At 58.0% G+C, this 65,772-nt stretch overlaps 7 protein-coding genes across 7 annotated transcripts; 5 read left to right on the forward strand and 2 right to left on the reverse strand.

Annotated features, from left to right (window-relative positions):
* The first annotated feature begins 3,703 nt into the window (after positions 1-3,703).
* SEMA4G (semaphorin 4G) lies at positions 3,704-10,678 on the forward strand. The gene is made up of 14 exons (XM_062496428.1): positions 3,704-3,827; positions 4,990-5,138; positions 5,690-5,752; positions 5,832-5,930; positions 7,103-7,196; positions 7,416-7,529; positions 7,732-7,898; positions 8,036-8,205; positions 8,357-8,501; positions 8,578-8,800; positions 8,887-9,002; positions 9,321-9,472; positions 9,679-9,740; positions 9,822-10,678. Exons 1-14 carry the CDS (start codon positions 3,704-3,706, stop codon positions 10,676-10,678), a joined length of 2,535 nt encoding a protein of 844 aa, XP_062352412.1.
* A 1,665-nt stretch (positions 10,679-12,343) lies between these two features.
* On the reverse strand, positions 12,344-13,336 carry MRPL43 (mitochondrial ribosomal protein L43). Its single transcript, XM_062496448.1, has 3 exons — positions 13,195-13,336; positions 12,749-12,861; positions 12,344-12,567 (listed from the first exon to the last, which is right to left on the reverse strand). Exons 1-3 carry the CDS (start codon positions 13,323-13,325, stop codon positions 12,353-12,355), a joined length of 459 nt encoding a protein of 152 aa, XP_062352432.1. The 5' UTR covers positions 13,326-13,336; the 3' UTR covers positions 12,344-12,352.
* A 208-nt stretch (positions 13,337-13,544) lies between these two features.
* Positions 13,545-17,627, forward strand: TWNK (twinkle mtDNA helicase). The gene is made up of 5 exons (XM_062496714.1): positions 13,545-14,805; positions 15,312-15,552; positions 16,196-16,303; positions 16,638-16,779; positions 17,373-17,627. The coding sequence occupies exons 1-5, from the start codon at positions 13,545-13,547 to the stop codon at positions 17,625-17,627; spliced, it is 2,007 nt and encodes a 668-aa protein (XP_062352698.1).
* Positions 17,628-22,266: 4,639 nt separating this feature from the next.
* On the forward strand, positions 22,267-25,112 carry LZTS2 (leucine zipper tumor suppressor 2). Its single transcript, XM_062496648.1, has 4 exons — positions 22,267-22,683; positions 23,036-23,551; positions 24,075-24,344; positions 24,435-25,112. The coding sequence occupies exons 1-4, from the start codon at positions 22,282-22,284 to the stop codon at positions 25,110-25,112; spliced, it is 1,866 nt and encodes a 621-aa protein (XP_062352632.1). The 5' UTR covers positions 22,267-22,281.
* An 834-nt stretch (positions 25,113-25,946) lies between these two features.
* Positions 25,947-32,874, reverse strand: PDZD7 (PDZ domain containing 7). Its single transcript, XM_062496443.1, has 16 exons — positions 32,682-32,874; positions 32,356-32,496; positions 31,793-31,967; positions 31,283-31,459; positions 30,925-31,072; positions 30,638-30,698; positions 29,756-30,181; positions 29,072-29,275; positions 28,844-28,885; positions 28,498-28,655; positions 28,218-28,309; positions 27,982-28,073; positions 27,799-27,870; positions 26,955-27,452; positions 26,569-26,669; positions 25,947-26,428 (listed from the first exon to the last, which is right to left on the reverse strand). Exons 1-16 carry the CDS (start codon positions 32,872-32,874, stop codon positions 26,279-26,281), a joined length of 2,730 nt encoding a protein of 909 aa, XP_062352427.1. The 3' UTR covers positions 25,947-26,278.
* Positions 32,875-33,933: 1,059 nt separating this feature from the next.
* SFXN3 (sideroflexin 3) lies at positions 33,934-39,875 on the forward strand. The gene is made up of 11 exons (XM_062496157.1): positions 33,934-34,246; positions 35,642-35,808; positions 36,028-36,198; positions 36,358-36,456; positions 36,717-36,792; positions 37,221-37,306; positions 37,642-37,769; positions 37,895-37,944; positions 38,099-38,148; positions 38,607-38,654; positions 38,921-39,875. The coding sequence occupies exons 1-11, from the start codon at positions 34,124-34,126 to the stop codon at positions 39,015-39,017; spliced, it is 1,095 nt and encodes a 364-aa protein (XP_062352141.1). The 5' UTR covers positions 33,934-34,123; the 3' UTR covers positions 39,018-39,875.
* Positions 39,876-47,458: 7,583 nt separating this feature from the next.
* Positions 47,459-51,431, forward strand: KAZALD1 (Kazal type serine peptidase inhibitor domain 1). The gene is made up of 4 exons (XM_062496558.1): positions 47,459-47,966; positions 49,168-49,328; positions 50,349-50,496; positions 50,665-51,431. The coding sequence occupies exons 1-4, from the start codon at positions 47,459-47,461 to the stop codon at positions 50,748-50,750; spliced, it is 903 nt and encodes a 300-aa protein (XP_062352542.1). The 3' UTR covers positions 50,751-51,431.
* The last annotated feature ends 14,341 nt before the right edge of the window (positions 51,432-65,772 follow it).

A 65,772-nucleotide genomic window follows, 5' to 3' on the forward strand; every position in this document is an offset into this window, starting at 1 on the left:
CATTGCATCTTTCTAACAGCTTGTGCTCCCAGGTTTTGCTGCCTTGTGACTTTGAGGACCATGGGGCAGTGGGAAGGGGCTCCTGTGCCCACAGAATGTCCTGTTGCAGTGGGTATTGAGGTGTGAGGCAGCTTTGGCTCATTTCTTTGGCCAGTTTCTTTGGCCAGATCCGGGTTGGTGAGAATGTGAAATTCACTCGTCAAAAGTTTTTTGTTCCTCCAGAGACGCTGGTCATGGGGATTTTAAGGAGGTGCCGACTGGGCCAGCCCGTTTGGGTGTGCTGTGCCGGCTGGCTGCCGGTGGGAGGCTGAGGCTGGCACAGTCATGCTCACACAGCTTCCGTCGTGACCCAGTAAACCCAGTCAGACCTGACCGGGGCTCGCTCGCTCCCCTGCATGCTCACCCACGCCCGCATGCCTCTGCTGCCCCACTGCTTTCCAGCACTCCCCGGGGACCAGCAGACACATCCCACTTTGTGAGAGACCGTACCTGCGTCTGGCCCGATGCTGGGAGCTGTGGCTGAAGCCCATAGGAGCACTGATAGCCAGTGGTAGGAGGGGTGGGCTTCTACCTCTGTGGATGTTACACATTGTGAGTAGAGCAGCTGGTTCCTGGCTTTGCCCCTCTCGGAGTGTCCGTCAGCTCTGTGACTGGGTCCTGCATCCACCATCCTGCTTCTTCAGCGTCGCTGGCTGCTGTGGGAGCTGAGGCTGGACTATCAGGTCCTATGTCAGCCCTCCTCGTGCTGGAAAGTAGGTGAGGTTCCCAGGGACTTGGAAACTCACTCCTGGGGATGGGGTGGGCTTTTCTAGGCCGTTTTTCTCTAGTTTCATTGGAGCTGCTGCTTTTCAGCCTCTTCCTATCCCCTTTTTGTTTCCCTCCCACAGAGAAAACTTCGCGGTGTTCCCATTCCCAGCTTTTTTCCACTTCTCATTGAAGTGCTGGACTCATGTAATCCACCTACCTCCAGCTCTAGAGGTGGGTCCCACAGATCAAGACCTCCTCTGCTTCCTGCCTGAGCCTTCAGCTTCACCCTGAGCTTAGAACTTGCGCCCTGACAAGGGGGAAGTGATGGGTTTGGAGGTATTTGGTGTGGCTGCAGACCAGGGTATTGACCTGACAGGAGCCAAGGATTGTTTCAGTTCCTTCTTGCTTTTTCTCCCCACCATAGGAATAAAAAAAAAATAAAAAAAAAAAATAGGGAAGTTTGGAACAGCCCTCATCGAGTAAAATATTAACTGGCTTTTACAGCGTAACTGATTAAGTGTTCTTTAGGACAAAGTTACATCTGATCTTGGGCAAAGGAGCCCTTGGAAATGGGTGTAGCTTCCCAGGAAAAAGCAGAAGAGCCCAGCCCTGACAGCATGGGAGGCTGCTCCCCTCTGCCCAGCCAGGAGCCCTGCACAACCTCATCTGAAGTTTGATTTATTTTTGTTTTCCCCCTGTACTGGCTCGGTGTGGATGATGGCTAAATGTTAGTGGGGGCTGGCTCGCAGCCCCGCCGGCCCTGTGATAAACACCATCCCTGCCGCCCTGCCCGCCCGCACTCCCGGTTCGGCTCGGCTCGGCTCGGGTCCCCGGCACGGCAGGAGCCAAGCCTCAGGCAAAGTTCAGGGCTTGTTTGTGCAGGGGAGATAAGGTGAGGACGCCCAGCAGCATGCAGGGCTGTTACTCATTTATGAGAGATCTTTGTTTGCCTTGTCGTAAGGAGGTTTCTCCTCCACTCTGCTTTTCCATCCCAGGCGCTGCAGCTCTTGTGGCTTGTGCACGATTCCAGACTCATGTCCCGACGTGGAAGCCTGGGGAAAAGTCTCCCTGTAACTTCCAGAGTGGGCCTGCTCCCACTGGCAGGATGGAGATCTGTCAGCATAGGGCTGGCCGGGGTGCTTTGGTGCTCCAGGTGTGATCCCACCACTTGCTTTGCCCAAAGCTTGGTGGGTTTGTCTCATGCTTGACATGGTACCACCAAAGCAAATTCTTTCTTCTTGATGTCCATCTGCACTCACCTGCCTTGCATCGCTGTGCTGCCATTCATGGCCAGACCCTCTGTCTGTATGGGGCTTGTCCTGGCAACAGGAGTGACGTGGAGTGAGCCTGCTCTGGGATCTGCTCCTCAAGGAACTCAGCCCTGCATGCAGCACCCTGCCTGCACCCAGGGTTGGATGCTCTTGAATGCTCTGTGCTGGTCTGGAGCCTGGGGAACAGTGGGGTAGCAGGGAGAAACATTTCCCATCTGCCTCGTTCCCGGAATGCTCTAGGGCAGCAGCCAGTGCAGGTGTGAGGTTTGTGTCTGAAACCTGTTGAAGGAACCAACACTGATGCAAGCTCCAGAAGTATGGCTGAATCCGCATCCAGCCCTTCACTTCTCCTTTTCAGTCCCAAAGCCCTTTTCACTTTTTACCTCCCCTCTTCCTGGGACTCTGCAAAGTATTTGCTTCAGGGAAATTGTCTGCAGTGAGCATGTTTGAGCAACTTCTCTACAGGGTCAGGTATTTTATATATATATATGTGAATGTATATATATATATATATATTTATAAACCTCTAAGCAAATACATAGGTGCTGGTTACTTAGGGGCAGCTCTCTGGCTCGGAGATACCCCGTCATCTTGTACCTCCTGAATTCCTGCAAGATAAGCTAGTGGCTTTGCTCAGTGCAGCTGGTAGAGGTGGAGGTTATTTGTGAGGGTTTGAATGCATGAAAGTGAGAGCCAAAGTAGATGTAGAGCTTCAAGGAAGCTTAGGATGAAAGAAACTGAAATCTCGTGGAAAAACACTGGGGGTGGGGGGGAAATTGTTTCTGCTTGAAAAGACTTGCTGAAGATTTCAAGCAGTTCCTGTATGGACTTTCCTTCACCTTACATCCCTGCATGCCTGAAGCATCCTTCCCAATACCTTAGTCCTCTGGAGTCTCAGAATTTCAGGGGGGGCAAAACTGGGGGCAAGTATCTTGCACAGCAGGACATGGTCAACTGGGCTTTTGAGGAGGACAGGATTTGGGCTCCCCAAGACTCTCACTGCTGCCATTCTTGCTGCAGCCACTCTGGGGAGTGGGTCTTGAGATACCCAAGTGTGCCAAGAGACTCAGAGGGGCTTGGCTCTGAGCCCGTTTTTCTGCTTTTGAGGGAAAAATGTGTCTGCTTTTTGGGCATGAAATGCGATGGGGGATCAGCTGGCTCTTCTGAACCGTAACTTTCAGTCAGGGGCATCTGCAGGAGCAGAAGGCTGGGAGTGAATGAGGGATGAACCCAGAGAAGACTTGGAGGAAAATGTACCTCCAAGCAGCTGACCCAAGTGCTCAGCAAGCAACTCTCTGCTGTGACAGAACGGTTGCTGACCTGGGGGGATTCTGCAGAAGGTCACTGTGTTCAAACTCCCCTCAATGCTCTGTGATGGCTGCAGGCTCCATGCCTTGTGCTCTGCCTTAGTTTCCTCTTTAGCAAATGAGGGTTTGTTTTTCCCTGAAGCCATCCCTGGTCTGAAGCTGTCCTGGGTAAAGCATCCATGTATGTATGCAGCTGGCTCCTGCCTGCTTGCTTGTGAGGTGCTGGGACAGCAGGAGTGTCTGACACAGTGCTCTGTGTTTCAGGAGGGTTTGGTGGCCAGCCCTGTCCCAGAGTGCTGGAGAGACCGTGCCAAGGATTGGCTGCACCGGCCCGGCGGCGGCAGCTGAGGCAGCTGCCCTTGCCAAGGGAGCAGGAAGATGAGTGGAGGTCCAGCACATCTCCTGACAACTCTCTTCATGGCAGCAGCAGCCCTGGGCTACCCATCACGGCACTCTGCCACCGACCTGGATGCCACCCCCAGGATGACAGTCACCTTTGATGGTAAGGGGGTGTGGGTCCTGGTGCTGGGAGTGAGGTTTGGGATTTTGCTGTCACTGGCCTTGGTGCATTGTGACTGCATCTAGTCTTTGCCACTCCCCTGGAGCAGGGGGCTTAGTATGGGGGGGTGGCTACACGGGGGCCTCTGATGCCCTGGGCTCCAGAAATCAGAGCTCACATGGCTGTCTGGTATTGGGTGCCCCAAAGAAGCAAGCCTGGCAAAATCATCTCCTCAAAAGCCAGAGGGGGACAAGGATGTACAGGGACCCAGCCCTGACCAACCCCTGGCCCTGCCCAGCAGCCACTGGAGGATGTCCTGAGCTGGGCATCACACCTGGGCTGGGATCTCATGGCCCAAATAGTCTGCAGGAAACTTTATTCCATTATTTTCTCTGATTGCCACTGGGCTCTTGACCTGCAGCCTCTGTGGTGTCAGAGAGCCCAGCAGTGTCCTTGTCCTTTGGGGATCCACATGGCATCACTGACCTCATTAGTGAGGCTCAGCTCAGCAATCGATGGTGGGAGAGTTTCATTAGCAGCTGAGGTGCCCTTTTCTCACTAGGCAATGCCTCTTTTTTGGGAAGGGCAGGGATTCATTCCTTTTCCAGCTGCCTACAGGGTCCTGTGCCTCATAGAATTTTCACTTCCTGCTGATCCCTCTGGCTAGGGCTGAGTCCTACCTTGCACTTCTCAGCACCCCAAATTGGATGGTTTCATTGGCTTGGTGGGCAGGAGCACTCAGTCATACTGCAAAATCACTCCCCTTGTATGATAGTTTTAGTTATGTTTTTTTTATCCTTCCCTTTGGGCTGGCTGGGCTCAGTTCAGAGCCAGGGACACTGCTGGCATGTTTCTGCTTTCTTCAGCAATTTCCCAAACAACATGGTAGGTCCGTGCCCAGCACAGTCATTGCAGCTCCCACCCCTGAACTGTGCTTTAATTAGTGTAGAGAAATTCCCTCTGTGAGCCTGAGCCAAATTAGTGCCTTTTGCCTTTTACCAAACCTCCTCCCTTCCTTTCCTCCTGCTGTCACCCAGCACTGTCTGCCTGATAACCTCAGTAAGAGCCATCCCACCCACGTCCAGCTCCATTTTCTTGTTTTTTTCCCAGTGGCTCGCGCTGTGCCTGCCCCGGGGTCCCCTTCAGCCCCCTGTTCCCTTTGCAGAGCTGTCAGGAGTCCGGCGCTTCAACGCGCACACCCTCAACTACAGCACCCTGCTGCTGGAGGACGACCGGGGCATCCTCTACGTGGGCGCCAGGGGAGCCATCTTCGCCCTCAACTCCAGTGACGTGGCCGACGGCTCCCACCACACGGTGAGCCCGGCCTCTGCCCCTGGTTGTTCTCTCCTGTCCCACGCTGTCCAGTCTCCATCCAAATCATGGCCTCTCTATCCCTGCTCAACCTCCTCCTCACCGTCTCAGGTCTTGCCTGGAGGTGATGTCTCCAAGTCTGTCTCAAGGTCCCCTGTGGACACCTGGTCCTTCTCTCCAGGCAGGCAGCATGGGGACAGCGATGGGAGACATCCCCAAGCTCAGAGCTGTCTGCTTTAGGGACACCCCAGCAGAATGAGGGGCTGGGAGGGAATCACACTTTTTTGCTCTCCCAGGGAAGGGTATCCCAAAATCCTCCAGGCTCCTGCAGCGCTCTGGGAGGTCTGCCCATTGGTTGGGGTGTGGGACCACTCTTACCCCAGGCTGGTGGGATGTGTGCAGGGTGCTGTCTTGTGCTCTGAGCAACTATCCCTCCCTAAATAAATAGGGATTTTATCGTCTCTGATGGCTCTGATGAAAGCTGGAACTTGCAGTGACAGGGGGACCATGCAGCAATGGGGGTCACGCAGTAGCAGTCTCTCTTCCCCTTGCAGATCCACTGGGAAGCCTCCCCAGAGAAGCAGATGGACTGCCTGCAAAAGGGCAAAAACAACAAGGTAGAGCCGCTGGGTGGGTGCCAGGGAGGGGCTGTCCCCCCTTTCCCCAGCTTTTAATGCCTGGGCTCCCCCTCTGCAGACCGAGTGCTTCAATCATGTGCGGTTCCTGCAGCGGCTGAACAGCACCCACCTCTATGCCTGTGGGACCTACGCCTTCCACCCGCTCTGTGCTGCCATCGTGAGTACGGCTCACCCACAGCTGCCACCTATCCCCTGCCACTGTGTCACCCTGGAGAGCTGCAGCCCCTGTCCTCTCCCACCACCTCAACCCACAGCCCCACTCCCTTTCTACCACTGTCCCTGCCCCTCCCTGGCTCATGGTGGGGGTGAGTGACTCCCAGGCTGAGGTGAGTAGATTTAAGGATGTGGCCACCATAATGCGGATGCCTTAAGTCCACACCCCAGCGCTGGGGTTGTACTCTGACCCCAAACAAGAGGGCTGGGGTTGGACCAATGCCATTGGGGACACATGTGGGCTCAGCAGGATGGGATGCACCAGCCCTGGACCTGGCTTCCAGTGCCTACTGTTGCAGAATTCCCCCCCAGAGGAGGGGCTGCAGAGTGGCAGGTGATATGCATGCCCAGGGAAGGGTGACAGGGGCAGGACTGACTCAGCAGCCCCTCCTCAGGAATTTCCTGTGCCAGTCTGAGAGTCCCCACATGGTTGTGACTCATGGCAGAGTGTCCAAGACCAGCCTTGTTTTACTGGCAGTGGGACTTTCACCCTCTTTCAGTGGTTCCTTGAGTCAACGGACACTCAATTGCCATTTGCCGACCTCCCCTCCTGAGCTGGGGGGAAAAGGGGCCCTGAGACCATGTCTGCAGTGTGGCCAGGGAGCCCTGGAGAGGCTGTGCCTGTTCCCATGGCTGTGCTGCTGGTCCGGTTTGGCCATCGCACACACTGGAAGCTGGGGGGAGGAGCTGCCAAGCTGGAAGGGCCCTGTCATTATTTGACATGCTTTGAACTACAAAACCCAAAGAAAGTAACTCCTGCTATGACATGGACAGCACCTGAGGGGACCCCAGGCTGACTGAGCAACATCTGCCGACTGGGCACTCTCTGGGAATATTGGCTGCATTGTTTGGCTCTTGCCCAGTGCTCTTGCAATGCCTAGCTGGGGCTCCCCTTCCTACCAGAGCTCTCTACCCAATCTTGGCTGGGGGCTATGGCTGGCTGTGTGGTCTCTGACCAGCTGGGGGGTGCTGGGGGGGGGGGTTGTCTTACTTGGACAACGGGATGGCTGTGGGCATCACTTCATCCCTGCCAGCAGCCTGTGCAGAGAGCCTGAGGCTGGCAGGTGAGGTGGGTCTATTCCCTCCTGTCTAACCTGATTCCCTGTCCCCCTCAAGGATGCCAACAGGTTCATGTTGCCGTCCCACTTTGAGGAAGGCAAGGAGAAATGCCCATATGACCCTGCCCGTGGCTACACCGGCCTCATTGTGGGTAAGCAGCACCTTTCCAGGGCTGGTGGGGACATGTGGCCACTGACCATGGCCCCATCCCCAACACCCAGTTGGGGTGCCAGCTACGTGAGTTCCATGTGCAGAGGACTTAGCAGATCAGGACTTGGTCCTCTCCCCACTTGTCTGCCTGGGGCATGGGGATGCTGTGGGGCTGTCCTCAGGCTGCAGGGCCATGCTGATGGACACCTGCCCTGTACAGATGGAGGCTTGTACACAGCAACACGCTACGAGTTTCGGAGCCTCCCTGACATTCGGAGGAACCTGCACCAGCGGCCACTGAAAACAGAGGAGTCCCCGCTGCACTGGCTGAATGGTGAGATGTCACTATCCCACCCCTGTCCTGTGGCTGGCGTTACTGGCTGTGGGACACTGTGCATTGCCCTGGAGATTGTGGACCAGGTGTTGGGTGTGGCTCTGGAGTCCTGTGTGGTTGGCTATGAGAAGGAACTTAGGCAGGGAGGGATTCCCCCTTCTGTGTTGGTCTCTAATCACCACCTCTTGCTCCGTGTCCCCAGACGCTGAGTTTGTGACCTCTGTGCTGGTCCGGGAGAGCAAGGACAGCCCTGTGGGTGATGACGATAAAATCTACTACTTCTTCATGGAGCGGGCAGGAGAGGAGACCACGTCCTTCTTTGACAAGAGTCAGGCGGCCCGAGTGGCCCGGGTGGCCCGTGTCTGCAAGGTAGGCATGTTCCCAGCCACAGAGAGCCCAGCACTGCTCCTGTTGGGGCGGGGGCAGCAAACCTCCACCTGTGCAAAGACTGAGGCACAGGCGGAGGGGAATTAACACCCTCAGAAATGCTCTTTGCACCCTCCCAGAGTGATGTGGGGGGGAAGAAGATTCTGCAGCGCAAGTGGACGTCCTTTATGAAGGCACGCCTGGTCTGCTACATCCCCTACTATGAGGTGCTGCGCAGTGTCTGCAGCCTGGATGGGGGTGGCTGGGCCAGCACTGTCTTCTATGCCACCTTCACACTCTCAACACAGTGGTGAGTGGGCCAGCGGCCAAAATGAGTCTGCAGCACCAGGGGAGCCAGTGATGCTCAAGGGGATGTGCAGGCAGATGCTGAGCACCTGGGGGTGCGCTGGTTGGGAGTACCCATGTATCTGCCTAGGCTTAGGTGAGGTTCTGCTCCTCAGGAGGACCATGGAGGCCTCGGCTGTGTGCCGCTACAACATCTCGGCAGTGCAGCGTGCCTTTGAGGGCCCCTACATGGAGTACCAGGACTGGGCTCACAAATGGTCCCGCTACGACGGTGCAGTGCCCGAGCCCCGGCCTGGCTCTGTGAGTGCCTAGGAGTGCAGAGCAGGGGGGCATGGGGCAGCCACCTTCCTCTCTGACCCCTGTTTTCCCTGGGCAGTGCATCACAGACCACTCCCGCAGGAAGGGCTACAACTCCTCACAGGACCTGCCCAACAGTGTCCTGGACTTTGTCAAGCTGCACCCGCTCATGTTTGAGGAGGTGAAGCCAGCTGGCGGGGAGCCGCTCCTGGTGAAGAAGAACGTGGTGTACAGCCAGCTGGCTGTAGACAGGGTGATGGCCCTGGATGGCCGCTCCTATGATGTGCTCTTCATGGGGACAGGTGAGTGTGAGATGAGTTTGACAGGCCTCTGCTGGGCAAAGGGCACACTTCACATTCCCTCCTGAATTCCCTGCTCTGCTCTCCAGGGGATGGCTGGATCCACAAGGCTGTGGTGGTGAACTCTGGCATCCACATTGTGGAGGAGGTGCAGGTGTTCAGGGACCTGCAGCCTGTGGAGAGCCTGGTGATCTCCCATATCCAGGTGAGGGGTGGAACAAGTAGGGGGACACCACACACATGGCATGCTTGAGCTGTGAAGCTGCCATTGTGCTGTTTAGGGTGACATGACTCCTGGGTCACCCCAGCCCGGGATGTGTGCTGGAGCCCAAGAGGGTAGCCTGGGGAAACGAACTAGCCTGGCCATCAGCACTGACTGGGAGCTGGGGGCCCTTCTCATGCACAGCCATGAAGGGAGAGCTCTGCTGTGGGGCTGGGGGGTGGATCTCTGGGCACCATGGGGCACTCCACAGCCCAACAGCATCATGCCAGATCTATACTGAGCCAGCCTTTTCCCCCACAGAGGAGCCTGTATGTAGGGGCAGCCAGTGGGATCGTGCAGGTGCCCCTGGCCTCCTGCAGCAGGTACGCCTCCTGCTATGACTGCATCCTTGCCCGGGACCCCTACTGTGTCTGGGACGGCAGGGCATGCCGCACCATCGCCACCAGAGACAGGTAGGGATGGGTTGCCCGTCCCCAGATGGGTCCCCGTGAACCTTTCACTTGCCCCATCCCATGCGGTTTCATGTGACCCCGTGGCACAGTCACCCCAGAGCCAACCTCAAAGGTCTGGCATGTGACAGTGGGTCTCCTGGTGGCCATGACCCCTGTAAGGGTGGGCTCAGCCAAGGCTGTATGGCTGAGCCGCCCATGCTTTGCAGCACAGGGCTGGTGCAGGACATTCAAAGTGGCAACAAGGGATGCTGGAGCATCTTTGGACGAGGTGAGTGTCTGCTGCCTCTCAGGACCATGAGGATGCTGGTGTCCAGCATCCTTTAGAATGTCTGAGAGAGGTGCAAAGCAGTGCGTATCCCCACAGGCTCCCTGCCCTGGAAGAATCGGACGGTGCTGCAGGGGGATGATGTGCTGCTGCCCTGCGACCAGCGCTCCAACCTGGCCCGAGCCGTGTGGCTGCTGAACGGCAGCGAAGTGCAGGGCATGGGGCAGGACCGGCTGCGTGTGGGGGTGGATGGGCTGCTGGTGATGAGCACGCTGCCCCAGCACAGTGGCGAGTACCGCTGCTACGGGGAGGAGCAGGGGCTCCGGACACTGTTGGCTACCTACAGCCTCACCGTGCTGCCCGAGCTGCCCCGCAGCCCTACAGCTGCCCCATCACCCCACGCTGCCAGCCAGGCGACCAATGACATGAAGGTGGCTTACATTTCCACCATCGTCACCTTGGTGGTGCTCTGCACTGTGCTCAGCACCATCCTCCTGTACATGTCCTGCCTGGAGAAGCGCAAGGGCAAGTATGTGCTAGGGGAGCCACGGCCAGCCAGCGTGGAGCTGCAGACTGTCTCAGCCAACTGCCTGCGCAAGGGCCCCCGGGAGGAGGAGGAGGAAGACCTCACTTACCCCGATGGCTGCCTGCGGATCATCCCTGGCGAGGCACCCACAGCTGCTACCTCCCCAGTCAAAGAGCTGCCGGTTGCCGTACCCCCACTGCCACCCCCGCTGCCAGCTGAGCTCACCAATGGCGTGGGGGCTCTGCCCAGTGTCCTCCGCAAGATGAATGGCAACAGCTACATGTTGCTGCAGCAGCAGGAGGAGCCACTGGCCTCTCCACTCTACAGTGCATCTTTCACTGAGGAGCTCAGCAAAATTCTGGAGAAGCGAAAACACACGCAACTGGTGGAAAAGCTGGACGAGAGCTCTGTGTAGGGGCTGGGGAGGGGGGTCCTGCCAGTGGGACCCTCCTCCCCTCCAGCCCCTTCTCCCACCCTCTGCCAGCAGTGTTACAAGACTCAGGCAAAACTACCTCCTTGATGGCAGAGCTGGGCCGGGCCCAGCTTTTCATTCCTTTACCTTTTCACTCACTTTTGAGAACTTGCTGTACAGAAAAAAAAAGGAAAAAGTATCTATTTAAATTTGGAGCTCTATTTATATATAAAAACTCACTGACGGTGGCCACGAGCTGGAGAAAGGAGCTGGCACCTGGCTGAAGGTGGACACTATGGGGAGGGAGAGTTTTTGTCTGTTCATCCAGGTGGGAGAGAGACGCTGTTGTGGATGTGTGGACTTGGCCAGCCCTGCTGGGCGTCCCTTGGCACAGAGGAGCTGAATAGCTGCTGAGAGGTGGGTGAAGAACATGAAGGGGGGCTGAGGGCTGACATACTGTGCCTGTGCCTCTCACAGGGCACAGGATCCCTTCCCGATGTAGGGCTGGCAAGTTTTTCCCCAGCTGCCAGCCCTCGGGCAGGAGAGGCGCTCTGGACACATCTCACATTGTGAGAGGTGGTCTCGGTGGCTTCCAGCCCCTGCCCGCTGTCCCATGTCTGCCCCCTCAGGGTCTCCTCTCTGGGAGAGGATGGTTTGGCGAGGGACAAGAGATAGGGCAAGAAGCTGATGTCCTGAATACCCTGGAGCAGCTGGCGAAGAGGCCACAGGTGAAATATGGGGCTGGGTACCCTAGGGAGGTGGTACCCCCAGGGCCTCCAACCATGACACGGCTCTGCTCCCTTTCCCCAGGGCACTGGATGCAGCAGCAGCAGCAAGATGCACTGGCAGCAGGACTGGCAGCCACCACTGTGCCCTACAGCATGACAAGGGACCGGTGAACCATCCACATGCCCCCGATGTCTGCAGTGGCCCTGTAGCTCCAAGCACAAAGTGTTTCTGCCCTCCTGTGCAGTGCTATTGGTGAACTGGGGTTCAGGCACAGCCCTGTCACCCGTGGGAAAACACGTGGGCAGGCAAGTGTCCTCACACAGTGAGGAAGAACCTTGGACAAGGGCTTGCCTCCCTCTGGAGCCTTCTCGTCGTCTTCATGGCACTTTCCAGGAGCAGCCATGGTCGCTAAATACTCCCAACTGTTTCTGCTTCTGCCACCTCCTGGGGGAACCTGACATGGGGGTGACAAAAGCATCTCATGCTCCAGTGACAGTGTGGTGACGCTGGAGAAGCTGGGGAGGGACAGACCTACGGGTGTCCACATCCTCTCCCATGTTCCTTTATTGTACCTCCATGATCAGGACATTGCCAAGGGCTCAGCCCTGCAGGGGAGACAAGAGAGATGGGTGACAACCCCCAGGGTCCCTCATGAGCTACAGCTCAGGTCTCCTATTCCAGGAGAGTGAGGCTTACTAGGAAAAGGCAAGAGTTGCACACTCTGCCACCCTGCCCCTGCCCTTGTTTTTGCTGCAAGAAGGGGGCGTGAGCCACCCCCAAGACCACTCCCAACCCCCCCCAAGAAGGGGCATCACTCTGTGTCTAGCACTCGTCATGCACAGCACCACATTCCCCCCAGCAATAAAAATGGCTCTGTCTGGACGCGGTGTAGTAGTGTCCCTCTAAAGGCAGGAGAAATGGATGCAGAGATGTGGGGTGGAGGAGGCTTTACTGGGGCTGCAGGCGTGGGCCCTGGACAGTGAGGATGGAGGGTTTATTGGTGAGGGGATGCCACTGGCCCTGGACACTGGGGTTGTCAGTGTGGAAGGGCTTGCGGATGCGGATGATGTCCAGGCCGGACTGGTTGGCCAGCTTGGTGGCCAGCTGCACGATCTCCTCACTCGTCTTGCTGGCGATGAGCTCCTCCCGCACCGTCCCGTTCACTGCAGCAGAGCGAGGGGGTCAGGCCGGGATTCCCCCCATGCTGCTCCCTCCGCGGGGCAGCTGCGGCTCCCCCATCCCACAGCAGCTGCCCCACCACCATCTGCACCGGGCAGAGGTACTATAGAGCCGGGGCAGGGAGACCCCGGTCCCCGTCCCCTCCCCAAAACCCCCAGCACTCACAGTACTCGGCCCGCAGCACCGGGGCCGGGCCCGGGCCCGAGTGGGGGCTCACGTAAAGGACGACATCGGGGTGCTGCCGGGCGAAGTCCTGTGCCGCCTCCTCCACGAACTGCCTGGGGGCCAGAGGGGACCCTCAGCCCTAGCCGGGCCAGAGAAGGGACGAACGGCCCCAGCCGCTGGACTAGGGTCGCCGTCCGCCCGTGCCGGGCCCACGGGAGGGGTCACAGCGCAGAATTTGGGGTGATGCCCCCGGTGCCGCCTTCCAGCTCCTGCCTCCTCTCGCAGGAGGTTGGGGGTCCCACCCCGCCGCTGCCGTGTGATCAGGGACAGCAGCACTGTCCCTTCCCCACGCTGACAGGCGCACGGGAAGACTCGGCCTGCCAGTTAAGGGGTCACCAGGCTCCCCCCGCCCCATCCCCGCAGTCGGGCGGTGCCTCCGGCGGTACCTGGCGCCGCGGGCGTCGGCCGCGGTGGGGCTGAAGAGGAGCTGCAGGCGCTGGAGCTGCCGCACGTAGCGGCCCACGCCGTTGTGCAGCACGGCGGTCAGGAACCGGCTGGGCGACCCGCGGCCCGTCATGGCTGCGCGCTCACCCGGAGCCGGAACCGGCGGGAGGGGCGGGACGGGGCGGCCCCGGCCCCGCCGGGAAGTGACGCGCCGGGAGCGGGACGGGCGATGGCGGTGTCCGTGCGGACCCACGTGGGGGCTGCGGCCTGAGCGGCTCTGCGGGGCCGGGGGCCGCGGGGGAGCCGCCCATGCGGAGCGGCGGCAGCGCGGGCGGGTGCCAGGGCGGTCAGGATGGCGCTGGTGCCGCTGAGGCCCGGCAGAGCCGCCAGCCGCCTCCTGCCGCTGCTGTGCGGGGGGGCCAGGAGCAAAGGAGCCTCGATGAGCCCCGGGGCGCCGGGCCGCCTCGGCCAGCGGCGCTACAAGAAGGACGTGCTGCCCTCCCCCGACGGGCCCGCGCCCTCCGTCTCCATCACCGAGATCCGGCAGTATCTGCGGGCGCAGGAGATCCCCTTCCACGATGGGTACAGCTGCCTGCACACCCCTAGTCTCTTCACCGGCGACCGCGGAGACCAGCCGCTGTCCGCCAATGCCCCGTTCACGCTTTTCATTGACAAAACCACGGGCAGTTTCCTGTGCACAGCCACTCTGGCCGAGGGCACCTGGCAGGACTTCCAGGCTAACGTGGAAATGCGGCACCGTGGCATTACCCCTATTCCCCCTGCCAGCTCGGAGGAGATGGAGGAGGAAATGCGACAGGCTCGCGAGGATGCCCGCTGCATCTGGGAACGGGCTCTGCCGCTCTGGGAGCTGCTGGATGAGAAGGAAACCAAGGAGACCAAGGCTTTGTTTGGTATCTCCCAGGTGTCAGATACCACCTTAAAGCGCTTCGGTGTGCGTTATCTGAGGACTGCCAGGTCTCTCGTTTTCCCCTGGTTTAGCCCTCAAGATGCGACCCTGAAGGGCCTGAAGCTCGTGAGGGTGGAGAAAAAGGGGGGCACGATAACTTACGTGGAAGAGACTTTACCCCGCTTCGAGTCCTATCGCAATCTTTTTGGGCTGTCCCTGATTGGCCGCCGAGACACAGAACTGGTCTTAACTGGGTGGGAGCTGGATGCCCTGGCCTTGCACCAAGCTGCAGGAGTGGCCAGCGTGGCCCTGCCTCGGGGGGCCAGCTGTCTGCCTCCCACCCTTCTCCCCTACCTGGAGCAGTTCAAGCGCATCACGCTGTGGCTCGGCGAGGACTTGCGCTCCTGGGAAGCTGCCAAGCTCTTTGCTCGCAAGCTGAGCCTCAAGCGCTGCTCTCTGGTGCGCCCTGGCAGCCTGCAACCCCGACCCTTGGAGGCTCTGAACCAGGGCCTGAACGTCACAAAAATCCTGCGTTCTGCCCTGCTGGCTAGCCACAAATCCATCATCTCCTTCCGGCAGCTGCGTGAGGAGGTGTTCGGGGAGCTGGTCAACACTGAGCAGGTGTCTGGCGTCAAGTGGACACGTTTCCCCGAGCTCAACAAGCTCCTCAAAGGGCACCGCAGAGGGGAGCTCACCATCTTCACAGGTAATCGGCACAATGACTGGTGGACAAGGTGAGAAAAGGGGTCTTTGGTGGCTTCACCCTCCTGGGAGTGGTGCTTCACGAATCTTTCAGGTCTCTTTCCGCTCAAGGCTTTTGCTAAGCCTGTCTTGCAAGTGTGTGAGAGGCTGGGGTGCATTCCTCAGGTCGGTGGGACCGTACATGCCAATGTGGTGAAGGGCTCCCTGCCTGGGGCAGTGTAGGAAGTCCTGGGCTGTCCCTTACCCCTGCTCCCACCTGCCACCCTGAGCCCTCCCTGTGCTCACCCCGGTCACTGGGACCTGTGGGGACCCATGAGCTGTGGAAGGCCATGCCCAAGCACCCAGGTGTGTAGTGTGGCACAAGAAGTCTGTTTATGCTGTGAGTTTTGCAGATGGGCTTCTGTTACCCTGCTCCCTGGCGCTTCCACCTCCAAACAACCCTCCCAGCACAATCAGGATGGGTCAGATCATCTCTCCCAGCTAATTCTCCTGTTGTTGTCCTTGTACCAGGCCCAACGGGCAGTGGGAAGACCACGTTTATCAGTGAGTATGCACTGGACCTGTGCATGCAGGGCGTGTGCACGCTGTGGGGCAGCTTTGAGATCAACAACGTCCGCCTGGCCAAAATCATGCTGACGCAGTTTGCTGGTCGGCGCCTGGAGGACCAGCTGGAACTGTACGATGAGTGGGCTGATCGCTTCGAGGAGCTCCCGCTCTACTTCATGACCTTCCATGGCCAGCAGAACATCAAGTATGGTCCTGCACCTCCATTCCCAGTGGCATTTACCCCTCACGGCATGTGCTGCAGGGCCTTGGGGAGCTGGGGCTCTTCCCCCGCAGTGAGTCACAGATTTGGGGCTGGCAGGAGATTTGATACTGTTCAAGTCCCAGGGTTGGTGTGTGGGGACTGTGTGGCCAACCACCTGTGTTCCTCCTGTCACGGGGACTCTCACAGACACTCTCTGGGGTGGGGTTGAAGGAGGGGACTTGACCCTCTGCTGCTCTGAAGCCAGCCCGTGCCCATGGCAGGACATGTCCCTTCACACCCTGCTTACCTGCAGTGCTGTTGTTGGCTGAAGAGGGAGGACAGGCAGCTCCATCTCCTTTTATTCATCAGGCACTGTGGCACCTGTATGCATCCCTATATGCCCTGAGGATCCCTGTGGGCTGGGGGCATTGCAGGGCAATGGGACTGTGTGGGCAGCAGCTGAGTCCTTCTGATCCCAACTATCTTTACTTGGGGGATGGGCTGTTATACAGTGGGGGAGATGCTGAGGTGGGATGTGCCCAGGTCCCATCAGGACCCAGCCTTTCTCTGCATCCCTTTGCCTGGCTCAGCTTCCCATCCCTACCTCCACTGATTGCTGGAGCTGATCCTGATCTCCCCTGCTCAGGACAGTGATTGACACCATGCAGCATGCAGTCTACATGTATGACATCACCCACGTGATCGTTGACAATCTCCAGTTCATGATGGGACACGAGCACTTCTCTGTGGACAGGTACCCTTCACCAGTCTGACCCTTCCTCTGCCACACTCATGGCTGGAGTTGTCCCTGTCAGGTGTCATGCCAGGAACTGGGGACCGACACAGGGTGTCGCCTTTACTCCTGTCTGGCCACCCTGTTTCATTAAAGGGCAACTAGTGCCCTAGGGAGGAAGAGGTGGGAAGGGGTGAGCAGGTTACCAGCCATCCTTGCCATGCCACATCCCTCTTCCTGTGTGGGCTTGTTTGCCTCATGTTCCTGGGTGGTTTCTGCTGTGGGGATCAACACCTTGCTGCCCCCTGCCACTGTGCAATGCCACCCCCTGACCCCATTCTTGCTGCTGTGGCAGGCTTGCTGCCCAGGACTACATCGTTGGTGCCTTCCGCAAGTTTGCCACAGACAACACGTGCCACATCACCCTGATCATCCATCCTCGCAAAGAGGATGATGAGAAAGAGCTGCAGACAGCCTCCATCTTCGGTTCTGCCAAGGTGAGCTGGGCCAGGGTAGCTCTTCCTGACCCTTTGGCACTGTGTATTCCCAGAAAGGAGCTAGTACATGCTGGGCTGCCATCAGCACCCTGGATCATCACTGGAGACTTACAAGGTGTGGGACATCTCCCAGAGTCCTGATGCAGGCAGAGAGCAAACCCATTGTCAGCTAAAGCTCTGTTGGGGCTTTAGGTGCAGTTAATTAATACTGACTGAGTGGAATGTAGTAGGACATAATTAAAGTGGGAGTTAGGGAGGGTGTGGGGATGGGCTCTCTTGAGTATTCTCAAGTGACCACTATTCTGTGATGCTGACCAGACCTGCAGTAGTGGGCAGGAGGTGCTTTCTATGCACAGCCCTCCTATGATCCCATTTCCCCGGGGTGGGCTGTGGTGCAGGATGTACCTGGTGTGTCACTAGATGTTCCAGAGGAACACAAGGGGTTGGTGCTGGGGAAATGCTGGAGTTGCTGTGGCCTGGGGTGTCCTGTAATAGAGTTTAAAGGAGCTGGGCAAGTGTTTTTGAGCATCTCTGAGGTCTGTCACTCTGGCAGCATTCCTGGCACCCTCCTGGAGATGTTTTCTTCTCCCCAGGCCAGCCAGGAGGCCGACAACGTCCTCATCCTGCAGGACCGTAAGCTGGTGACAGGGCCAGGGAAGCGCTACCTGCAGGTGTCCAAGAATCGCTTTGACGGGGACGTGGGTATCTTCCCACTGGAGTTCAGCAAGGCCTCGCTCTCCTTCTCGTCTTCCAAAAGCAAGGTCAGGCTGAAGAAAGTGAAGGAGGAGAAGGAGATTTCAGCCAACAAAATCGTGGAGGGAGGCTCAGGAGCCTCCAAGAAGCCATGAGCCCAGGAGATCTCATCCTCAGTTCATCTGGAGGAATAGATACCAGGTCTGGCAGCCCAAGGCTGGAATATGCCAGCTCCTCTTCCCTGGAAGCATCTCCCATGAACCTCTGTGGCCCTTTCTCCTGCATGAACAAACCTTTTGACCACCAGCACAGTGTCTCTGAGATGGGGAGCCACCATGAGAGGAGGAGTGGTCTCATGCTAACAAAGAGTGGCTGGGAAAGGTGCTTTGACAAGCACTGGCTGCTCTGTGTTGGTGCTGAGTGCTGGGAACGTGGGAGGAGTGGAGGCACAGAGTAAGATGGATGATGGTGAGGCTGATCTGCAGGTTGAGGACTTTGGTATCTCTGGACGTGGAGCAGGTTGTTAAATTGTGTCTGAAATGGAGCTGAAATCCTGAGCTGTGGCTAGGTGGGGGGGATTGTGGGGACAGCTATGCAAAGGGACACATAGAAACCCCCCTGTCACAAATGGGGTCTGTGGGCTCAATCCTGCATGGGATGCAGCCAGCAAGGAAAAGATGGTGAAGGAAAGTGTGGGAGACTGTGGATGGCTCATGTTCTGGGGTGGGAGCAGGTGTTACATGGAACTTGCTGGTTCTACCCACTCAGCTGACACCTGACCTAGCTCCCTTTGCTCAGGGTCTCCCAAGCCCCTTTCTCTGGGGGGCATCACCAGCAATAAAACCATGTAGGGAACAGTCCTGCCTTGCTCTGCTGGGTTTGGGGGTGGGGCACTGCGATCCCCCCTGCCCTCAGGGCTGAGGGCAGCAAATACTGTGACCTGACTAATCCTTGCCATGGTAGGAAGTGTCCATGGCTGGATCTTGGTCTAATCCCTTTGATTTTTTTTTTTCCCTTTCTAGTTTTAATAAAGCATAAATATGAGTGCCTTTTCTGTCTCTGTGACTGGAGTGCCCTGGGTCTGGGTAGGGTACCCTGGCCAGGGAGGACATGGCCCCCTGATGATGTCCCTGCTGTGCTGAGCATCCTGCCCCAGCCCTGGCACACTGAATTATTACCAGCCTCCATGCTGGGAATAGTTTCAACCTGAGCCATAATGAGGGCCCAGAGCAGGCAGATGGTACACACCCAGCCCCGGGTTTCCGGGGTGCACCAGCTTGCCTGGAGAGCACCCTTGAGTGCTGTCAGTGCAGGTGTGAGCACCCACAGGTAGGACGAGGGTGGTGGCAGAGGAGGGTTCTGGGGAAACAGAGGTAAGGCAGGGGGGAGTGGAGTTGGGTCAGAGTTCACATGGTGGTGTGGGTGGGGGCTACGGGTTTTGCCCCTCAACCCAAGGGTCCCCTCCATCTAACTGGCTTCCATTTTAGCCAGTCTAGTTCAGGCGAAGTGCTGTCATGGGGCTCTAAAGTGGAAATAAGGCAGTGGGATAGTTCAGTGCCCCATCTCCCACCAACCCCTCCATGGGTCCCAGAGGGGGTAAAGAAGCCTGAGCCTGTGGGGGGGGGGGGGGGGCGGGGGCCTTGGCTGATCCCAGACCCTGGGGAGCAGGTGGTTTTTTGAGGGTTTATTTTATTCTCCTTTTGTCCCCAGTTTGGGTCTCCACTAAAGGCTGGAGGGTGATGTCAAGCGGGGCAGAGGTCCACAGGCCCCGTAGCAGGGTGCTGGGCTCGCCAAATAATTCCGAAGGGGGCGTAATCTAGAGGGTTTTTCATCTCAGAGGGTTAGGGACACTTTGGGGCTGCAGAGCCCTGAGACGAGGAGCTTGGCTGGGGGAGAGAAGGGGATGAGCTCCGGGAATCCCTCGGAATGGCCGTGACTGGGAATGTACCGGGCGGGAGTGCCCCCCGTGTCCCGGCCCCGGCCCCTGCCCGGGGGGCGTGGCCTCGCGCGGGGGCGGCCTCGCGGGGGGGGCGTGGCTGTGAGGGGCGGGGCCTGTTCGGGGCGGGGCCGGGGCGCGGCGCGGAGCGGGAGGCGGCGGCGGGGCCGCGGTGAGTGCGGGGGCCGGGCCGGGGGCGCCCGGGGGTCCCGCGGCGCCGGCGGGGCGCGGGGGCGCTCCGGGGAGTTGGGTGGCAGGGTGCTTTGGGGGAGCTGCCGGTGCTTGGAGTGTTGTGGGGCCGGGTCCCCCACGGCCCATTTGGGGAGAGTCCGGGGGCTGGGGGGGCAGCGGCGGCCCTGGAGCTCCGTGCGGTGCTTTGGGGATATTTCAGGGACACTTCGGGACGGTCCTGCGAATGCAGAGGCCCAGGGACTCAGTGTGGTAGTTGAGGGGGTCGCGGGGCACTTCAGGGGCGAGCTATGGGGCAGAGCAGGCCTAGGCTGCTGTGGGGCACTTTGAGGATGTTTTGGAGCACTTTGGGGTGGTTTAGGAGCACTTTAGGGACGGTGTAGTGCAGTAGAGGCCCAGGAGCGCCGTGAAGCATTTTAGGGGTGTCGTGGGGAACTTTGGGGATGGTTTAGGGCAGTGTGGGGGAGCTGTAGGGCAGTGGGGCCCTCGGGCACCATGGGGGCAGTTCAGGGTGCTGTGGGGTTGGGATGGGTGGAAGCACCGTGGGACAGGCTTGGCGCTCTGGGGCTTGGTGGGGCAGCGGAAGGTGGGTGGGTGGGAGGGCGGGGGGGGACGCTAGGGGGCAAGGGGGGCAGCATCATCGAGGGAACCTCAGGATGCCGGGGGCCTGGAGAGGGGCACAGCCGGGCATGGATGGTGTCCGTCCCACATGTGCTGGATACGTGGGGAGGGACGGGGGCTGGCCCTGATTCCCCCTGCCCTGGAGTGGCCCTGCGATACCGTCGAGGCACGGGGGTCCCCGATGCCCCGGAATACCCACAGCAGCTCAGGGTGGGATCTGTCCGAGCAGGGACCTAGTGTTCCCTTGCCATTTAGGGGTCGGAACGGTGGGATCCGGCAACGCTGTGTTCCGGCCGGAGTGGCTGTAAGTGACGCCACCCCAGTTGGTGACTGGTTTTACTGGGTGGCTGGAGGCCGGACTGGGCACTCCCTCCCTCCGCGGGCGGCGGTGGGACCCTCTCGGCAGGCCGGGGGCTGGGGGGAGGGAGAAGATGGAGTCTGTTCCCACCGCCTGCCTGGCGCGGCCCCAGCAGTGACCGTGTCCCCTCCGGGCTGTGCAGGGACCCCCTGTCCCCAGGGCTGTCCGTCCCCTTGACCTGCACATCCATCCTGGGGGAGTTTAGCTGGGGTGGGGTACTGTGTCTTGACTGGCTGGGCGGGGGGGGGGGGGACGACACACATTAGATGTCCCTTCGTTGTTCCTGATCCCTGATTCCTGTTCCTCTGGCAGCAGCAGGTCCCCAGTGGCGGGCTCTTGTCCCCACCACACTTCCCGGGGTGACCGCAGCCCACCCTGAGTGCCAGGAGCAGCGCACCCGCCGCCGGGCTCCCCTGCCACCCTCAGTGCCACGCTGGCACCACCTGCCTTGGCCCTGCCGGCTAGGGGACTTGGAGGGGAGGGGGCAGCGGGGAGCACGGGGGACCCTGCCACCCTTCAGCCCCCTGACACTCTCCTCTTCCTCCTTCCCGCTTCAGGGGCCGGCGGAGCCCTGTTCACGGTGCGGGGGCCCGAGAGGACCGGACGGATGGGCAGCGGCTGGCGAGGTGAGCGGAGCTGTGGAGGGGGGGATCCCCCACCTGCCCACCAAAGGGTATCTCGAGCACGGTGTGAGGTCACGGTGCCTGGGGATGGCACGTGCCGGTGGGGGTGACGGTGGCGGGGGGGGCTGGTTCGCCGGCATCTCTCCCCTGCTCGCCCCTCCCCGGGCTCTGGCAGGCGGATTGATTTCAGGTGACAGCTCGTCGGGCGAGACCGTGCGGGCAGCGCCACCCCCCCGCCCGCGCCCTGTGCCAGCGGCAGCCATGTGCGAGATGCGATGAGGCAGCCGGGGATGGATCCGGCCCGTCGGCTGGCGCCCGTCACGCGGGCGTATGGTGTGGGTTTGGGGCAGGGGGAGTCACAGCAGAGACCGGCAGAGCCCCCCCAGCTGGAGGGGGAGGGAACAAGCCTCCGTGTGTTGGGGCCGGGAAAGAGCCTGGTGCCCACCTGGCAGCTTCCCCCATAGTAGCCCTCTCCAGGGAAACCTGTGCCCCACTGTGGATGGTTTGAGGTGGAAAGCAGGCTCTGTGGTGTCACTGCTGAGAGCTGGGGGCTGTGGGGCAGAGGAGGTGGCTGACCCTGGTGTGTGGGGCTGTCCTCAGCTCTCCGTGAGGCTGCACTGGTAGATGCCCATGGGGCAGACAGGCGGGCAGGTTGCCTGTGAGCCAGCTCTCTGCAGGCCTCTCGGGATTCGCCTCCAGTCCTGGCACACTTCCCATGGCAGGGTCACACCAGGGCACGGCATGAGGCAGGACTGCATCGCCACTGCCCTACAATGCCACCAGCACCCCACAGCCCCTGACAGCCCCAGGCTGCTCCATTGGGGTACTGAGGCCAACTTGGGTTTTGCTAGTACCACTCCCCCCACCTAATGCTGGTTTTGGTCTGGTTCTTTTGGCATCTCCTTCTGTCCTGGGGCCAACCTTCACCTATAAGATTGGGTATGGTGACTGGGGACCTGGGGATGGCCCTGTGCCCAGTTGGGTGGATGGTGGGGCACTGTTGTCAGTGTCCATGGCTAATACCCTGTCTCCCTTGCCCGCAGGCTTCCCAGGCGCCCCTGCCCACCGGGGGCCCCCCTGCCATGGCCATCGTGCAGACGCTGCCAGTGCCCCTTGAGACTGCTGCTGAGGGGGCCACACAGCTCCACACCACCACCTGCTCACCCCCTGCCACCATGGGCAGCGTGGGCAGCCTCCTGCCCGTCCGGCCTCACCACGACTGCACAAGTGATGGGGACCCCTCCACTGCCTCCTTCTGCAAGCAGGAGGGGCTACTCCGGGCCACTCCTGAGGAGCCCCGTGTGTCTGTGCCCGGTGTCACCCACTCATACGCCAATGGGGGCTTCTGCAGTGACTGGCTTGATGCCTCCTCTCCTGCCAGCGCCTGTAGCGACTCAGATGATCTCCGTGATGACCAAGCACCAAGTGATCACCTTCAGGGTCCACCCCCCAAGCTTGTACCTGTCTCTGGCAAGCTGGAAGAGGTGGGGGGGGGGGGGCAGCAGCATGGTGGGTGGGTGTGTGCTGCAGTCTTGATTTTACACCTTGTGCCACACTGGGGCTGTTGGCTCAGTTATGTGAAATGGCGTCATATGGCCACATTTCTGGTGTCCCTGGGGAAGTGGCAATCCCTGTGCTCTTAATCATGCCAAGGGTGTTTGGGGAGCTCACCTGGACACGCATGGAAAGGCGATGGAGTGGGTGGTGACTGGCCTCTGTCTCCTTTGGGCTGTGAAGGCATCAGGCTGGGGGCACCCACTGTAACATTCTTAGGCAGCCCTTTTTGGGGCTAATGGGTCCTCCCCAACCCCTCACTCTCCCCTCTTTTCCTGGCAGAATGTGGAGAAGACCCTGATCCGCCCCATGGCCTTCAAGCCAGTGGTATCGAAGCTTCGGAATGCCCAGCCAGGCACGCGCCTGGGACTCTCGGAGAGCCAGGTGAATCTCACCCACTTGCTGGGTGCTGAGAAGCCTGGCTCTCTGAGCTGCCGTGCCAGCACCCTCTCAGACTCAGGGCGCAACTCCCTCTCCAGCCTGCCCACCTACAGCACGGGCTGCAGCCAGCACCCAGAGGTGGGTGCCCTGCCAACCACCCCTCATGGCCCCCTCGACCCTCTGGGGAGCTGCCGTCCCTCCAACTCGGACAGCGGGCGCTCATCCTCCAGCAAGAGCACGGGCTCACTGAGTGGCCGGGGCCGGCCTTCCTCGGAGAGTGGCTCCTGCGGGCGCTCTCCGCTGCCTGGAGAGGAGGCCATGCTCGTGCGGGAGCTGGAGGACAAGCTGCGGGAGAGGGAGGCCGAGCTACGGCTCCTGCGTGACAGCCTGGATGAAAATGAGGTGGCCATCTGCCAGGTATGTCCCTGGTGTCTGCATGTCCTCTACCTCTCTCTCTCCCTGGAGACAGGTGTGGACATACCCTCTTGTTGGGAGTAGGGACTCACTTTGGGGACCCATTACAGACCCTTGAAGGGGGATACTTCTTCCTGTAGGTCTGGGTATGTGGGTTTTTCCCACCTGTTGGGTGGTCCATGTAGGGGGAGCCCTGTATGGCCCATGGGGCCAGTTGTACAGACTGGGGTGCCTTATCTTGGGGTGCCCTTTTTTGAATGAGCCTGGGACCTGTGGCTTCTCCCTGCTTGTGATGGAGCTGGAGGAGCCCTATAGGCTTTGGGGGTGCTAACACAGGGGGCCCAATCATGTGGAAGGATAGGTGAGCATGAGGAGGTGTGTACCACCACATCACACTCTTCCTGGACTCTTCCTCCATCTGGGTGAGATGTGCTGCCCTCTCCTTGTGATGCTGATCTTGGAGGTGGCAGGTGAAGTGGGAGGGTACCGTGCTACCCTCCCAGCACCTGTGCATCCCCTGGCCCAGGTGTTTGAGGAGAAGCAGCGTCGGTGTGAGCAGGAGCTGGAGGGGCTGCGGCAGCGCTGTGCAGCCCAGGCGCGGCAGGCGGCCCATGCAGCACATCGAGGGCAGCAGGTCCTGCAGCTCCAGGTGCTGCAGCTGCAGCAGGAGAAGAAACAGCTGCAGGAGGACTTGACCCAGCTGCTGCAGGAGCATGAGCTGCTGGAGCATCGCTGTGCCTCCTTCCAGCGGGAGCGCACCGAGTTGGCACCCCGGCTGGAGGAGACCAAGTGGGAGGTGAGTCACCCAGCAGCGCCAGGCATGTAAGGGGGTGCAGGTTGTGGCTGGGGGGTCCTGACCAACATCTGAACCCCGTCGTCCCCACAGGTGTGCCAGAAGTCGGGGGAGATCTCTCTGCTGAAGCAGCAGCTGAAGGAAGCGCAGGCAGAGCTGGCGCAGCGGGGCGCTGAGCTGCTGGGGCTGCGGGGTCAGCTGCGGGAGGCACGGGCGCAGCTGCAGGCAGGCGAGCGGCGGGCGCAGGGGCTGCAGGAGGCTGCCCGCCTCAAGGCACTGGAGCTGGAGGTCTGCGCCAATGAACTGCAGCGCCGCAAGAGCGAGGCCGACCTCTTCCGTGCCAAAGCCAGCCGGCTCGAGCAGGAGGTGATGGGGCTGCGGGAAGCTGCCCGTGGGCGATGCCCACCAGGCACCGCTGAAGGTTGCCCCCCACCTGGTGAAGGATGCCCCTCAGCCAGCGAGGATCTCCGGGGCAGTGTGGGGCTGCGGCGGCAGCTGGAGCGGCTGCGTGCGGAGGTGGCCCTGGAGCGACGGCGTGGGCAAGAGCAGCGGGATGCCTTCGAGCAAGAACGTGGCACGTGGCAGGGCGAGAAGGAGCGGGTCATCCGCTACCAGAAGCAGCTGCAGTACAGCTACATCCAGATGTACCGGCGCAACCGGCGGCTCGAGCAGCGGCTCCAGCAGCTCCGGCTTCAGGGCGAGGACCCCCTGCCTGAGCCCTGTGATCCACCTGACCCACCATTTGAGGAGATAACAGCCACCGAGATCTGAGATGCTGCCTACCCTTGCCCCATGCTTGGAGGGCTGAAGGGGCCTCCAACCCCTATGATTTTGGGAGCCGTGGGGATGTGGGTGGCCCCTGCTCTCCCCCAGCTCTGAAAACTGCTGCCACTGTGAAGGGGTAGGGTAGAACACAGGTGCTGCCCCCTCCCCAGTGTTGAGATCTTGGGGCAAGGGTGTATCAGTCCCCACAGTGAGGGGTGCCTGTGAAATGTGGGGTCAGGTGGGTTCTGAGTCCTGGCCTTGGGGCCGCCCGGAACTGGTTTCTGCTGATCCTCTTAGCTCCTGGGGATTAGCCGCACTGGCTTCAGCCAGGGTCACCTTGGGCAGGGGGAGGGCTGACTCATCCCCTCCCTCTCATCCCTGCTGGCACTGTCACCCAGTCACTTGGCATGTGCCCTGTCTCTGCCCATGCCAGCCTCCCTCATGCCCCTTTGTGTGTTTGTCAGGGAATTTGTTTCTGTGCCATTTTAAATAACTCTATTTTTATAGGACCTACCAAAACATATCACCCTCTCCCAGCTCACACCTCACCAGTCTGTGCCCCCCTCACCCCTGCCACAGGGCAGCTTGCCCTCAGTGCCTTTCCCATGCTCTTGCCCCCAGCATCCCTCTGTTTCCCCCCCAAAAAAGCCCATGCCTCTGTGATGCCCAGCCTGCCAGGGGAGAGGGGTGTGGTGCTCCATGTGCCAGCTGGGGACACCCTGGGGACACACCTGGGGATAGGCAGAGGTGGGGAGCCCTGATGGGCACCCAGGGGGGGTCAAACCAAAGGAAGAGTCTGGCTGTGCCCAGCTGTGGCTTGGTCACCCCCGGCTCCAGGGGGGGATTTTTATACTTTATTTCAGTCATGTCTCATTCTCAGAGTCTGGCTCATCAGTGTACCACCTGGAAACAGCAATTAAAAACAAGCCCCTGGCTGTGTTTTTTTCAGGACTCTGCGTGTCCAGAGCAGGGTCAGGGACCACTTGTCCTTCCCCTGTGTTGCCAGTACTGCCCTCCCTTGGGTCCTGCAGGGGACAGCTGCTCCATGCCCTTGGGGCAGATCTGGCCCTCATACCCTCTGTCTGCACTGAGACCAGCCACATCTCAGTGCAGGAATGAGCCATCTGGCTCCTCTGGAACACATAATGGCTCATCAAATGGGAGGTGCAGTATCACTCCGGTGGTGGTCCAGGCACCCGCACCACCAGCTCCATGGGCTCCTTGGCTTTATTACGGTAGGCCTGGCGAATGATGTCCACAGCCCTCTGGTGCGTGACATTCTGCAGGCTCTCCCCGTCCACCGACACCAGCTCCTGCCCAGCCTGGATCCCAGAAGGCAAGGCCACAGAGTGAAGAGCAGCTACTTTTGGGCTGTCAGGGGACTGCCAGCAAGCCACTGGCACCAGGGGTGGGAGTGTCTGGATGTCTGCCCACCCCCTGGCATATACTGGGACCCCCGTACCTTGAGGATACCACTGAGGAAGGCAGCTCCACCAGGGAAGATCTTCTCAATCTTCACCACTGGCTGTGCCCTTGACTCAATACCACCAGAGATGCTGATCCCTGCAAGGGAGCCATGACACCCTCACACTTGGGTAGGCTGGGACCCCCACCCACTCCCAAGCATGGCACCACCTTTCCCTGGGGAGCTGCACCCCTGTGTTGCCGTATTTTGGTAGGTCCTACAGAGATGAGGGACTGGGCAGGGACAGCTCTTCCCCCCCATTATTATTTTGGAGGAATGCTCTGGGATTTGCCCCTTGCTAAGGGGCTACCACCCATCCCACTGATGCTGGTGTCAGAAGAGTCCTCACCCCACCCTTGGAGTCCCATCCATGTGCCACCCACCCAGCGAGTGCTTCAGCTTGGAGAGGGTGACGGTGAGCAGATGATACTCTTCCTCCTCCTCGTCTTCCTCCCTGCCAGCATCTTCAGGGCCATTGGTGGCTGCCCCAGCCCTTGCCTCACCCCCTGGCCCCCCAAAGAGAGGGACAAGAGGGGGCCATGCCCGCTGGGGCTTTCCCAGTATTTCGGTTTCTCTGTTGGGCGCTGACCTGGGGGGTTCCTTGCGCCAGGTGGCCTGGGGGCTGCGAGAGTGCCCATGCCCCTTGCCAGGGGGGTGTTCAGCCAGCAGCCAGTTGGGGGACCTAGGGCCAAGGGTGGGCAGGGGCTGGCTGGCAGAGGCATAGGCATCCACTGGCACGTCGGGGAGTGGAGTGTAGGTGCGGGGGTGAGGCCGGCGGGGGCTGGGGGAGGCTCTTGGACGGGCTGGGCTCGCCTGCTGCTCCCCAGCTTCCTCTGGCGCTGGGGTCCCAGCTGGCTTCAGCAGGAATCCGCCTCGATAGTCTGCAATGAGAGGGGCTCAGGGATCTCCCCAGGGACCCACAACCCTCTTCCCTGTGACTCCTGCCATGCCAGCCTCCCATGAATACCCCAAAGCCCTGGGTTCTTTGCCACCTAGGGCCACAGATCTTCCTCATCTAGGGACCCCAAGACACCCCAGTTTTCTGCAAGCCATGTCTCTCCATGTCCTCCTCCCCAAGAACCCCAGCACCCAAGATCCACAGATTGTGCTGCTCCCAGTACCCAGGTATACCAGATGCCTTCTTCCCTGGGGGCCCCAGCACTTGGGTATCCCAGCTCCCTTTCTCCTCCCAAAAACTCCCAGGCAGACCCTACAGGGAGCACTTACCAGGCACTGGTGTGATGAGGTGTCTCTTGGGGGGGACGTCATGGTGGGCTGGGCGGAGGGCAGGTGAGCGCACTGCAGTCAGGGAGAACCCCCAGTCACCTCCTGAGCTGCACCCACCCAGCCTAGAACTACCAGTACCACTACCTGCCTCCAGTAAAGGTCCCTGGGGGGGCTGGGATCTACCTGAACGGCTCTTTAGGGCATCAAAGGCTTCCAGCTCCAGAGGCATCACCATGCTGTCAAACCTGCCCAGGTCTGTAGGGGCCACCACACTCCTGCCAAGGCAAAAAAGTGGGGACAGGTTGTAGCAGCCTCTGAGGTGGAGTGTGATCAGGGCTGAGGAACATGCATGAGCTCTACTTCAATCACACCAGGATGGGCAATATTTGGGTTCCCAGGTATTTCCTAGCAGCACTTGCCTCACGTCCCGCAGCAACAGGACCTTCTCAGGCCGGTCCAAGATGGCCAATAGTGGCCGCACCAAATCCTCCACACTGCCCTCATGCAGGTACTGTGGGCACAGGAGGGGGATCAGTGGATGGATGCCCCCTTAGCTGTTCCTTGGTTTACATCCCAGAGTTAAGCATGGGCACAGAGTGCTCACCATGCCCCTAGGATGCAGGAGCTTTCCAGGGACGAGCCCAGGGTGGCAGCGCCACCCTGTCTGTGCTCTGTCTGCACCCTGCCTTCGGTGCATACCCGGGAGCAGTGGCGGAGCACGGCTGTCACCTCATCGGGACTGAGGAGACGTGCAGCAGTATCCTGGATGTGCAGGAGCCGGGCCTCAGGGTCGCTGCCGTTGGGCTGCAGGGTGGCAATGCCCATGGGGCCCAGGATGCTGGCGCGCCGGCTTTTCTCTGGGGAGGCACGACAAGGAGAGGTGGCCAGCGGGGCAAGGACTGCTCCAGCCAGCCCAAAGAGTTCCCCATCCCCCCTACCCCAGCAGCTCACTCCACACCAGAACGGGACAGACACAAGCAGCTCAGGGCCAGATGCATGCAGAGCCTGCCCCACACCCCCCCAGGCACACGGGCACTCCCGTTACCCCGCTTCAAGCTCCTGATGACACACTTCTGCACAGCGCCTACTGCAAGGGAGATGGAGAGTGGTGAGTGCCCAGGGCAGACAGCAGCATCACTGCCCATTGTCAAAACTGCATGCATGGGGAACCCCTCCCTCTGCCCCCTTCATGCCAGGGGTGCCACAACAAGACCGTAGAAGGGGGAACAGTCCCAGGTCGAGTCCCTCTCTGCCCTGTCACCCAGGCTGATACCTCTGTCCCCATCAGAGCGCCCTGGGGACTTGGTGCGTGCCCGGCGATCAGAGCCAGGGGCCTCCTGGCTGGGGGGGGCCCAGCTCTGGCTGGTGGCACGGCCCCCCTTGAAAAAGAGGTTGACAAGGGTCTTGGAGCGGTGCAGTCCTGGAGGAGCCCCCCGTGCCCCTTGTCCTTCTGGCTTCTCCTTCTTCCGCTTCTCCTCTGTGGACAGAGAGAAGAGGGTATTAGAGGGGAGAGGCGAGGGAATGCCACCCCAAATCTTGTCTAGAGGCAGGGAACTTGGGGGGATTGGAGGGGTTACTGGAAAACACTGACTGGAAAAGAGTCCTTCTGTGGGGTGCAGTGGATCACCAAGGGCCATGGGGCTGGGCTTTGGGGTGCCTGGCAAACCCCAAGGACAGAGTTTGGTCTGTGTGGGGTTATAGGATACCCAGGACTGGTGGCCAGGGGGCCATAAGGGCTATAGGATGCCAGGGTAGGGACCAAGATGTTTGCTATAGGAAACCAGGAGTGGGAGGCCAGGTATCCATGTATGCCAGGGAATAAAGGATGCTTGAGTGGGGGACAGGCTCTCTACATGGGGCAGGGCCTGAGCTGTGGGACTCCCAGGGCATACAGAGTTGGAAGGGGACTTCAGCCAGGGTTGAGTCCCATGTGTGGGGCTTTTCCCCAGTGCCCTACCGGCGACAGTGAGGTCACTCTGGGAGCGTGTAATGGGCTGCCGTGGCCGGCTCAGTGCCAGCAGAAGCGCTGTCTTGGGTGAGTGGGTGAAGGTCCGGCGTGGGTGGGTGCCGGGGGTCTCGCGGGTGCCCTGGCCCCGGATGGCCGTGTCCCGCAGCAGCTCGGGGGGCCGCACTGTGCGCCGTGTCTCTGGTAGCCCCTCGGTGGCTGGCTCGGTCTGCATGGCCCGCTCGGCACGTTCCCGCACCCATCCCCGCCGTGGCCCATCCTCTGTGGAGATGGCCACATCCACGGTGCGGGCTGGGGCCACTGGGGCAGCTGCCCCCAGTCCATTCACCGCCCCTGGTGCTGGCCCCGAGGAGTAGGACGAGATGGAGGAGCTGGTTTCCGAGGTCTGACCCAGCTGTTGCAGCTGCCCGTTGGTCACTGCAAAGGCACAGCAGGGACACACTGCGACACACTGCGAGCCACCTAGAGCTCCATATCCCTCCCAAAACCAGCAGATGTGGGAAACCCACAGGACCATGTGGACCAGTGGGCTGCTGGCCATTGCATAGGGATTTGTCACATCCTCTCCAAGAAAGTGAACATGTAGAATGCTGTGGGGTCACAGGGAAAACAAGGTTGCTGGCCATGGCAGAGGGCTCTTCATGCCTTCTGCAAGGATGGGAAACAGGTGGGACCTTGCAAGTCCTTGCAAGGCCTGTGGGTATGCTAACAGTGGCACAAGGAGCTCCCTGCTCCCTCCAAGGCCTTGGGACTCCGTGGCATGCACACCTTCTCCCCCCCTACAATGGTCAGACATCACGCGCATGGGAGTCCCAGCTCCCCCCCCGCCCCAGCCCAGCACCCCTGCCAGTACCCACGCAGCACTGCCCTTACAGCGACTGAGCCAGCAGTACTCGGCCACCAACTCCTTGTAGGCAGGGAACCGGCCTGTCTCCTAGGCACAGGGGGAGAGGACAAGGGGGTCAGTGAGTGCTGGCTGTCCCGGCGAACTCGATCTGGTGCCAACCATGAATAATGTATCCCCGCCTCCCACCTGCCTGAAACCCAACCAGCCAGCAGCTGCACCAGCCTCTGGCACTGGGCTGAGCAGGGGCAGTGCCAGTGAAGGGACATGCCAACCCCTGCCTCACTCGAGGGTCCATGGGGCAGGGCGTGGGTACCTTGATTGTTAGCATGATGTGGGTCTGCCCCTTGAGCACTTCCACTGCCTTGCTATGGCTTATGTCTTCAAACTTGACTCCATTGGCTGCAAGGACTTGGTCTCCCACCCGAATGCCGTTTTGCTCTGCCAGCCCTCCGGGGTCCACCCTAGGGAAGCAGAGGGGGCAGGATGGGGCCAAGCCCTTGGTGGAGTTCTGCTCCTGCCCCACGCCTCCACTTGGCTCAGCACCCATGGTGGTAATGCCCTCAGTCTTCTGAGAGTAGAAGCACTCAGCCAGAGAGGAGAGGCCGAGCCCCAGCATGGGCACAACAGAGATTGGGGTGTCACAACCTCTTCATGCCCCATGGGAGCCATACTTGGAGACATAGATGCCGAGGCCGAACTCTTTGCCACCACGGATGTTGAAGCCCAGGCAGTAGTCATCGGAGGTGGTGTAGAGGTGGACGATGCGCCGCAGCCCGTCCTCGGAGCCGCTCTCTGATGGTGTTGAGCCGCTTTTCTCTACTACCAGGCGCCTGTTCACCACGTCCACCCTGGAGCATGGGTACAGTGTAGGTGGTCTCAGGGATTTGGCTCTTGTCGCCCAGCGGGATGGGACCATTGGTGGCACCCAGTGGAGGAGAGTGATGGGGATGAGGGATGTTTAGGATGGGGTTTGCACCCACCCTACCTGCTCCAGACCTTCCTATCCCATCCTGTATCCCACCCTGGTCTCTCCCCACCTTTGCCAGAGACTTCTGATGCCACTCCACCCTTGGGTCCCCCAGCCGTCCTCCCTGTTGCCCAGAATCTCTCACCAACCTCCCCAAACACACCCTCCATAGGGTTGGGGTTTGGGGTGCTGGTGTGGGAGATGCCCTGCTCACCACGCTGTCTTCTCCTTGGAGAACTTGATTCCTGGCACACGGCCCATCCGCCGGACCACCATGCGGAGGCGGTTGTTGCCGGTGAGGACCTTGACAGCGCTGCTCATCGTGATGTTCTCCAGACTCACACTGTTCACCTCTGTGATCTTGTCACCAACACACAACCCAGCCTGCTCTACAAGAGACACATGGCTCATCTGGGCACCTGACCTGGTGCTGATGCTCTTGCTTGACATCCCCTCCCTCAATGCCTCCTCAACCTGATGTGAACCCCTTGGGAACAGAGGCAGGGGTGCCTGACAATTACACTGAGTGGCTTGTGACCTTCCTGTGGCTTGGACATGGAACTCAAGAGTCATTGGCACAAGGCTGTCTACTCCTGTGTCGCTTCACTTTAGGAAGCCTGCAAAATCTCATGGCCAAAGGCAGCAGGGAGCAAATGGTGGCTTTCCACCATGAAGGGTGGCATTGTTGCTGTGACCCCATGTCACAGGGAGCTCCTTGAGAGGCTCTTGCTGGCATGTGCCTATCTTCATTGGTGTCCCTCACCCTGACCCTCTTACCAGCAGTGCTCCCCTCCTCCACTTTGCTGACAAAGATGCCCAACCCATGCTCAGAGCCACCACGGACGCTGAAGCCCAGTTTGCCGTCCACGCTCTTCTCTACTGTGATGGCATTGATGACATCACTCTCGTTGCTGCTGGCTGTGGGGACAGGGGAGCAGATAAGTCACACACATGCTGCGTGTGAGCAATGACAAGGGGTGTCTCTCTTGCTGGGAACACCTCCAGGCCCAGGGCAGCCCTCCCTGCCTCTAGACCCAGGGAATTCAGCCACTGGGGCCCTCCTGGCCATGGGCATGGGCAGGGGGCTGGGACACCCCACGCACCTTCAATGGGGGCATTGATGAGGATGACACGACCCATGGGGGAGGCGGCACGGCTGCTTCGGGTGGTCCCATTTAGCAGGCGGCTCTGCTTGCTGAGGAGGTAGTGGGGAGCCAGGCTGGCTTCGCTGCTGGAGCTCCGTGACCGGCTGCCTGTCGTCATCCCTGACAGCAGCGCGTCCCAGTCCTGGGCCATGGTGGTGCTGGGCACTCCGGTGTCCCGGCGTCTGGCTCAGGGCTGGCTGTGTCCTCACAGGGCCAGAGCTGCCCGTCAGCCAGCGGGGGACATGGCATAGTCCAGCAGCACATGCCCGGGCTTGGGCACCGCTCTTTTTTAGCAGTGCAATGCTGGGGGCAGCTGGCCTGGGTACTCGCCACTGGCAAGACACGTCCCAGGCGCAGCAGCCCAGCCTAAAGGGATAAGAAGCTTTGTGACCCTCCCCTCTCCAGCCTGATCCCTTCCTGTCCTACAGTGTCCCAAGAATCAAACTGTCACATAGCTCCTGGTTACTACCATGGGGGTGTGGGCACATGCTGCCCTGCCCTGGGGTAAGGATGCTGGAGTGAGAAAGAGCTCTCCCTGGCAGTGTAAATCCGGAACAGGGGATGCAAAGGGGCTTTACCTGACAGTGTAAATCCGGAAAGGCTCCAGAGAGGGGACACGGGGACATCAGCTTTGTACTAGAGATCAGGGCCTGATGCTTTTGGCCATTCTCCATCCTTCCTGGAGCCCCTCTGAATTCTCAATGCCATGTGGCTGGAGATGGGTGCGCCAGCCCCCAAGGCTTTTCCCGCCGGGATTTTCCAGGTGTGGGTGAAACGCCACCACGGTGCCCTCCCCCAACCCTTCATTCCCCTCTCGCCCCAGCCTGACCTCAATAAATAAGTGATGGCCTCGGCTCCGGGGACACGCCGGTATCCGCGCCGCTGCCAGCCCCCTACAGCGCCCACCCATTTACCCCCCACCAGCACCAGATGCGGGTGTCCCCTCCCCGAAGGGGCGCAGGGGACCCCCTACAGCCGTCCCTCCCTCCCCTCCGCCCCGTGCCCTCCTCACCTGTCCCCATGGTGCCACCTGCGAAAGAGACACCTGGCAGCAGCGCGGGGGGGAAGGCGAGGCCGGGGGGCAGCACCGCCTCCTGCCCGCCCGGCCGCGGGGATTGGCTTTCCCCGTGGGACCGGAGAGGCCATCGGGCACGGGAGCTGTCAATCGAGAGCGGCCGGGGCTGGCCTTGCAGCTGGCGGGGAAGGGGGGTCAGTCCCGTGGGTGTCCCCCGCGAGGGGGTCCGGGGGCGCGTCCCCTCGCGAGGCCGCGTGTGGCGAGGGATGTGGTGTCCCCCCTGACCTCCTCCCTTAGCGCAGAGCATCCCGAGGGCACGCAGGGGAAACTGAGGCACGGGCAGGGGAGGGGGGTGTCCCGTCTCCCCGCTTCGCTCACTCCGGTGATGCGAGCCGGTATCCCCCCGTGTCCCCCTTCCCGGGGGGCATCGCCTCCAGCCCGGGCCGGCCGCGACCTCCCGGCGGGGCCCGGCGCCGCCAGCGCGAACCCGACACCGCGGCGGTTTCAGGTGATGCGCGGCGGCCGCGGGGACTGCGGGGGGGCTGCGGACGGGCGGCGGGGGCGGGGGCCGGCGCGGGGGGGCCGCCCCGGGGCGCCTCCCCCCGACGATGCCGGGGTGAGGGGCTGGGCGGGCACGGCCGGGGTGGGGACACGCACCCACATGCACACACACCCCATGCACCCGCACGTCCACGGCATGCGCGTTCGTGCCCTTGCGCGCGCTCGCGGACACCCACGGAGCGCCGCACACGAGTGGCGCGGCCCCGCTCACACACGCGCGGTCCGGCACGCACCGCCCTGCGCGCGAGCCGGCACCCACGACCGCGGGGGCGCGGCCCCCGCGCGCTCCGGCGCAACAACCGCGACACGCGTGGACGCCGACGCGGCGCGTGCGAGCGCGGCGCTACGGACACGGGCGCGCGCGTGGCGGGGGCATCGAGACCCCGGGGACAAGCGCGCGGCTGACACGGGGACGCGCGGAACACGCGCACGTGAACACCCACGTGCGAACACACGCGCACGCGAGCACCCGAGCGAGCGGAACCGCCGAAGCGCGAGCACACGCGCGCGGTCACGGGCGGGCGCGTGCGCGCCCACGGGCACGCCCACGCAGGCGCGGGAGGGCCACGGGCGCCGCGTGTGGCTCGGCACGTACCGCTCCCCCCGCCGCCGGCCCCGGTCACGCGTGGTCCCCGCCGCCCCCCGCGCGCCGCCCGCCCCGCCCCGCCCGGCGCGGGGCCGCCCACCCGTGACGAGGCCGCACGTCAGCGCGCGCAGGGGCGGGAGTGGGGCGGTGGCTGCGGCGGCGGCGGGGATACGGCGGGCGCTGTCCCGGGAGCCGTGAGTGCGGGGGGTGCCCCGGATCCCTATGCACGCGGGGGGGGGGGGGGGGTCACGCGTGGCGGGAGGGATGCTTGGCGCGGGAGGGAAGGGAGCAGAGCGCCGCTTCTCTCGGGGAAGGGCGGGTGTGGAAGTAGAGCCGTGGCGGGTGTGTCGGTGCTTTGCCGGGAGGGACGTTCCTCCTTCCAGTGCCCTTCCTTATTCCGTTCTCCCGGCGCTGGCAGCAGCTGTGCCTCCCCGCCACGTGGTGGGTCCCTGTCCCCTCCTCTGTGACCGGGGTGCTCTGCTGGGGGGGTCTCTCATGACTCAAACCCCCGAGCGAAGTCGGGGGTTTCTCTTTGACATATTGCATGGTGCGGTCCCGTTGCCGGTCGCGCCACCCGCAAACTGCCTCATGGGCTGGGTGGGCTCAGGAGTCGCTGCTGCGCTCCTCTACAAAGGGGCTTCCTGTTCACCTCTTGTCCCCCCAGGCTGGGGGACCACCAGAGCTGCTGCAGCAGGGTGTGGGGGGGATACACAGGCACCATATCCCATGTAATCCTGTCATCCCCTGTCCTGCCAGAAGATGCCACCGTCCTTGCCTGCCACCATCAACATCCGGGAGCCCCGCTGGGACCAGAGCACCTTTCAGGGCCGGGCCAAGCATTTCTTCATGGTGACCGACCCCCGAAACCTGCTGCTCTCAGGGGCTACACTGGAGGAAGCCCGACGGGTGGTGGAGGACTACAGGTACCCAATGGGAGGATGGGCTTACCTTCAGCACTGCTTCCAGGCAGGAGCCATTCCTGGGACTGGGAATAGAAGTGATGCTGGCCCCCCTGGTCAAAGCCCCCAAAACTGCCTGGCTGGTGCCAAAGGCATTTCCCAGCTTCCGCAAATGGTGTGGGGGACCCGTTAGGCCGTGTGCTGGCATAGGGTCTTTCAACAGGTGTTACCCTTACCTGGCAGGGCAGGCACCGTACAACCTGGGCTGACAGAAGACCAGCTTTGGCGGGCAAAGTACATCTATGACTCAGCTTTCCACCCCGACACGGGCGAGAAGATGATCCTTGTGGGACGCATGTCTGCTCAGGTCCCCATGAACATGACCATCACTGGTTGCATGTTGACCTTCTACAGGTACCTGTCCCTTCCTTGCCCTGGGACCAAGAGGATGCCTGGGGGATCCTCCTGATTCTGGGGTGAGGAGGGGACACGTGTCCCAATACCCAGCTTGTACTCATGCTGTAGGAGCATGAGTGGCATCCCCCAGTGTCTCCAGCACCCTCTGTCTGGCAGGACCACACCGGCTGTGCTGTTCTGGCAGTGGGTCAACCAGTCCTTCAATGCCATTGTTAACTACACCAACCGGAGCGGAGATGCACCCATCACCCCTAGGTAAGCATCTCTATGACCAGGTCCTCAAGGCACCCAAAACACCAGGGCGGTGCCTTGAATAGCAGGGAACTGTGACATGGGACAATGGGGACCTGGTGAAGGCAGAGGTGGACACCATTGGGGCTGTCAGGGTTAGTGGTGGAGCTGAGAGAGGAACCCAAGTGTCCTGGTGCTCTTGAAGGGCATGCTGTTCCTTCCTTTGGAGGGGCAACTGGGATGGGAAGAGCCTGGCTTACTGGTGTCACTTCCTGCTCTTTCAGCCAGCTGGGGACAGCCTATGTTAGTGCAACCACAGGGGCAGTTGTCACAGCACTGGGACTCAAATCCCTCACCAAGGTAAGGTGACTCTTGGCCGTTGCAACTGGGAGACGTGGACCCTCCCCATGGGATCTCCCTGAGCTCTGAGCTCAGCAGGGGATTCACCTGGAATGGGGGAGAAAATGAAGGCATTTGTTGAGGTTGCCCACACAGGGCGGCTGGTCTACCCAGTGATGGCTGTGGAGATGGCCTGTCCCTCCAGGCTTGCTCTGGATGTATCTCCGGGCTTCTTTCACCCCTCAGCCTCTGTCCACCTCTGACAGGGGACCTGGGACATCCCCAGACCCTTTGATCTATGCAGCTTTTACCAACTGAGAGTTGCAGGGGAGGAGGAAACATTTTTTCCCCCAGTGGGGCTGGGACGCCCCATGGTCTTGCAGGAAGATGGAGACAGCCAGCTCTGCCCCCAGACCCTCTACATGATGTTCTCCTGCTTTTCCCCCCAGCACTTGCCAGCCATCATCGGCCGGTACGTGCCTTTTGCAGCCGTGGCAGCTGCCAACTGCATCAACATCCCGCTGATGAGGCAGAGGTGAGCCCCTGGAGTGGGACAGGCTTGCCTCAGGATTCATAGGCACTGGTGGGGAATGCAAGGACTTCCTTGTTGATCCTTAGAGTGAGGGGTTGGCTTGAAGGTTACAAGCACCTGATTGCAGCCCAAGGGGGTTATTGGTCCTTGTACAGCCCTGTTGAGGGCTGCTGCCAAATGTGAATGTGGGTCCAGCTGAGACACCCTCTGATTTATTGTGCAGCCAATGGATAGCGTACAGGAGGATGCCAACCTCCCTTGAAGACTTGTCCCTGTCCTGTGTCCCAATCCCCTCACCATTGTGCCCTGTGGCCCCCTGACCCGCTCTGTCCCTGCAGAGAGCTCAAGGTGGGGATCCCTGTCACGGATGAGAATGGGAACCGCCTGGGTGAATCCACAGCAGCAGCCCAGAAGGCCATTTTCCAGGTTGTGGTGTCCCGCATTGGCATGGCAGCGCCGGCCATGGGTGAGTGTCCCCTCCTCCACCTATGCTGGGAGATTGTAGCTGATCCCTGGCAGCATGGGATGGGGTCCCACTGCTGGCAGGGGGCTGTGAGCACCAGGAACTCATTTCCTTCCTCCCTGCCTCAGCCATTCCACCGGTGATCATGAACATGCTCGAGAAGAGAGCTTTCCTGAAGGTACCAGTGAACCTGGGATGGGCGGGTGGGCACAGGGACACTCACCAAACTTGGCACATTGTTGGCACCCCTCAGGCTGGCACCCTTTTGGGGAATAGACACCTTCCCACCCTGTCCACTTCACTGACACACATCCTCTCCCTGTCCCTGGCAGCGGTACCCGTACCTGAATGCTCCCCTGCAGGTCGGCCTGGTGGGACTCTGGTAAGTCATTGTCCACTAATGGGCATTGCTGCCCTGGGCACGGACCAAGCCCAAGTGTATGGGACAGTGCTGCTGGGAACCCTGCTTGGCAGTGGCAGGGGAGAACTGCCCCAGAGTTTCTTAGGGGGGTACAGAGCTTGGCCAAGCTAGTGGCACCCCAGGCAGATGGGATGGAATATGAGGTGCTGGGGCCAGGAGTTGTTTTGCTTCATCTTGGTGTCTCTCAAGCCTGCCATGGGCTCCTGCTCAGCATTGATGTTCCCCCACATCACTGGGGGACAGACTTTACCCCACCTCAAGAGCCAAATGCAGGGACTGGAGCTTGTCTGTAGCCCTTTCCTAGCTGAACACCCTGCACAGCTCCGGGCTGCCTCAGTGCTGCTCTGGGATCAGGCCACGGGTGGGTGTTGGGTGATTTATGCAGCTCAGCTTCACCTTTCCATGTCTTTCTCTTGCAGTTTGGTGTTTGCCACCCCGTTGTGCTGCGCACTCTTCCCACAGAAAAGGTACAGACAGGCACTTTGCCTGTACGTGTTGCTCTTGTGTGGGATGGGGGTGCTCTCTGACTCCCAAGAGATTTTTTTGCTTCTTCAAGCAGTCAGGGGCTTAAACTTGTACACACACATCTCTGTGCAGAGGCAGCAGTGCAGACCCAAAGGTCTCTGCTGGGCCATGGGGACAGCATCCCCATGGGGTGCAGAAGGTAGTTTCCAACCTGGGGCCCCTGGTGGGTATACCCCCTCCATCCTCTCTATCTGTGTTTCCTCTACAGCTCAATGCCTGTGAGCAGCCTGGAGCCTGAAGTCCAAGATCAGATCCGGAAGAAAGATCCATGGCTGGAGACTGTCTACTTCAACAAAGGGCTCTGAGCAGGGTCCTGGGTGGCTGAGATGTGCCCCACGGAGCTGCTGGGCCAGTGCATTGCTGAGCTTCGCCCTTTGGATCCCCTTGGGGCTGCCGCCGCTTTCCCTTGGCCGTTGCGTGTCTGTAAGTCCCAGGTGCTCAGCCCTGCTTCCCAGGGTGTCTGCAGCCATGCAGCACCACAACAAACCCTGTCCCCATGCCCTGCTCTGGGGACGTCCTGACTGGTATCTTGGTGCACTCCTCCTCTCTGTGTGTGCCTGTAGCTCTGTGCAGTGCACAGGGAAGTGCAGGCAGCAACACCAGGGACCTTGTGAGTTATGGTGGAGGTAAAAAAAAAGTGGGATTAATAAGAAAGTGGTGCTCCTCCACTTTAGGAGGCAGCAGAGAATCAGCAATTGAAGGTAGAATACCTCTGCAGGCACCCTACAGTGCCCAGTGGTTCAGCAGCTGGTGCCTGGGGATGGCAGAGCAGCCCTTGAGAAGAAAACTCCCCCTACCCAAAATAGCTGGGAATGAGTGATCAACTGCACGTAGTGGCTTGAACTCAGAGTGGGGGGCTCACCCAGTGTGTGCTCCCAGCTCACCTTCTGCTCTCCTCCAGGCTGCTCTGGGGACTTAATCTGGTTTTCTGCTGCTTCCATCCCCAGAGCAAATGGCACATTTTAATCCCAGCAGAGTCTTAGTTTTTATTCTCATTTTAATGCCATCTGCGTTCAGGGCTGGGCTTCCCCTGAGGGGTTACTCTGCCCCCTCCTGGAGTGCTTGCTTTCAGGTGGACCTTCTCAAATAGCTTTAAGTGCACTGTGGTTTCCTCTAGATATTTTTGATATACGTATCATGTACCTATATATACCGAACAATAAAGGCAGATTGTTTATACAAAACCAACAGCAAAGAGAAACGTGCTGCTTGCTACTTTGTATATGGTGGAAAGGGACTACTGTTGGGGTAAGGATGGGAGCAGGAGAGAGGGGTAGGCTGCCTTTTGGGTTGCCTCTGCACCCCCTGGAGCTGGGTTGTGCTCTCTGCTGTCCAGCCCGCTGCCTTTGCAGCAGCTCTGGTTGGCCTGGCACGTGTTTAAGCTTATCCAGCTGTCAGGAGGGCTTTTTTTAGTACAGTCGGCTTTGGACCTCACTGCTGCGCAGAGAGCTTTGCTAAGCTGCTGCCCTGGATGCTGCTGGTTTGGAGAGGCCAGAGCGTCACCCTGGCTCTGCCCACACTCACACCCCCTCTTGCAGCCTGCTTACAGGACAATCCCGGCCCTGCTCCTGTGCCTTCCCTGCAGGACTATTTTTATCCCACTTTCTATGTTATCACAACTATCAGAGAGCACATTGGAGAGCACATCGCTGCTGTCACAGGACCCTGGCAAGCCTGTGGGTAGCAGCTGCCTCCCCCTTGGCTTTCTGTCCAACCAGAGCAGTCAGGAGGAGCAATAGGTGTCCATCCAGGGAGAGGAGGGATGGAGGCTACCGTGCTCTGTACTGCCCCATGCTGAAGGATAGAGGAGTGAGACCACTGCAGAGGCCAAGATGGGCAGGTACAGCAGTGGTGAGATAAGGGTCAGGCAGCTCAAAGCCACCCTGTGCCACAGCTTCCACAGCTGGCAGGGGCTGGCAGAGACCAGGCTCGAGCTGCTCCCCTCGAGGGGCAGCCAGGAGAGCACCTGCACCAAGCACCCGCCCAGGGTGGGGAAGCGAGTGGATTGGGACAGGCACATCAGGGATCTGTCCCCCTCCTTCTCCCGGCCCTGGAATATTGCAAATATGTCCCCTGAGCCAGCCATTGGCGGCTTATAAATAATGCAGCCCCTCGCCGTGCAATAAGGGCTTGTCAGTAGCTATTCTGCTCTCATAAATTAAAGATGAAAAGGTACAAGGCTCTTGCCAGAAAAATGAAGACAAATTTTTAATAGCTTGCCAAGACACAGGGAGATGGAGTGCTCAGGAAAAATGAATTACGTTTTTATTATGTGTTTTATTGTGGTGTAATTGAACGGGATTATCTGAGAATACAATATATTTCCAGAGCAGTGTAAAGAAAACAAAAATAATGATGACACTTGCCTCCTCCCACACACACCACTTGGCTTTGCAGGGGCACCCTTCTTGTATGTGCTGGCTGGGAGCTGACCCTGAGCTGCTGGTGGCCACAAGAGGCAGATTTGGAAACGGGAGGGACATGGGACCAGAGACACAGATGCTCGGGGTATCTGGGTCTGGCTGAATGGGTCTGGCTGCACCGAGTCCGGGATCACCCCAAGAGCTGTGAAGCTGGGATACAGGGCAATGTGGTGTGGCAGTACTCAGCCACACAGACCCACTGAGTGTCTTTCATCTGTTACCTGCTTTCATTACATCCTTGAGGTCCCCATTGGTCTATCTCATACCTGCACAAGCTGGCACCACAAGACAGAGACATGAAAACCTCAGTTCTGGAGTGTTGCAGGTCTGGGGTGCTGCCCTGCAAACCAGCCACGGTGTCTGTTCTCTCCTGGAGCCAGCAGCAGTGCAGACTCAGCCACTCCACTGGGCTAGGGGGAACCTGTCCCCATGGTTTCTCCTGACTGGGGGAGAGGAGACTCACTCAGCCAGTCAGTTTTGGGGGGCTAACAAGCCCAAAAGGGACACTGCTGCCTCTGCAGGGGAACCCAGCATGCAGCAGTGGATGCAGGGGAGCAAAGATGCTTAGCCAATTTCTGAGATGGCTCATCACAGAGGTCAAGGGCCAGTCCCAGAAAGACAGCAGCTGGATGTCCCCAGGGGTGCTGGGGGTGCTGGGCTGGGGACATCGATTGGTCCCTGGCATTTTAAATGAACTGTCCGACCACATGCTTTAACCTTGCCCATAATGAGGGCGAGCAGCAGCAATTCCTACCGCCTCAGCCGGCTCCCCCAGCCTTAATGAGCTAATCAATACTTGTTCTCAGCTTAATTTCCAGCTAATTGCTATTTAATGACGCCTGGAAATGGGCAGCCTCTTGCAGGGGGGAGCGGGCAGGCTCCCCCTCCCCAGTGGCAGGGGGTACCGGGGTGCTGGCAGCAGGTCACCTTCCCTGGCTGTGTCCCAGCCCTTCTGGCGCTTCTGGAAGATGCGGAAAGGGAGGGTAACAAAGGCGACAGCGGGCGCGGTGCCACTGAGCTGGCAGCACCCTCTGGAGCACCCACTCCGTCTGGGGCGGGGGCATTCAGCCCTGAGCACTCGGGCAGGCTGAACAGAGGATCCCACCAGCACAGGAAGATGTGCCCAAGCCCCTCAGGACATCACATCGCGGTGAGGGCTCCCAGGCTCGGCTGACAGTGGAACATTCAGAGTGCAGGAAGATAAGGGTGGTGGGGCTGAAGTGTCCATGCATTACTCCCGGTTCTGCAGCCCGCAGGTACAGGGTGAGCGTCACCTCAAGGGCCCGGGGACCAGGCCAGCAGTGCCCTGGAGGTGGCAGCAGAGACCCCGCAGCGCCGCCCGCACCCCCGAGCCGGGGGTGACCGCAGGGGGACCCTGTGTGCTGCGGGGTCGGGGTGTGCGAGGAGCCGGCCGGGTCACGGGGAGCTGGAACCCGCTCTCACCCGGCACCGGAGTGTCAAAGCTGGCACTTACGGTGCCAGTGCGGGGACACCCCGGGAACGCAGCCCCCGCCATCTTTTCGGTTCCTGCCCCCAGATTATTAGACTTGCGCTTGGACGGGGCTGGTGGAAAAACCGCAGGAAACGGCAGGATTGCTGCTAGGATGGAGCTGAGCCGCTGAACCCCGGACAGACTGGGCACCGGGGTGTCCCTTACCATTCGGTCATCGCGCCTCGGGGCCGGCGGACCCTGCACACAGCTGCAACCGCTTCCCCAAGAATTTGCTGACGGGTTAGTTCTTCAGAGGAATTTGGTCTGGAAAAGCCTGGAGAAACCTGAGCCTGGCTGCTTCCTAGAGCGGGTTTGGCCTGGAACGAAAGCGGGGGGGGACCTGCCTGCTGCCCATGCCCTGTCCACACAGTGGATCCCTGGAATGTGGCTGGTATCCCTTGAGAACCGCTCAGCCTTGCTGCGGGCTGGCCAGAACTGGGTTGTTTCAGTCTGTCAGACAGCAGGAAACAGTGTATTTGATGTGAAATGAGAAAGACACAGTTTATTATCAAAACGGGACCCTCACAGTCCCAGGCAGTGTGCTGGCAGCATTCTGTCCCAGCATCTCTGGTGACATTTGCTTCTGCTGTGACATAACCCACATTCTCAACCCCACTAGCCCAGCCCCAATATTGCTCACCAGCCCTGCCTGACATGACATACATTGAGTTACTTGGTGGCCAAAGACTTTTTTCCAGGGTATGTTTTTCCCTTTGGCCTCATCTGCCATAAACCCCAGATTGCTTTGGGGTGTCTGGGGGGTCAGCTCATAGCAGTGGGGGCTCAGTGGGGCCAGGAGCAGTGTGGTACCCCTGAAGGCATAAGATGTGTTTTATTCTAATAGGAGAGCTCTGGAGGGATGCCAAGAATGTGGGCCTGCCAGGAGCACCCATGGACTCCTGGCTTCTATGGGACCATCACAGCATGAGAAAAAAGTGATGAGGAGCAACCCACCAGGGAGGAGGAGGTTTAAGTGCTTTACCCTGAGCCTTCAAAGCCCAGTTGCAGGAGCTTCCCTGGGTTCAGAAAAAGGAGATAACTAGCCAGCCCTGGTAGGGAGCCAGGAATGCAATTTACCCAAATGCCGGGCCATGAAGTGCTGTGATCACCCTTTTCCCCACAAAGTTGTCAAGCAATACAAGCCACAAACCCCATTTGCAGCCGCAGCTGTGTTGATTGAGTTCAGGTGTGATTGAGCAGAGCTGCTTGTTAAGCACAGTTTAGATCTTCCACCCCTCATTCATAGCTGCTACTGTTTATTAACACATTCAACAGTCTCATTAAGCAGGAGGTTTAATTAACTGCCATGTTTGAGCTTCATCTTGTTGAGCTGAGTTAAGCTGCCCTTGGCTTTCTGAGGCTGGGTTGTGTTGCTCCAGAACTGGAGCTGTTCCTGCTCAAATCTGTGTTTGCATTTCAGCTTTGGCCAGGGGTTCTCCCCTGTTACTAGCTGATGCTGCAGTGATGCTCAGGTGAATTCAGCCACCCAAAGGTCATGATAATGCCATGAAGATAAAACACACCAAGTATTTGAGCCATGGCATATGGGAGAAGGAACCATGTGTGGGAAAGGACAGCAGCAATAGGGCCTGTTCCCTCTAGCCGAGGCAAAAGACACAACCTGAAACACTGATGGTCCGTTTTCAGCAGTGCCTGGGATTTAAGTGCTGGCTCTGTTTCTGTGCTGGTCAGGAGCTTTGTGAGCAGGAGGTAGCATACAGGACCAGGCTTGCTTCACTGCTTTGCCCCCTGTGTGGAGCAGGGGCAAGTGAGGGTGTATTTGGTGCAGGAATGCCTGAAAGTGCAGGCAGTGCTTCGTCCCAAAGCGGGAAGTGCGTTATGGCAGGGATAGCCTAGGAGGCTCAGCACTCCTTTCTGGGCCAATTACAGTCTGTCTCATCTCTGCTCGGGCTCTGACCCAGCTCTGGAGCTGCGTGTAGGAAAACCTCAGCCCTTCCCGATTTTTTCCCTGCTCCTAAAACAGCTGCAGCCCCAGCTGCTCAACAACTCGTGGATGCTGGACCTGAAAACTTGTGGCATGTGGGGACTGAAATCAATAGGCTGGACAAGAGGAGCTGGGGGGGAAGGCAGCCGTGAGCCGAGGGGCTGGGGGCCACAGAAGGGGAGTGGGATGTGAGGCTGAAGGCAGAACTGGCAGGAAACCCCACTCTGCAGCAGGGGGCTGGAGAGGGGAGTTTGGCCAGCAGAGACAGATTTGAGGGGGCTGAAGCCTGCCACATTTTCCATCGTTAGACATGGCTGGATTCACAACGTGACCGAGCAAAAGACCAGGAACCCGGAATGAATTTGCAGGAGGGTGTTGGAAAGCAAAAGCAGATTTTTTGCAGCATGGTGAAGGAAACCAGATCCTCAGAGGGGTCCTGATTTGCTTAAGCTTCATAGGGGAACTAAATCCCACAAATTCCTTGCCTGGAGAGGAGCAGGCTGTGTGATCCCCCTGGCATGGCATCTGGAGCAAGTTGCAAATTCACAGTGTGTGCTTGTGCTGCAAAGGCGTGCTGACTGCTCTACTCCTCGGAGCCAGTTCTAGAGGGAAACTGAGGCAGGGAGCAGCTAGGCAGCTTGCTGAGGAGGTCTGGAGCCCCAGCCCCATGCAAGTGGGTTTTGCACTGCTGTGGCATGGAGCAACCCCACCATTGCTCCCAATAGCTTCAGCCAGGGGAACGCCATGGTTTACACCCCAATATCCCCTTCACACGTGGTTCCTGGTGTGGGGTAAGTGCAGACATCCCCCGGGAGTTATCCCCCCATTTACTTACAGCAGCTGCTCAAGTTTTCAGTCGATGTTTCCCAACCAAATTACAGGTTGAGAGATGCTTTTGACCACTTCCTTAGCCGTGCCCACTTCTTCCATACACTTGTCCCCAAGGACTACTGCCAGTTGGACTGCAAAGGAGGGAACCCCAGACCGTTCCTGCCCTGGATGCTCCTGGATGGGGCGGAGTATTAGCCCAGGTCCCCCACACAGGGGGGTGATTCCAGCGGGACGTGCCGGTGCCAGAGAGGTGCCAGGGAACCGGATCGGCAGAGCCCCGGGGCCGGGGTGTGGTGCGTGGCGGGACCCCGGCAGGGAAGGGGTGCCAGCCAGCCCATGTCCCGGTCCAGGGACGGCCCGCGGGCCCGGAGAGGGGCGGGGGGATTCACGTTTCTCTGACATCACGGCGGTGCTGGAGCGGCCGGGGGCCAGCAGCCCTGGGGGCCAGCAGCCCCGCCGCCTCGGTCACTGCGCACCCGCGGCCCCCGGCACCGGCGTCTCCGGTAAGTGGCGGCTTATGGCGGGGTGGCTCCTGGGGGACCCCAAGGGACGTCGTGCCTCTTCCCAGCGCTCTTCCTGCACCCCAGACGTGAGGAGCCAGAGATCAACTTTGCGATTCCCCCGCACCCTTTCTCTGGCCCCCCACACGCACCGGGGGATGGAGCCTTACTCCGTACAGACTGGGGTAGGGTGGGTGGGGGGAGGGCTCCGGCGCTGGGACCCTCTGCGCCTTTCCACCCTTGGGGTGCCTGGTGGTCTCTGGTAAACGGATCAGATCTTTACGGTTTGTTATCCGGGGGATGCATCTGTATAACCCACTATCCGGGCCATCCCCACCCCAGCTCTGGGCTGTGTTAGCCCCGAGAGTGGGGGCTGTAGCTGGGGGAGCTGCAGCTTGCCCTTCGGCGCTGTTCCCAGCCGGAGGGGAGGGGACAGCTTGTCTGCTTAGGTCCCCTCCCCAGCCCCGCTCGCTTATGCTGAGTCGCCCTGGGGTGGAGGACCATAATTTCATCCCATCTCAGGGAAGGTAGCCAGGGTATTAACAAGGGAAGGATGTTCGCAGAGGGATCTGGTTCATTGTCACCCTCTCTGGGGACAGGCTCTATCATGTTTTTCCCCCAGGACAGATGGGAAGCCCGGAGTATATCAGCTTCTTCTTATCCGGAGTAGGTAATGCAGGCTTGGGGTTTGAGGGCAGGGACCCTGCTGTGCTGGTGCAGGCTGACTACACTGGGTCTGCTGTCAGTCCTGTGGTTGCTCACCTGTGCACTGAGCTCCTCCATGCTCAGCCTCAGTTGCCTGTGTGATAAATGAGAGGAACACAAAATCTTCTGGGGATTGGGTGGGTTTTTTTTCCCTGCTTGAGTAGGTGATGCTTAAAAAGAGGGGTTACAGCACAGGGAGGGAAGGAGAACAAAAGCCAGGTGTGACTGGGAGCATCCTTCTGGCTTGGCTGTCGCCAGCACAGAAAGAGCACCTTGTCTGCAGGATCAGCCACTCCATTGTGCTTGTATGGATGCTGAGGGAGGAAAAAAGGGTTTGTAACTCTTACAAAGCAATGGGGAAAAGAAAGGGGCTTGAGAGCAACTTTCTGACAGGAGACCAGGAGCAGGGTATGAACGAGCTACACCATGATGTTGTTGAGCACCCTGTCCAGTGCCCTGCCAGCCTTGTGGCTTCCCAGGCTATGCTGGGCTGCCAACGGATCAAGGATGAAACCTGATGGGCTGGGGTCATCAGCACTATCTCTCCAAAAGATGTTCAGTGTCTCAGGGCAGGAGCTGGCTGGGGAGCCCCAGGGTAGGGTTCAAAGGCTGTGACTGCAGGGCTAGGAGTGAGTGGGGCTGGGATCAACCTTCCCCTGCACATTATGCAGTGCTGCTGCTCAGAGCAAGCCAGCCAAGAGACAAAGGAGTGGGAGACACTCCCTGCACCAGTAACATACTTTCTCCCTCCTCACAGGCCAGGATGGCTCCTCAGATCTAGACAGGGAGACCAGAGCAGTGCCAGAAATCCCCATCCAAGTGACAGTGGGACTGGGACACAGGAGCTGCCATGAGGATGTCTGAAGCCAAGCCCCTCAGCATCTCTTGCCTCGTGCTTTCCTTGCTTTTCTTGCACTGGGCTTTGCTCCAGCTGGGCCAGGCTTTTCCCAGCACCTCTGACTACCTCCAGCGGGGCTGGCAACGGCTGCTGGAGGAAGGGGAGGGCTGCACTGAGTGCCAGCCAGAGGAGTGCCCGATGCCACGCGGGTGCCTGGCTGGCACAGTGCGGGATGCCTGTGACTGTTGCTGGGAATGTGCCAACCTGGAGGGACAGATCTGTGACCTGGACAACACCAACCACTTCTACGGCAAGTGTGGGGAGCACCTGGAATGCCGGTTGGATGCCGGGGACTTGCATCACGGAGAGGTGCCCGAGCCCCAGTGTGCCTGCCTCTCCCACCTGGCCCTCTGTGGCTCTGATGGCAAAACTTATGCCCAGATCTGCAGGTTCCTGGAGGCTGCCCATGCCCATCCTGATGCCAACCTCACTGTGGCCCATGAAGGTCCCTGCGAGTCAGGTAGCTGCCCTGGGATTGTGGGAAGAGACAAGCAAGGGGATCTGGCTTAACTGTTTCACCAGGCAGCAAAACCACAGGGACAGGACTGCACTGGGGCCTCCATGCTCCCACTAGTCCCCCCACCCTGCTGCTCTGGGAGAGCCCCTTGCAGATCCAGTGCTTGGAGAAATCTGGGAGCAGCTTTGCCAAGAGGGAGTTTATGGAAAGCAAAAAATCCTGCTGGAGCAGATGGGGAAGTTCCAGGGAATTGTTAGCAAATTCTTGGCGGCAGGGCTGGGTTCACACTGGCCTGTTGCTCCCGAGAAATGTGCCTGCCTCCTGCAAATAGAAACCAGGGTTGATTTGGCTTGGCTGTGTGATTTCCATCTCCCATTTAAAACTCAAGTGGGAGCTGAGAAGGGACAGTCTAGCAGGAAGGCCATGCCCCATTCTGCCCAGTCCGGTACAGGTCACCCAGTGCTGTCACCACAGCCTGAGAGGTGTCAAGGCTGACCTTATTTTCTGCAGATCATCATGTTCTTGAGTGTTTTCCCAGGTATATTTGGAGGTGGAAACCTTGCTTGAACTCTGGCTCATACTATGGGCCAGATCATGGAGCAGGTGTGGGTAAGAAGGGTGGTCCTCACTCTGTCCCTCCAGGGAAGGGATGTAGAACCTGGAGCTGTTGGCTCCATCCAGGAGATGGGGACCTGCTGACGCCTTTAATTTCTGGCATGAGCCCTGTGTCAGAGCAGAGGCCTCATTTGGCTGGAAGCTCAGCTACTTCATCCATCCTCACCAGCCTCAGGGTGGATGAACGCCCCTTGGCCTTTCTCCCACAAGAGGAGCGTGCTCTGATTGCTCAGGAGAGCTTTGCTGTGTTACACTGCTGTCATTGCACTCTCCCTGCTGCGTGTGTCACTTGAGCATCATTGCACAGGCAGGGAAACTGAGACCAGCAGGAATGGCAATCCTCCATGGAGGGGTGGTGGGGTGAGTGGGCTGGGGAGGGAGCTTCCAGTCCCAGCTGTGAGGAGGGACCATGTCCTTGGGAAAGGTGAGGGTCTGCCATGGGAGGGAGAGGAGACAGACGGGGAAGGGTCCCAGCATCTCTATGTGAATGATGTGCTGCTGCTACAGAGACCAGCCCAAGAGAGCCCATGGGACCTGCCAAGAGTGGGACCTCCTCTGAGCCCACCCTGCTCTCTACCCCCTTCTCCAGAGCCTCAGATCACCTCTCCTCCCTATGACACATGGAACATCACCGGGCAGGATGTAATCTTCGGCTGCGAGGTCTTCGCCTACCCCATGGCATCCATTGAGTGGAGGAAGGATGGCACAGAGATGCTGCTGCCTGGAGATGACCCGCACATCTCTGTCCAGGTGAGCCATCATGTCCAGGTGCCTAGGGCATTGAAGATGACCCCAGGGTGACCCAGTGCTTCTCAGAGCTCAGTGCTTCTCTGAGCTTCCCCAGAGGGGCTTGGGGACAACCAGACTTGAGAGTGGTCATACTCTGGGAATGGCTAAGCCTGGCTGCCTGGGAATGAGAAGGGGTGACTGGAGGCTGTATAGCGTGAGGATTGACCAAGCCAGAGCTAGTGTCTCAGTGCCATCAGAGCCATCAGCATAGGACTCTTCTGTCATTTCCTCTAGTAATTTTTGAACTTATTCATAGAGTCCTGCAGCAGGGAGTTTCCCACTTACCTGCCTTAATTTGCTTTGTGTGCTGGCTTCACTTGCAGTTCCACTGGCAAGGCTGGAAGGAGGACTTCCCGAGTGCCTTACAGCCTGGGCTGTCTTCTGGTCCCACCAGTACACCCATGCAGTTCCTGCCCTTTTTTCCCATCAGCAGGGCTGCCCTCCTAGAGCTGCCAGGCCCAGGGGCCACCATCCTGCCTGCAGCCAGCCCCAAATATAGCACCCAGCTGAGTGTACCTAGCTATTAGAGGGTGTGGGCAGAGGCAAAAGGACCATGCACCTCAGCCAGGAACCAACGGGGAAGAAACTGTGGTGGAATGGATGGAGAGAGCCAGAGGAGCACGTGGAACCTGGTACCATGGCCCCCTTCCATCTTTCTGTCCTTCAAGCCACCCCATAGCTTGTCTCAGGGTCTGACTGATGATCTTCACCCCAAGCAGGACTACCCTGCCTGGCTGGAGGAAACTCTACTGTCCTCCACCCCTGGCCACCACACCATAATAATAGCCTGCAAACACAGCTGTAGCCCAGCTGGATCAAAACAACTTATTTATTCCTGGGGCTAAACAGAAAATTAGCATGGTTGCTGCCAGAGCAATCCTGGGACCTCACTGCCTGCTGAAACAGGGGACTCAGAGCTCTGTGGCACAGACTGCCCCTTGCTTCTGCCACAAGTGCTGACAGAAAACCCCCTTCTTGCAGTTCAGAGGCGGCCCCCAGAAATATGAAGTGACGGGCTGGCTGCAGATCCAGGGTGTGCGGGTGACGGATGAGGGCACGTACCGCTGCTTCGCCAGGAACAGGGTTGGGGAGGTGGTGGCATTGGCCAGCCTGACTGTCTTCACACCAGGTGAGCACGGTGTCCTTATCCCCACGCTCTCATGGGGACATGGGAGGGGATGTCTGGGCACAGTGCACCAGTATGGGAGCTGCTGCTGGAGCAGCTCCTATGGCTGTGCTGGGGATGCCAGGCACAGCAGGTTGGCAATGTCACATTGTCCCCATGCTGCCATTTCAGACCAGCTCAACCTGACAGACTTCTCCCTGCCGAAGCCCCACATGACACCTGAGGACTACGGGGAGAGTGATGAGGACTACTACTAGCCCAGAGATGGCATGTCCAGCTGCAGAGATCACCTTGCCCACAGCGACCCTTCCCTGGGGCTTGGGGACATCTCTGGAGCAAGCACCCTACAGGCCAAAACTCCTTTTCTGAACAACCCTGGCACAGCAGACTGTTTTTTGGGGTGGAGGACAGGGTGACGCATCCTTTTGGGGTGCTGTGGGATGGGATACTGGCTGGCTGGTGCAAGGGCTGGGACCAGGGGCAGCTCTGCCTGGAGCAGGGTGGATCTGTCCTCTGACACTGAGTGGAGACACAATGGCAGGTAGGAAACTGTGGGGACAGCTGTGCTGTGTGTGATGAGGACTTGGTGCTGGGGATGGAGACAGCCCCCTTTGGGAGAGTGAGGCCAGGACCTCACATTATATCTTGTACGAATAATTTTTGGGGAAGCTGGAGCAGGGAGCAGGGACCTGACTGTGATAACCAGCGTGTCACCCCCGCCATCTGCTCTGTATGCCCCAAGCACAGAGACATTCCAGTTTCTCCCCAGAACCTGAGGAATCTGCTGCCAAAACACCCTCTCTTCTGTTTTGTTTTTAACCAGAAAAGTAGTGATTTGAGGAAACCAGGCACTTGTGGCTTTCAGTTCTGTCTTTTCTCCAGCTGAACCACCCTTGTGGTCAGAAAAAGTTTGGCCCTTTTTTGACTGACTTCATGTTTTCCCTTCCATGCCTTTGACTGACTTCATGCTTTGTCATTTTGGTTGATGTTATTTAAAATATATGTGTAGGTCAAAGCCAAGGCCAGCTGAGTGTTCTGCATCTACAAGGATGAATATGGGGGTGTGGAAGGGTGCAAACACTGTGGATGCTACCTTGTCCATTGTGGGGTACTTGAGTTGAGGAGCCCTCCTGCCCACCCCAGTGCTCACAGCTGGTCCTGGTGTGGGTCCTGCCATTCCCACCCCACCTGGGATTGGGGGTGCCCAGCAGACAATCTCCTGTGCATTGGTGATACATCGACTCAAATCACTGTACTCCCACGTGTTTGGATCCCATCCCACTGCTTTCCATTTTCATCTTGGGATCCTAAGTTCTGTGACACTGGGGTCTCCACCCAGGTGACCACAGCCCTATCAAGTGTGGAGCACCTCTGTGCCTAGTTGGTGAAGTAAAGGGATGGTCTGGTTTCCACTGGAAAGATGGTATTTAAAAAAAAAAAAAATCAAATCCCACCTACCTCCCAGAGCTGGTGATTTAGAGCAAACTTTCACTTGGGGGGAGCACAGGAAGGAAGTTTCAGAGCTGCACTGTGCTGCTCACTGCCCAGAGAGGACTGTCAGGACCCTTCCTATGCACATTCTGGGGCTGAACTCACATTCAAGGGGTGCTTTACACCCCCAGAGCAGTAGCATTTACAGGATTTCTGGTGCTCAAAACCTCCATATGGACCAAACCACTCCCAGTTATTCAGTCCCAGCTCCAGGGAGGTCCAGAGCTGGGGCAGGGAGCCAGACCCCATAAGGAAGGAATTGGCCAGACCCCAGGCAGGAGCAGGCAGGATGCAATGAAGCTGGTGGCTTGGGTCCCATGCTACTCTCCTTCACATGTTTTTTTTTTTTTTTTTCTTTTCTTCCTTTTTCTCTTGAGAGCTGGATCAGATGACACAATTACAGCACTGAAACCTGAACAAGCAAATGAAAGGGATTTGTTTAGAATTGGCAGCAGAGCAAAATTCTTGCAGATGGTGAGGCTGGGCCAGTCCTGGCCCCCTGCACCACAGCTTGATGGGGCACTGCTTCCCTGCCTTCTGGAGTGCCTACTCTTTCTAGTAGAAAACACCTTCTCAGCCTGAGAAATGCAAAAGCCATTGATGCCTCAGCCTCTCCTTCCATCTAACAGGGTAACAGAATCCTCCTGGGATGATCAGAGTTGGACGGTGTTGAGGAGGGACCAGGGACAGAAGTGTGCCACTGACTTCTATTTTGCTTTTTTTCGGGTTTAAAACATGCTTTCAGAGAAGCTGGGCCTTTTTATCCATCCTGATCCCCTTCCTGTTTTGCACACAAATGAGCTGGTGGAACTGGGCCGCACTCAGGCTGAGGCTGCCACGGGGAAATCTGAGAGTGTCCCAGAGTTTCAGCAGTCAAGAGCTGCTTGCTGGGCTCCCTGATGGTGCCCGGGGCTGGCCCCTGGCCAGGGCTGCCATGCCAACCCTCCTCAGGGCCAGGCTTGCCCTCCCTGTGTTGGCACAAATCCAGGTCGTGCTGGGTGTGGATGCAGCTTTGGTCTAGCTGGAGAGTGTGGGATGGGTCACACATTCCATCCCTGGCTCTCCATGTGCTCTGCAGGACAATGCTCTGCCTGGGCAATTGCATTTTGGTCTCAGTCCTTGTCCCTCTCTGCTTCACACCCAGTGCCTTTGTACCCTGTAGGGAGCTGGCAGGGGATGCTGGTGGCTCCTGCCTGGCAGGAAGAGCAGTGGGGATGTAGTGACCAAGAGAGGAGGAACTTGACCAAAAGCTCTTGGCCAAAACTAACCAAACCAAGGGCTCTGTCCCCCAGACTCCTCGGATCCCACTGTGGGAGAGGGCTGCATGACATACAAAGTGAAGGGCAGTAGAGGGGTTCCAGGGGCACAGAGAGGGCTGGTGTCTCCTCATCCCAGCTCCCAGTCTTGCTGTTTTCTAGTCGCTTAAAAATTAAAGAAGCCAATATTGCTGCACGGCTGGAATCGGTCACTGCCACAGAGCTTAATTGAAGTTATTTGTTGGCTCTAAACACATTTGGTCACTTCTGCTGCTGGCTGCTCAGATGTTTCTTGCAATCCCTGCCCCAAGGAAGGGGAGCACCTGAGGCTCTGCAGACCCTGTTTTCAGCTCCAGGCACCTAGAGAGTCCCGGGGACCTGACCAAACCTGGTGTCCGTGTGCGTTCAGAGGATGTGCCCCAGTAGCATGCAGCGCCGAATTCCTTTGCTGGCCGATTTTTGGCACAGCTGCTTTCTGGGGGCAGAGGGGGGCTGAGCAGCTCCTGCCAGCCCAGCCGACTACACTCAGAGCACCTGATCAGGTGAGCCCAGAGATCAGGCTGATGTCAGGGAAGAGGAGAGCTGGACTGGGAGGTGTTGACGTGGCCACTGGCCCAGGCGCAGCACCGACACCTCCTGGCCACCTGGGATGAGCAGGGTGCGGGTACCTGCCAGGGCACCAGAGGTCACTGCGAGCCTTGGTACAAAGAAAAGGGCGGCTTGTCCTGCCAGGACCTGAAATACCCTGGAGATGCACCCTCTGACCAGCTGCCAACCACGGGGTTTTGTGGTCTGCAATGAAAACCCACCAAGTCTGTCTAGTAAATACACTCCAGTAACAAAAACATGCTGTCCCTGTCCTTCCCTACCATTGGGGGTGCTGGAACCTGCCCCTGTCTGGGCCTGGGCAGGAGGCACATGGAATCATAGAATAGTGTGGATTGGAAGGGACCTTAGAGGTCATTTAGTTCCAATGTCCCTGCCATGGGCAGGGGCACCTTCTACTTGACCAGGTTGCTCAGGGCCCCACCCAGCCTGGTCTTGAACATTTCCAGGGCTGGGGAGTCCACAACTGCTCTGAGAAGCCTATGCTGGTTCCTCACCACCTGCACAAGAAAGAATTTCTCTCTTATATCTGATCTAAACATACTCTCCTCCAGATTAAAGCCATTTACCTTTTTTCTATCACGACATGCCCTTGTCAAAAGTCATTCTCCAGCTCTCTTCTAGATCCTTTGGGTTCTGGAAGGTGCTTTAAGGTGTTCCTGGAGCCTTTTCTTCTTTAGCTTACTCTTCTTCAGGCCCAGCTCTCTCAGCCTGTCTCCAACCCTCTGAGCATCTTCATGGCCCTCCTCAGGACCTGCTCCAACAAGTCCACGTTCTTCTTATGCTGGGAGCCCCAGAGCTGGACACAGCACTCAGGTAGGATCTCACAAAAGCAGAGTAGAGGGACAGAACCACCTCCCTCAACCTGCTGGCCGTGTTTTTTGAGATTTATCCGTACCTCCATCGCAGATCCCAAGTCTGGGCCAGGGCCGTGATTAGGCGTTGAACAGTGCCATCTCCTGGCAAAGCCACCGGCCACGCCGGCCCTGCCACCGCGCTGGGCAGCCTGCGGGGCACCCCTGGAGAGCCCTGACCCTCAAATCCATCCGTGCCTGCTCTGTGCCCTTTCCCTGCCCCTGGGAAGGGGCTTTGCTGGGAGGAGTGATCACAGGGGACATGAGTATGAGCTGTGTCTCGGGATGATCACCACAGTCAGAGCATCCTCTTGGCACTGCCTTTGGATGGCTGCTTCAGGCAGAGCTGGGATGAGGCAGAGCCTGGAGATGTTCAGCTGCAATCCTTGTGTGTCTGTGTTGAACTAGGGCTGCAAAAGGGTAAACAGCCTTCATGGCCACCTTGACAGTCCCCCCATGCTATGGACATCTCCCATGGGAGGTCAATGGCTTCTGGCAGAAGCTCATTGAGCCTGAGCTGATCTCCAGCCATACCTTGATGGAAGCAGCACTATAACCTTGCTCTGCAAATAGGTAAACTGAGGCACAAAGCAATTCTGCATAAAGAACTCAACCAGAGCCAGAGACCTTCAGGGCAGAGTGACCAGCTACCCCCAGGACGTCTGTCCCCAGCCTGTCCTCATCCCTGTTGGGGGTGTTTTTTTTTTTTCTTTTCTGCATGGCATCTCTTCACCCTGCTGCAGTGGCTTGGAGAGAACATAAAATAGCAAGACAGCTTCCCTGCCTCCACCCAGCACTTACACTGCCTGATAAACAAAATGGAAATAAATTCTCCTGCGTTTGCAGCAAATAGGTCTCCATGGGGGGTTGCTTTCAATAATTCAAAAGCTGTTGCAGAGCAGAGCCCACGCCAATGGGTTTTAATAAACACAGCCGTAATGTGACATGCAATTTATTATTAAGCTTAAAACAGGAAGCAAAGAGTTTAATAAAAGCACCAGGTTCTCTGTATCAGTCACAGCAAGTGGCGGGGTGCTAGCTGTGGGGGGAGGTTGGGTGAGCTGGCTGCAGGAACATGCAGAGCTGGGTTTGCTTTGCTGCGTGGCTCTCAATCTGCCACTGCAGGCATCCTGGGCAGTGCATGGAGATGTGAGCCAGACCAGGGGGAAATGGGGATTACTGTAAGGATAGGGGTAAGGTGTGAAATGCTGTACCCTGTACGGCTGCCCAGCCATCCAGGGAAGAGCTCTCCCCTAGCATCACTGCTTGCTTGCAAGGTCAGATTAAAGCCTTGGGTTCAAGCCCTCTCTCCAAAACTTTCTCACCTACATCCCTTCTTAAGTCAGCTCCACCTAGGCAACCCTTTTCTGCTCCACCCTTACCACCCCGGGCTGCCTTTAAAAGGAGGCAGAGGGGAAAGCTGAGCCTCCTGGAGACAGGAAGGATGTGCAAGGTGAGATGATGTAAGGCATGTGGAACAGCTGGTGCCCGGTGCTGCAGCAAGTATGTGTGCTGTCCACTGGGCTGCATGGGTGGCCCCTCCAGACATGGATTTGTTCAAGGGCTGGTGAAAAGCAAGAGCTTGTCAGGGAGGTGGCTCGTCAGGTCCAGCTATATCTGGAGGCACCTCTGTGTATAGGTGAGGGCTGAAGGTCATTGCACCATCCCATATTCATCACCTAGCATGATCCAGATGCTGCTTTCTCCCTTCCTTGCTGTAGTCCTACCTGGACACTTGAATGCTAGCACTTCCCCCCTGTGGCTTTTCTGCCTCCTCTCCTTGGTCTTCCATCCTAGCTGGGCCCTTTCTGTTTGGGAGCAATCCTGCCAAACCCCAGTACCCAGTCCTGCAGAGAACAGCACAGCAGGTGGAAGACATGTGAGAAGTGATACAGGGACTGCCCATACTGTTTCCCCATGAAAATGGGATTTGTATGACTGCCCTGTGCTCTGGTTTGAGCAGTGGCCTCAAGGAGAAGCAACTCCCCTGATTCAAGCTTCGCTTGCGTTATATTAGACAAAAGATAGTCCCTTCTCCACCAAGGCTGTGGGAGATGGGGAGCTTTGTCCCAGTCCAGCCAAAAGACAATCTAGGGCTGAACCAGCTCCTGACACCTGCAGCTCCTTCCAGCACAGCAAGCAGCCTCCTATCTTAAGGAGGGCTTTCCAGCCAGATAAAGCTGTGCAAGCAGCCTCTGTCCTCTGGCTTGGCTGAAGTGCTGGCAGAGCTGTGTGGGGGGCAGCTTTTGTGGACTCTTTAGCTGGTGTTGACAGCAGAGGTTTTATGCTGGGATTGATGCAGGGTAACACCCTCTGGTTCTGCCAGCACCAGTGCCTGCTGGAGCCTGTAAAAGGTTTTAACTTGAGACTGCTTTCTTTTTCTCAGCTGTATCTGTTGAAAGCTCCACTTCCTCTGGCTTGAAAAGCCCAAGAGCTGCCGATGTGACTCTAACCATGACCATTACTGAGGCTGTGAGTGGGATGTTGAATCTGGATCCGGTGAAGAGGCTTAAGTATCTTTCTTGTCCCCTTGAGGTGATGGTCCCTGTGCAGATTCATGAGGAGCAACACCAGCCCAGGGAGGGCTGGAGGGCCCCCACACTCTCCTTGCATTGCAGGTGACTTTTTGATCTCCACCTGTGGTCAGGTGGGGGAAAGACCTATCCTTAGTGGTGTGTGGGGATGGTCCTGGTTGTATCTCTGCTTGTGTGCTCATCTGATGTCCTGAATTTGCTCCATATGGTCTGGGCTTTCCCCTCTTCACGGGCATGGAATTTAGGACTGGGGCCTGACTCCATGGAGAGAGGGGAACGAGCTGGGGCAGGCAATATGTGCGAGGGCACAACCTGCAGAGAGCACAGGTATCCTTCAGGGAGTGCCTGGGGTGTGTTATCTCAAAAGCAAGGAGGTGCTCAGCAGGGACCTGCCTTATCAGAGTGCTGGTTGCTGTCTCTCCTCGCAGCCCTTTCTGCCCCGGGGCTGCTCTCTGTCACTTCTCTGCTCCGTAACAGCTGGAGGCAGGCGGAAATGGGAGCCCCTGTGCCTGGTCCCTGCCAGAGCACACTGCTTCGGAAGTGGGGGGTATCTGGCTTGCAATTACTGTGCCTTTGGCTTGGCAGGCCTGAAAGTGTGAGTGATGGGGTCTCCGCAGAGCAGCCCCTGAACCCTGGCGGGTAGGGAAGGGCTCATACCCATCAGCAGCTTTCCCCAGCTGCCTGCACTCTGCTGGTTTGAGAATGTGGGAGGGGAGCAGGGGACAGCAACTTTGGGCTACTTGTAAAAACCTCAAATATTCACCTGGCTGGATGTCACATTCAAAGAACAGCCTGAGCCCTCCCCTTTAATAACCTCCCTCTACCAGCTGTGGCTGTGAGGAGAGGCAGAAGTTACAACTTGCAACTTTGCAGCCACATGTGAATGTATGTGGAGAAAGTGGCTGCTCAGCAGCTCTCCGGGACACCTGCTGGAACCAGTCCTTCCCTCACAGAAGAATCCAGGTGGGAAGAATAAAACAGAAAAAATCTGGACATCTTAGCTGGTGTCAGGGGGACCAAGAAGGTCGAGGGAACCCTGGTCTGGCGTGTCCTGCAAGTGCAGCTGCAGACAGTGGATTGAAGATCTCCATGCCTATAGATAACAAAGCATCAACCACCAGCAGGATGGGAGTGGCAGTTCCCCTGCAAGCATTTTGGGAGGGAGGATGCCGCCTTCCCTGCCCAGGGATGGAGGAGCCAGAAATGAGTGATGCCAGCTCAACTGGACTCACTTTAATCATGGAGAACATCCAAAAGCACTGAGCCCATTAGGATGGTATTGCCAGGAGCTGTCAGGAGAACTCCAGCTCTCTCCCACTGCCAGCTTGCACTAGCCTTGGGGAAGGAAGGGTTAAGCTGCAGGGCTCAGCAAAACAAGTGCTCTTTGAAAAGACAGCCAAGCTACCCAAATGCCGGCCTCCCCTCTGCCCCCACCCTTATCCATCTCCCTTATCTGCCCTGGGCAAGAGCAGGGCATTTCCCCTGCTCCCTGATGAGGACCAGAGCTGGCGGCAGGCGGAAGCTGGCTAAGAGCACAGGGCTCAAGGGAGGCCACGGCCGTGGTGTCCCAGCTGTGGGGTGGCCTGTGTGGCTGCAGGTCAGAGATGTGGAGGGGTGGCGTGGTCCACCATGGGGCTGGATCCACTGACAGGTTCCCTATCCCCGAGTTCTCCAGCAGCACCTCATTTCCATAGCATGAACACAGTGAGTCGCTGGGTCTCAGCCCCCCCTGCAGAGGCCAGCTCACATCAAGAGGGTTGTCAGCTCTGCAAGGGTGAAGTACCCTTTGGGCACCAATATCTGAGGGCACAGCAGCCCAGTTTGGGGTGGCTCATGCAGTCCAGGCAAGCTGGGACACAGCTCTGTCCATGCTGGGAGTAAAGATGGAAGGAGGCAGGGTTGTTTCACCCAGTGAGGGCTGCAGTGGGAACAAGGTGCCAGGGCATCTCTGGCAGTGTGTGAGCTCTGCCGACACGAGGTGGGCTTGGACGGGTTGTTTAATTAAATGTGAAGAGCTCTCACACTTCACAAGCTGCAGCCCTCACTACAGCCTGAGCGATTCTGGGAAAGAGTCCTTTTATTAAAAGAGAGAGAGGCTCTGGCTCTGCCAGGCAGCAGAGCACATCAAATGGCACATTTAATTGTCTGGGCTCGTTTAGCTGTCGCACAGGGAGAGATGTGCTCTGAGCCCTTCAGCCTTTGCTATATAACCTCCCCCCAGGCACATGTGCTGCCTGCATCCTGGGTGCTCCTGCTGCCCTCCAGGAGGGCTGGTGAGGAGTACATGGGAGATGAGCCTTCATCCAAGGTCAGCACTGGGGACTTGCTTGGTGCTCTGACAGCTCAGCCGACTCAGGGCTGAGCACTGGGGTTCAAAAGGGCTGAGGAAAGCTCCTGGAGAGATGGGAGCCTCCTGGGGCCGTGGGAGCTGCCTGGAAGACACAGGGTAACTAAATGACAGCTTAAAAGCATCTTCTCGTTTATTCCAGTGGCAGAACACTTCTGGCTCTGAAGAGGACATCCTATCCTAGTTTCAGTGTGACGACCTCAGTGTAGAAGTCATGGGACAGGCTGGCAGTGGGTTAGGATAGCTATGCAGCACCTTTCCTTCAGCAACTGAAGTCCTTGGAAATATATTCTGGGCCCTGCTCCATCCCAGCAGCAGGGAACTGTGCAGGGTGCACATGGAGGGAAAAAGGACCTTTGGGCGGTTTTGCTTTAAATCTTCTGGGGGATATGGAGAGGCTGAACTTGGGCCCGTTGTCCTGGAGGACAGGCTGCTTGGCAGAGTGATGGAAGATGCCCCTGGAGGGGGAGTCACAGCATTTTCCATGGCTGTGCAGGAGTAGCCATGCCAAAACTCACCATTTGGAGAGGAGAGGGGGAAGAAAGAAAGAAAGATCAAGAGAGGGAGGAAATACATTCTTTTATCAAAGCCTCCTACTTCAAAGCTGTCCAGCTGAAGTGCTCCCCTCTGGCTTAATTTGAAGTGATGTTTCCTTCAGCATCTGCAGCTAAACGGTATCAAGCCAGGCTGAAATGGCTGGAAAGCCTGGAAAGGAAAGGGACTGTTTGGGAATGGCTTGAGGAAGACTTTCCCATTAGGGTCAGCCTTGAAGGCTTTTCCATAGGGATGAAAACTGCCAATGCTGGCATTTCTCATCCCTCAGCTCCTAGCATGGGATAAAATCCAAACCCTTTTGGGAACAGGAATAGGGCAATTTCTCCTCCTGGGTGCCTGGGGTGGCTCCATCCCTCTGAAGTGGCTGCAGTGTCTGTGCCCTTGAGCAAGGGGAAGGCAGGAGATGGAGACGTGAGTGCTGCTCTGCCCTGAGGAAAGAGTGCATCTCCCAGGTTTGTTGTTTCCAGCCTGCAGCCTCCCTGAAGATGCCTTGGCAGCTTCTGCACACAGGTGAGAGCTAAACCAGATTGCAGGGGAAGGGGCATGAATCCATCTTCCTGATGAATACCTTCAAGCCCTCTTGGAGTGGAAGAGGAAGGTCACTGCTTCCAGTGCCAGGAAATTTCTGTGTGGGGACAGTGGGGAAAAACAACAACTGTGGGGCACATGCTACACTGTCACAGCATCCCTTAACTACGAAAAAGCCTGATGAGAGGCAAAGCAGCTGGCTTTTCCTGGGAAAGACCAGGAAATGTTCTCCTGTCTGCTGCATAGGAACTGATTTTTCCCAGCTGGCTGGAAAGAAACTGCTTTGAAAGCAGCTGTGCCCTGTCCTTGCTGAGGGCAGCAGGGCTGGGTACTCCCTGGGCAGCACATCTGGTCACTGGGAGGACAGAGGTGATCAAAACAGGCAGCTGCTCTGTAGAGAGGAAGAGGGACATGTCCTGGGAAACAGAAAGGTCATGGTCATGTCTTTAACCTCCAGAGGCCAAAACAAGGTTTTAATGGCAATGACTGTGCTGGCACTAAAGCCAGTGACCTGGAAGGAAAGTGAAGGACAAGCCACCTCATGCTGCACATGGAGAAGGGATGCTCACAGCTATCTGTCTACTGAGGCCTGCTCATAACATCTGCAAAGCTTCTTCCACCCAAAAGACTTGTTGTTCCAGCCAGAGCCTGCTTTAGGGACCAGGACTTCAGAGATTCATGACTGTAGCAGAGCTGAGACCCTGATCCCACATTTTCTTAAATTAACTCTCAAAGGCGAGATGGTCAAATACATGTGCTTGCAGTGATGGGAGCTCTATGGAGCAGAAGGCAGCTGACCATGTGCTCTTTCTTGTGCTTTCCTTGATATTTGGGAAAAGGTTTCAGTTAATCTCCGGAAGTTTTGAAGCTGCATGAAGAGCGAGGAGGAAAGAACTCCTTTCGTAAGAGTGGGGTGGAAGGAGCTGTAATTTCTCTTCTCCCAGTCCAGCAACTCCATGTCCCCCCACAGCAAATCCATTCCAGCACTGGTTATGGTTGCTGCTTTCTTGACTCTCCCTCCTCCTCACCCCCTCCTCTCCCTCCCTGCAGCTTCACTCCACGTGCTCCCAGCTGCTCTAGGATGATACAGGCAGGCGCAGAGTTCACAGGAGCCGTACCTGTGCTTTGTCTTCATCTGTCACCCCTCCTGACAGTCAGATCCATCTTAAACTGGGAGCGAGAGAGGAAGAGAGGGAAGCAATAATTAACCTCTGTGCAGGCCGGTCCCGAAATGCTGCAGTCTGGTGATGCACAAGGAGACATCCCTGACACTTTTATTGCTACTCCAGTGCCGTTCTGTGTCTGTAGGAGGTGATTTGGCTGGGCTGGGATACCTGAGACTTTCATTATGGTTGAAGACCTGCTGGCACCTGCAGCCTTACTTTGCTGGGTGCATTAGTGAGGTCTCCCCACCACCCTTTCTGGCAAAGCTGGAGGACAAAACTCATTTGAGGTGTTTGCAGACTGAGCAGTGGTTTTCATGGCTCAGTCCTTGGGGTGGGCACAAGGTGAGTGATGGATTTAGGAGTTGAAGTTGTTTCTCATGTGGGTGCAATACACATGTGTAGGGGTAGAGCTGGTGTGTCATTCCAGCCCCAGGGTGAGCTGCCAGGGTATTCCTGACATCTAGGTCAGGACCCCGGGTGTTATAGAGCTGTGACAGATCACTGGTGTCAACCTTGTCCCACACCTGAAATTTTCCTTGATAGGGATATGAAGTGGGGAGGGGCACTGGGGATTTTTGGGCCCCCTTGTGATGCTGTGCTGGACCATAATGCCATCTTGGCAAAGGATAATGCCAAACATCCCCCTGCTCCCTGCAGCCTCCTGCCATGGGTGCTTGTCCTGTCCTGGCACTCTTGGGGTCAAGTGGCCTCACATCCACCTCCCAGCAATGCCGGGACAGTAGTGTCACTGCACAGCTGACAGATGTCAGCCACTCACCTGCCTGATTAGGGCCTGGTAGCAAAGGAGCCCTGCAAATAAAGCAGCATCAGCAGGAGCTCAAGCTCCATGAGATTCAAAGGCAACAGCTGTTCTTGTAAACCCAATGGAATCCCATGGACAAACAGCCTAAAAATTCCTGGAAATCAGGAAAAGCCATCCAAGGGTTGTTGTCTGGCCTGGTTCTTCTTCAGGACTGCTGTGCTGTCAACGTCAGAGCAGTGACTGTTCAGCAGATGTTGCAACCTCACTTTGTATGAGAGTGAGGAAAAAATTAGTGGCAAAATACTTGGCAGTCAGACCTCAAATTGTGCTGATCCAGAGTGGCTTATGGTCAGGCTAGTGGTGAGTTAAACTCCTGGTCCTTAATGGGGATGTGTGGAGGCTGAGGAAGGATGGGACAGCACTGACCAGAGCTGGGAGCTGGGTATAGGTCCAGATCCTGGTGTGGGACGTGCTGTTGTGCAGTGTCTTGTCATGTCCTGGACATGGAAGATCCTGTGTGTGGGGAGGGGACCTGAAAGGACTCCTTGGGATGTGTCTTTGGGATAGCACTGGCTTATCCTATTTCCCCATGAGACAGGTTGCAGCTGCTGTTTCTCCCCAAAAACACTCCCAAGCTGTCCAGGACTGTGAGCAGTGGGAGCCTGGTATCAGGTCCCACTACTGTTCCCAAGGTATGCAGAAAGGTTCAGCCATCCAAGGGCTTGAGCCTGCTGGATTGGAGGGTCAATGCGACCCAAAAAAACAGAAAAACACTTAAAAATAAGATCCATTTTTTTTTTCACTTGTTTTAGCAGCCGGAGGGGCTAAAATAAGCCTTTCCACTAAGATTAGAGGCGGTTTAGCCAGCTCTTGGGATCTGCAGAGTAAACTGGGATCCTTTGCCATGTGTTTTTGTCATAGGGTTTATGTATGCAAACCCAAGTTTAGAGCTGTTAGTGTTTGTAGACAGGTTGATATGATCTGTCCCGAGTATTTTTGAGACAACTACAGAGGATCCTGGGGTCCTTTTAGCCTTGAATCTTCTAGCTGCAGTCTTGGTCTTGGCAGATTGCCTACTCTGAGTCCTGGCACCCAGGTCTTAAAAACTGTCAGCCCCATCAGTGTCCCCAGACTGTTTCTAAGGGATCTGTGTAAAGCCGTCAAGAAAGACAGAGGTGGCTTCTGCCATTTGGGCTAAATTCCTGGTGGAAGACACTCTGCTCTAAAGGAAACACAGTATTTGCATAGTATTTGTAGGAAAGTGTTTTTTGTATTGGTTGGAAATGGGGAAACTGAGACAAGGAGGATGAGACTGACTTTCCCAGCTGAGGGAAGGACCTGGTAGGAAGCCCAGGGAAAACTCAGAAGTCTTGTAAATTTTCCGGCTTCCAGCTGCAAAAGCATCCATTGGGAACAGGTCAGCTCATTGAGGAAAACCAGTCCCAAACTTTCCAGCTCAGCCTTCATAGGGTGGTTTGCCAGTGGTAGGGGAGGGAAATGCTTCTGAGCACCTGAAATGTCTGAACAGGCTGCAGATGAGACCATGCACAAGTGCTGCCAGCTCCCTGGCTTTGGAGAAGCGAGGACACTCGGCCTTTCCCTGCACAGATGGGGGTTTAATCAGGCGCAGTTCAAGCACATGGGTGTTCAGCACTAATCCAATTTCTCTCCATTCATTAGGGTGGTTATTCATCACTCAGGAATCATGAAAGGCTGTGAGTGCGTGTGGATGCTGGAGAGAGGCAGCGCTGCTTGATGCGAGTGTGTGCCCATGAGCTCCTTCCTTGCTGCTGAGCCTGACTGTGGGTGGGGATGGCAGGTGAGCTGCTGGGGGATCTCCATCCCTTCACAACAAACTTCAAGACAGGCTTGCCACACCAGGTTCTGGGTGCCAAGTGATCTCAGGCTTGTCCAGCAGTTGTATGGGAAACTGGCTCAAGCACGGGTTAATACATGCAGGCAAGGAGCTGCTGAGCTGGGGGAGGATCTGAAGTGATGGAAACTTGTGGCCCTGCTGTGCTCCACCAGAACCATCTCCCAGTGCTCAGTGATCCTGCAAAATGGAAGGTTTAACAGGATGGTCCTAACCCAAACTGGAGAAAAGCCATGGTCTGTGAGGGCAGAGCTGTGGGGTGTGTGTGAAGGAATGATGATGCCCCCAGGCTGGTCAGAGCTCAGGTACAGCACCACCTGCAACAACCACTGGTGAGGCTGCACAGGGAAGGCATCTGCCTTGGGTGCACGTCTGCTTCTTCCAAGGGTCTGGCAGATGCGCTTCCACCTTTGCCAGGAGTGCCCAGGTAGACAGATCAGGAGGCTGCCAGAACATGTCATGGCTGTGCTCTGGGACCCTGGCACCCAAGAAAAACAAAGACATGCATTTCTCTCTGTTTCTTTCCACCATATGTGAAGCTCAACATCTTTGCTTTCCAGACAAACAGCAAAGTTTGCACAGGTATCTAAGATATTTCCTTTCAATCCCCAACTCCTGTTATCAGTGTGAATGTTCTTGCCACTAATGGCAAAAAAAGAAAATTATCCTCCATGGTTGGTTTAAATTTTGGTGTGTTGTGAATGAAAGGGGCTGAAAACATGGAGGAATCAAAGGCTGTTGAGTGAATGCAAGTGTGTGTTTTCCTGGAGCATTTAATCCCCAGTGAAAGTATATGGTCCTTGAACCGTGGCTCACAGGGATGAGAGTTACTGCCCTCTCCCAGGCAGCTAAAGAGTAACTCCCAGTTAGTGGCTGGAGAGATATTTGGTAATTCTGATCATCATGAGGAATCTGGGGCCCTCTAGGTCATTGTTATAAGGCACCTGGTCTGTGAGCAGGTATTTAACCATGTTCTGGGTGAACCGAACTGGCACTCACACTTGAGGGTCTCAGCACAGAGTGCTGGAGGAGCAAGGGGCAAAAGCTGCTTACCACCCAAGGAGCTGATCTCCTGTGCCTCTGGCCAGTCTGTCTGTCAGTCCTGTGCCCTCTTTGACTGGGAGCTGGGTATTAATGTATCTGAGATGCTGTGCTCCTCTCAGCCTAGAAGGTGGACCAAGCTCTGGAGACCTCAAATCACTCCCAGGCTCCTTATCGGCATGGGGGCTCCTTATCGGCATGGGGGCTCCTTATCGGCATGGGGGCTCCTTATCGGCATGGGGGCTCCTTATCGGCATGGGGGCTC

The sequence above is a fragment of the Cinclus cinclus genome, chromosome 7 (assembly GCF_963662255.1).
Source record: "Cinclus cinclus chromosome 7, bCinCin1.1, whole genome shotgun sequence".
Lineage (NCBI taxonomy): Eukaryota > Metazoa > Chordata > Aves > Passeriformes > Cinclidae > Cinclus > Cinclus cinclus.

Excerpts from the sequence above, each read along its gene's own strand:
- SEMA4G (XM_062496428.1), top strand. The coding sequence starts at position 3,704 with ATGAGTGGAGGTCCAGCACATCTCCTGACAACTCTCTTCATGGCAGCA. Across the intron at positions 5,753-5,831 it reads AAAAGGGCAAAAACAACAAG|ACCGAGTGCTTCAATCATGT; the intron begins GTAGAGCCGCTG and ends CCCCCTCTGCAG. Across the intron at positions 5,931-7,102 it reads ACCCGCTCTGTGCTGCCATC|GATGCCAACAGGTTCATGTT; the intron begins GTGAGTACGGCT and ends GTCCCCCTCAAG.
- MRPL43 (XM_062496448.1), bottom strand. The coding sequence starts at position 13,325 with ATGACGGGCCGCGGGTCGCCCAGCCGGTTCCTGACCGCCGTGCTGCAC. Across the intron at positions 12,862-13,194 it reads GCCGACGCCCGCGGCGCCAG|GCAGTTCGTGGAGGAGGCGG; the intron begins GTACCGCCGGAG and ends TCTGGCCCCCAG. Across the intron at positions 12,568-12,748 it reads GGTGCTGCGGGCCGAGTACT|TGAACGGGACGGTGCGGGAG; the intron begins GTGAGTGCTGGG and ends GCTCTGCTGCAG.
- TWNK (XM_062496714.1), top strand. The coding sequence starts at position 13,545 with ATGGCGCTGGTGCCGCTGAGGCCCGGCAGAGCCGCCAGCCGCCTCCTG. Across the intron at positions 14,806-15,311 it reads GGAGCTCACCATCTTCACAG|GCCCAACGGGCAGTGGGAAG; the intron begins GTAATCGGCACA and ends TCCTTGTACCAG. Across the intron at positions 16,304-16,637 it reads GAGCACTTCTCTGTGGACAG|GCTTGCTGCCCAGGACTACA; the intron begins GTACCCTTCACC and ends CTGCTGTGGCAG.
- LZTS2 (XM_062496648.1), top strand. The coding sequence starts at position 22,282 with ATGGCCATCGTGCAGACGCTGCCAGTGCCCCTTGAGACTGCTGCTGAG. Across the intron at positions 23,552-24,074 it reads ATGAGGTGGCCATCTGCCAG|GTGTTTGAGGAGAAGCAGCG; the intron begins GTATGTCCCTGG and ends CCCCTGGCCCAG. Across the intron at positions 24,345-24,434 it reads TGGAGGAGACCAAGTGGGAG|GTGTGCCAGAAGTCGGGGGA; the intron begins GTGAGTCACCCA and ends TCGTCCCCACAG.
- PDZD7 (XM_062496443.1), bottom strand. The coding sequence starts at position 32,874 with ATGGCCCAGGACTGGGACGCGCTGCTGTCAGGGATGACGACAGGCAGC. Across the intron at positions 31,460-31,792 it reads TCCAAGGAGAAGACAGCGTG|GGTGGACGTGGTGAACAGGC; the intron begins GTGAGCAGGGCA and ends CCCATGCTCCAG. Across the intron at positions 31,073-31,282 it reads CTCGGCATCTATGTCTCCAA|GGTGGACCCCGGAGGGCTGG; the intron begins GTATGGCTCCCA and ends CTGCTTCCCTAG.
- SFXN3 (XM_062496157.1), top strand. The coding sequence starts at position 34,124 with ATGCGAGCCGGTATCCCCCCGTGTCCCCCTTCCCGGGGGGCATCGCCT. Across the intron at positions 34,247-35,641 it reads CGACACCGCGGCGGTTTCAG|AAGATGCCACCGTCCTTGCC; the intron begins GTGATGCGCGGC and ends CTGTCCTGCCAG. Across the intron at positions 36,199-36,357 it reads TGCATGTTGACCTTCTACAG|GACCACACCGGCTGTGCTGT; the intron begins GTACCTGTCCCT and ends TCTGTCTGGCAG.
- KAZALD1 (XM_062496558.1), top strand. The coding sequence starts at position 47,459 with ATGAGGATGTCTGAAGCCAAGCCCCTCAGCATCTCTTGCCTCGTGCTT. Across the intron at positions 49,329-50,348 it reads ACCCGCACATCTCTGTCCAG|TTCAGAGGCGGCCCCCAGAA; the intron begins GTGAGCCATCAT and ends CCCTTCTTGCAG. Across the intron at positions 50,497-50,664 it reads CCTGACTGTCTTCACACCAG|ACCAGCTCAACCTGACAGAC; the intron begins GTGAGCACGGTG and ends CTGCCATTTCAG.